This window comes from Prunus dulcis, chromosome 5, assembly GCF_902201215.1.
Source record: "Prunus dulcis chromosome 5, ALMONDv2, whole genome shotgun sequence".
NCBI lineage: Eukaryota > Viridiplantae > Streptophyta > Magnoliopsida > Rosales > Rosaceae > Prunus > Prunus dulcis.
The window spans coordinates 8,463,720-8,534,588 of record NC_047654.1 but is presented as its reverse complement, the minus strand read 5'-3'; the positions used below and the strand labels follow the sequence as shown (position 1 = coordinate 8,534,588).

The window sequence follows — 70,869 nt, the reverse complement described above, 5'->3', positions numbered from 1 at the left end:
ACTTGGTCGCTCAAAGTTTCAGAGATGTGACAGAAAATATAAATGATAACCATTTAAGTTTTTTTTTCTAGTTCATCAATTCAATATGGAATTTTTTTTCCCCCACATTGGATGCCTTTCCTTCACCTAACTTGTACTTTGCATCAACTGAGAACATACAACTTGGTTCTGAAGCAAATGGTGGAAGATGGCCTCATGTGCACAGGTGTTTTTCTTTGTGGACACATAATGACCTAAATTAGGGTATGGGGCTGGGGCTCTGGGGAGCAAACAGCTTTTCAAACGTGTCCGACATTTGACAAGATGCAGCTTAGGCTGTAAGTAGCCTACAGTAGCATTCATCATATATTAGATTTTGCTATAAGTGGAAAAAATATTTTGTCTTTCACCTATATTATAATACGAGAACGGGTTATACCACATGACATTATTCTAGTATTATACAATAATTTCTTATTATGAAAAATAATTTTTTTATAGAATAGAAGTAGTTTGTCCCGTTTTAATAAAAGATAATGCGGCAAATATTACCGAGACACACATTTATATTTTTCTACAACTCACAACGTGCCCCGTCCATTCTAACAAACTAATAGACCAATTCACACGACATCAAATTAGATAAAAAGTTACATACTATGAAGTTTCGTAGCCAGTTGAAGTTGCAAAGAATATGAGTGAAGAATTTCCCCACTTATTACAAGCATACAAATTCTACTGTTGAAGGAACCCTATTTTTAAGGTGCATATTAGCATGACGTCTTTCCTTTGCTTCCTTCTTCCTTTCTCTCTTTCCCGATTCTGATCCACTATGATGACAATCCCACGACCAGTAAGGAACAATAACAAGTTTTTCGAGAGCAACAACATTCTCCATCAAGAACATAACATGTTCGACAGCATTTGTACGACCACAATACCCAAATACTTCTACTACCTTGATGTAATGGTGGGGACATTTGGCAGCTTTCTTTATTTTTTTCCCCTCATTAGAATGGTGCTCCCAGAATCGCAACTGCATCAAGCAAACAATTTATTAATGGAACAAGAACCACAATTGAGTCTACATTAGATAAATAGAATCACCATTGACCTCATAAAGTCATAAGACCAATGGAACTACAAAAGACTATATACCTTCAACGCAAGTCTCTGCAAGTAAGGAGATGCCTTCATAAAAAACGATAATTGGTTAAGACTCAACTTGTAATCTCCTTCGACCGTTAACTCCAAATGCTTGAGATTTGGTAATATAGGAAAGGTGTAATCCTTATTGTACTCCTGAGAGCCAAAAAAGAGAGTGAGTAACTACATAATCAAACGAAACAAAGAGAAAAGAAAAACAACATATCATCATAAGAAATAAATACTAACCGCTTCTTGAGTATTGATCATGAGAGTCTCTAGCTGATAAAGACAACATGAAAGTTGGGTAAAGGCAAGTCTCATGAAAGCAGTGGAGGCACATAAACTAGCAATGTCATTATTTTGACTAGTAATGGCTACCTCAACTAGAGAGGGTACGTTACTGAGACGCAAGTCTATTGCAGTCCCGGTGTGAATAAAAGAAAGAAGGTTTGTGTTAGAAATTTCAACTCTTTTGAGGTCATCACATTCGTCTAGTTTTAAGTACTTCAATGCAATTGATGGACCGACAACTCTTAAGTTAACTAACTTTTCAACAAAAGACACTGATAATCGCTCAAGAAATGGGCACATTGACAAGAAGTGCTCTAGAATTTCTCCGGTCACATCAATAAAGTTCAAAGAAAGAACTTTGAGGGATTTAAGTCCAACACAATGCCTTGAAGCAAACCCTTCTTCGAGACCTAACAGTTTGCGGGGAAACATATATGAATCTTTGTTGACTCCATATTCCTTAACAAAATCCAAGACTAACACTTGAACTCTCTTTTTCAATGCAAATTCAATCCATTTATCAACGGAACTTGTAAAGCGGCGATCTAGATCGAAGCAAGCCCTAAATAGTTTGATGTTAGGGCCAGAATGTTGTTCCACTACACGATTGACCCAATTGACGTACCTATGGCTTTTCTTGTTTTGCAATGTTCGACTGTGGTATTTGAAGCCGATCAAAGTTTCCTCGGGATCAAAATCAAGTGTCAAAGTAGACCATGCCCAGGCATACCGCAAGTGCCTTGAGAGAACACTAGTAGCCACTGCTTCCTTTAGCGGCAAGAGAGACAATATACTACCAAGAATTTCATGTGGCAACTCGCTGATGCGGTCCATCAAATATGGCAGTAAGTTTTTACTCTTGTTAATACTAATCTAAAGGAGGTCTAAATCTAATTGACCTCGGCGTTAACACTTATCAGGCTGCCTTTGCCCGTTCGTTGTTGCACTTGTAAGGTTTTTAACCCCTTTTTTTTTTTCCCCCCTTTCTGATTAGAAATAGGATATAATCGTTTTTTCCCTTCAAAGACTGCGAACTTGGAATAGAATAGGTAGGGGCTCTGACACCGACTAGGAAACTTGGAATACAGTAGGCTGTGGGAATATGGTGGTGCTGTGGCGGTTTGATAACACAATTAATTTTGGGCTTTTAGGTTGCACTATTTTTTTTTGGGAGATTCACTATAATACCCAATATTGGAGCCTAAATTATAAAAAAACCCTATATGAAATGGACTTTAGAAACACACCCAAAACCCATTTACAACATAACAATAAGGCTTTTAACTTCTTTTAAATTACAAAACTGCCATTGATTTCTTAAAACAAACCCAACCCAAAAACCTCATAAAACAGCCCAAAACACTCAATGGGGTATCAAAGTAATTTAATAATTAAAATTAAATTCAATAGGGCCAGCTATTATTTTTTGGGTTTTTTTGGGGTATGTTTATAGAAATTAAATAGTGTAGGGTTTATTTATAGTTTTAGTGCTAAGAATGGGTATTTGACTAAATATCTCTTTCTTTTTTTTTTCTCTCATTGTTATGATATAAAAAATAATTCTATCTAACACATGTGGCAATTTAATTAATTTAAAAGATAACGGGGGAACATGAACAAGTTTCTAGGATTGGGAAGCACGAAAATACACAAACGGGGCAACAATAAACCACCCCCTCTTCTCTTCGTTTTGTATTTAGCTTAACACGTCATTTTTACAACTCAGATTTTACATAGGTAGCTACAACATGTAAAATATATTGCCAAAAATTGATTATTTTTTAAAAGATAAAAATGATTTGTGACATTCAATATTCATCTTAAATATACAAACGCACCAGGAACTTAAATGTTTATGGTAGGTCTCAAAGCCTAAGAAGTCCATTACGACCACCACTGCATATCCTTTTCCTCTCAAGGTCCGTAGCAATACATCTCCCCCGGATATCACAAGGTAGTGAGTGAGTAAAACAGGGGAAACAAATAGCCTTAACAAGCAGATGCATGCAGAATGGTAACATGCAGAAAGTAGGATTAGTGCATACCACAGCAACTGTTCTTTGTGGTGTTCGGTATAGTTGCCACCCAAACAATTTTGTTCCCGTGCTAGAGAAGCTACCAAGTCTCTCTTGAGGCCGATGGAATTATCAGCTGCTCCAATTCCTATTCAGTGTTCTACAGCGTTGATTGACAATATAGCAGCGGTGTGAACAGTAACATTTCTTGCGCATCTTATACCTCCTGCATACAAGCAACAGTAGCAATGGAAAGTGCTTACTTTTTATTCAACGGCAGTAATTCAAAGGGAAATTTAATCACTTTTATGAACTATGACATAATTATTTGATTAATTACACAAAATCTTGTAGAAAGAAACCAACCAACATTATCTTGTATTCCCTTGACTATTTTAATAGTCAACAGTACCAGTTGAACATGAAAGAATATGAAAAATGAAAATTCTAGAGTCAAGAGATAAAATGCTCATACCCTCCACATTTTCCCAAAAGGGGAGTAGCCCATCAGTTGAACCTGGAACAGAAATCACATGTTATAATTCCAATAGTTCTTATCGGCGCATGTGTTAAAGAATTGCGACCAAAAATCTTCGGAGCAATTTAGGAAAAATAACAGAGCAAATAGAATAGGAGTGCCAACCTGTAATTATTCCTTTGTCAAGTGTGGAATATTCAACGCTTAATATTGGGCCAGCATGCCATGCTAGAACACCATCACATGTTCCCCGAGAAATAGACCACATTCTTGCAGTTCAATCATCACTACCAGTTATAACTGTGTCTCCCTCCATTCTAATCGACCTGCATGATTGACATATAAAATACATGGCTACTTTAATAATTATTAATTATCAATAAAATACATATAAAAAAAAAGAATATATATATATATATATATATATATATATATATAAAAGCTATGTTCCTTTAGCTCACCAAATCCATTTTGTGTGCCCAACAAGCTTGTGCATTGCCTTTCCCGCACGAATAACCCAGATTTTTGCAATGCTGATAATCCAAGAACTCAGTGTATTCATTTCTAGGCATTAGTTGAATAAATTTCATAATGAAGCATGCTTAATCGTCAGTTCCGATATACATACCCATCTCGACCAGCAGCAAATCAAACATGACGTGGAAGAGCATACCCATCCTGAGTCTTAGATGCAGATTATCAAAAATCAAACAGATTTACAATGAGGAAGAGCATAATCTTGATGTGGAAGTGAGTCTTACCCATCCTGAGTCCCGATATAAATACCCATCCTGAGTCTTAGATGCAGATTATCAAAAATCAAACATGCGTGGAAAAGCATAATCTTAGCAACAGATTTACCTGAAGAGCCATCAGAGGTCCACTTACGAACACCACTGAAAGAGGTGGATTTGGATGCAGTATCCCTGCTAAACATGCTCTGAACCCAGCTCCTTGCAACACCAGAAGCCTCAGCAGGCTGCTGATTCTCAACTGTGGTATCTTTTGAATGTGGAGATGCTAAACCATGAGACAACATGAGGCTCGACAGCAGTGATTCCCCAATAACCAATGCGTAGTTGCACAACATGCGACAAGAACCCTCTCAGCTGTATCTGAAAATACATAATTAAGGAATATCATCAGCAATGAATCAAAAAACCAAAGGACACTTCAGTTGCATGCATACAGAAGACAGAACCAACAGCTGAGCACCTAATCTCATACAGAAAAGAAGACGAGGATACCATTATGACCTTAAGTAGAACAGTAGAAACTGAAAGAAAGAAACAAGTTACTTACAAATTGTTGCAGAATTCAAAAAAATTTATTTCAGGCTTATTTGGCTAGATTGGTTGCAGTCAGTTAGCTCTCAAGGATTGTCCTTGCTAGCCTTCTGTGGCCCTTGCTCTTGTTTCTGCTGTTTTGTTTGTCCTTTTTCTTTTTCCTCTGTTGTGGCCTTCTTGGCCACTTTTGTTCCTTTTGGTTACTTCCAATAAAATTTCGTTTCCTTTAAAATTAAAAAAACGTTACTTACAAATTGTGTGTATCCAATGTTGTTCTTCTCTCCTATTGTTTCAATCGTGTACCAAGCATCAGTATCAGGAAGGCCCAATCCATCAGCCTTCATGTTGACAAAAAACAAACTCATAATCAAACTAATTAAAACAAATGTAAAAGTTGAGAAGAGCCAGGAAATGTGTAAACATAAAAGACGAAACAAATGTAAAACTTTAGCTGTGTAGTCACCAGAGAAGCATAGTTGGCCAACCTGATGTAACAACGGAAAACAAACATTACTTTGCAAAGATTACATCTCACATGAACAAGATTTCATTTTCATCTGCAACAAATTGTCATGTATATATTCCTAGAGGATAATCCACTTGCTGCAGCAAGGATCTGCCACCTCTTTTCGTCTTGCTCTTCTGTCCTAATGTGTGAGGGAAACCTATCATATGTGTATTTGGCACCTGATCCTAAAATCCATAGAAAACGAGGAAACAATTAACACCATATCAAGCTTAATATCTGTAATATCTTCTTCTCTTGACATAATTTTCAATCTTAAATAAAAAGCAAATCAAATTCACCTGATGCTCCCATATCCGTATCTGCAATTGTTATAATGTTAGACTCTACCAAATTTGATGGAAGAATTGAAAAAGGATTCTGGCCTCTTCTAATTGCATCTTGTAACTTGTCCAGTAGGTTATTAGTGTTTTCGTCAGAACCCATTCCTCTTTCCAGATAATCCATGAAACCCATGGGAATGTAGGAACTGTGTTAACTGTAAATACAACCAAAGAAATAAGTCTCAACAAGAATAATCATCACAATAATTACAATCACGAACATAACTACATTAGTCATACCAATTACTATAATTATGTCTAGCAATTAGATCTACCCATAATTACTAAATGTGAGTTGATATCTTGAAGATACAGATGGGTGCAATGAACATAAATACCATGGGTTCTGGTGGTTGGCCAATCGACCGAGGCCGCATCGTCAAGAATGCTTGAGTGTAGAAGACATGAGCAGCAGAAACTTCCTTCGGAAAAAAAAAAAAAACACAATTCCACCAAATAAAATTTAAAGGAAACTACAAAGACAAATGAATAGACCAATTCACACACCAAATTAGATAAAAAGTTACATACTATGAAGTTTCGGTAGCCACTTAAAAGTGATGCAAAGAACTTTAAGAACACTAACCTGCACATGAAATCAAATGCAAAGAATATGTGTGAATACTTAACACTCTCCAAATATTCGGGCTTAAGAAACAACTAACAAGCCATTAGCTCAGAGGGAAGACATAGCTTCAAGACCTCTTCATCATTAAAGTTTAAACTTTAAGAAAAATAAAAGAAGTGAATAACAATGACTACACTGATGTTTGTTGAAGTCTATGAAAAGCTTATAATCTGCAAAGTCGGCCACAAAATTTAAAATAAATCAAGGCAAAATTGCCCTTTCAGTCTTTTACAACAAAAGTGGAACCCCTACATTTATTTCGCTAATACTTCATAATTATTTTAAATGGCACCCGACTATCACCTAGGTTGAAGGTCATGACCCTCTCCCCAAGGTTTGTTGACACCTTCAGGATATTGCTCAGGCAAACTATATAAACCATCCTTCATCTGATCTATCGCACCCCACAACATTGGAATGCAATAATTTTTTGATCTCCCCACGCAAATCGCCTAATTCTGGCTCTGGGATAGGAGGTATATCTTCCGTCGTTGTGATACGATTACACTCAAGGTCAACAACAACTACCTAGAACCACAAGGGGAAGACAAGAAAACAGATACTACATCACTAACTTTCTTACATGCTACAAAATTTCATCATGATTTTGCAGTCTTGTGGAAAACATGAAAGAGGAAATCACAGAAAAAGAAACCAAAACAAAGATAGAGACCAAAAGAAGGTAAGAAGGGTGAGCTGTAAGAGATATGCAAGATTGTAAAGAATAGAAAACCTAAGCCTAAGTAATTATACAATATACAGCCACGAATTCCTGTGATAGGTACTTTGACCAAATAAAGGTAGAATGAAGGGTTAGGATGAGATCCAAAGGTTTCCCAGCATATTGTTATTAACTTATAAGCTTCGCTGTTGGGAACCTAACAACCATATAACACATACAAAAGACCATGAGATATATTGTTCAACCAGCACATGTAAATTAATAACTATAAATTGACAAAAATGCAGTTTATGCAGAACAACTTACACCATCGATGGCCAGAGTAGATGTATCAACGCCTGAATGGAGACCCATCATTTATAGCATAGCCGCATCAATACAGTCTACTCCACTGAAAAAGAGTAACAGAATGTAGACTTGCTTCCGCATAATAAACATGCACAAATTAGACAAGAGTCAAATACAGGAAGCATACAAGTAATGCTAAAGCATTATTTATTCCATTTTGAACAAAAAAATAAGTTCTTTTGAAAATGTTGGAATGTTAAAAATTTGCCACCATAATGACAAAAACTAAATGAAGCACAAGTAAAGGGGAACATATTTTCCTAGACCCATTAAAAGCAGAAGGCAGACGCATTCAACTAAAAAAGAAGAAAACAATGAGGCTGTGCATCAACATCAGAAGAAAATAATTCCTCTAGAGTATTCCTAAGTAAACGAAAGCTAGGCGATGGAGAAACTAGACAGATACACTTATCTGCAAATGAATTTGCAGGTACACAATAAGCTTCAGCAATATCCTCGCTGACTGGATCCCGGAACGCAATGCAACTAACATAAATTTTTGTCTCATCACCATCTGCACAAAATTAGGAAAACACCCATAGGAACAAACAACAAGACATGGGTACATCCACACCTGCAAGAAAGCAACTAACTATGAAATGATCATTAAACAAAAAGGAAACATATTAATGTTAAACAGAAAACACATAACTCTGTCTAAAGAGTTGTTTAAACCAACTAATCAGGAGAAACCACTGGAATAATGCCTCTGATACACTCTGAAGCTTTTATGCGACAACGCTAACTTAAAGAAGTGGTTAAATTCTACATTTTCTTGCGCAACTTTAATAACAAGGAAGGAAACACATTCTTGAAGAATGCATAGAGCAGAGCTTAGAGCTTAAATACAAGTGAGAACAATGGGGTAGCTCCGTGGAATCGTGTAGGCGTCATTGGAATCATAGCCTGATGAATAGAACAAAACACCAGCTGGAAACGCACACTGAAACAGAAAACAAGAAAGGCACACAATCATCCAGATGATTCATAAGGCGCAGCTGAAATTGAATGAAACAAAAATGGATTTAGGAAAATAAACAGAAGAAGAGAAGAGAAGCACAAATAGAAAGCAGCGAAGATTGGTGCTTATGGTTGGGAGCTGAGGAGGAGTAGGGTACTGGTCCAGAAGAGACGGCAGGTAGAATGTACAAACAGACAGATGAAAGAAGAAGAGAAGAGAAGCAGAAATAGAAAAAGCAGCGAAGATTGGTGCTTATGGTTGGGAGCTGAGGAGGAGGAGGGTACTGGTCCAGAAGAGACGGCAGGTAGACTGTACAAAACAGACAAATGAATTTGAGAGAGAGAGAGAGAGAGAGAGAGAGAGAGAGAGAGAGAGAGAGTTGGAGGTTGAGATCTGGTTCAGGGGATAGAAAATGAAGGACGACTTGAGATTCAATTCAGCCTCTGAAGCTCTCTCACACGACAGGAAGTTGAACACAGGGCTGTTCTGTTCTGATCCTCTCCCACTCGATCAGTACCAGAACGACATGTAATTTGAGGGCTTGTTTCCTAAAACAAAAATGTTAGGCCTGTTCCGTAATAAGGGGTTTTTTTCATTTTCAAAAAATAAAAATGAGGCAAAAATATGTTTGGGGGTCTAAAAATAGAAAACATTGAGAATGTTTTCATAAAATAAAAACAAGTTCATGTGTACTTATAGAAAACATAAAAAAGTTGTTTTCGTTCTCATAAAAAACGTTTTCATAACACTCAAAATTGGCACATTCATCATATAATTACCTAAAAATGTACAAATGAATTTTATTAATTTGATTGGGTTAAAGAGTTTATATAGTGATAATAATTTAGAAAGATTATGATTTAGAAGATTATAAAGCACATTTTAAGATTAATCAATTAGTTTCAACGAACTCATCTTTAATATTATATAAAATAAAGAAATTTACTTTTATTATTGAGTCAAGTTGATGGGGAAACTGAGAATCCTCATCTTCAAAATGATACAATACTAAAACGAAAGATGAACCCTTGTGCTTGCCGTTCCCCACACGCCGTGCTCTCCCTCGTCCTCGTCCCTTTACCTTTCTTGTAATTTGTTCAATTATTGGCATAAATTAAAAGGATCTGAATTAAGGGCAATATCCTCATTTGCTAATTGTCCTATTTGGTCATCATTAATAAGTTAAGAATCATTTCGCAATCCCTCAACCAGGGGTGGGCGCGGCCCAGTCGGATTTTCACCTCACACTGAAATCAATACTACTCAACCGGTGCAGTTTGGTCCCCTTTTTTTTATCTAATATTTTTTAAATATATTTTTCAACAAAAAACATTTACAAATTCCAACTGAAAATTTATTTTTTTGGCTTAAAAATTCACAAATGACTCAATTTCATATAAAGAGAGACGATTGAGCCTAGAAAAGAGAAGTCCTTTGAAGTTGGGCTTGTGGAAATATTAGTTATAGGATTAAAAATTTAGTATTGGGCTTATAAAAAATTTTAAAAAATTTTAAAAATCACAACTAGTGTGGTCCCATTTTGTAAGGTGTGAAACCGGCACCAAAACACGTTTGAACCTGTCCAGTCTGATTCTGATAGAACCTGACCCGAATTCCCCCTCGGAATCCTTGTCAAACCCTGTTACCTGTCCGGCATCCAACCAATGCTGGACCCACCTACTATTTTACCATCTTCCCTGCATTCATAAAGTTAAAAAGGTTAAGATGTCTACTGAAATTCGGTAGAGTATCCCCTTAAAAACGAACATTTACCAAATTATTTTCACCTGTAAATATCACAGTTTAATATTTCCAAACTTTAGCATGCACAATCCTAACACACACAATTTACCAGATGGGCCTCCAGCCTCAAATTCAACCTTACCAGGGCAATATTATCGCAATCTACTTTCTTACTTTATAAATAGCCACAAATTCCAAAGCATAACTCAACCGTTTATTTTGCGGTTGCACCTAGGTTGTCTATGTACTCTTACTGAGGGATCAAGCCATACGTAGTTCTTTCTTACTAAAAACAATCACGATTCATATAATGAAATATTGAATCAAACTCGAGTTTTTAACCAACCATTTATTCTTTATCTTTATATTACAACACAATCCAAATCCAAAATAAACCAAGTTTCAGACTAAATCTTTTACCAAAAACCATACCTGCAACTATCCTTATAGCGCATATCCTGCTATCGCCCACCAAGGGGTATATCATCAAATTCAAAGGCGACAGATATGTTTCTGAAGGCAACCAATTAATGGGGGAAACTAGCCAACCTCCTGTGTAGACAAGTTGGATAGGTGGCTGTGGAAAATCTTGGTCGAACACCTGCAGAGAAATCTTAATGCAGGTACAGGCAAATTACTGGTCGGACACCCACATAAGCAGGTACAGGCAATACACTGGCCGAACATCTATAGAGTAATTTCCATGTAGGTACATGCAATATCCATTGGCCTGACACCCACAAAAGCGGGAACATGCAATATACTGGCCGGACATCCATATAAATAGGTACAGGCAATATACTGGCCGGACACTTATAGAGTAATCTCCATGTAGGTACAAGCAATTCTAGTCATGTGCACAGACTCTACCGAAGGCAACCAACCCAATTCCCAAATCCTTTCTCAAAACTGTCATAAAAATTCCCTGCTTCCACAAACCCACTTCCTTTTTTAAACCATAATAAAACCCTAAGAAGAACGAAGACCAGCGTATCTCGTGTCCGATATGCTGGGAGACACGATACGTAGAGGATACGCTGAGATAAGCACGAGATACTTATCCGAGTCAACGGATACAGTCAATCACAAAAGGATACGCGTATTTGACAAGACAGATACGGGTATCCCAATTTGAAGATACAATTTAGGAAAAAAATTCGTAAAAAAAATAGAATTTGACACAACTATGAAGTCTTGAACAACACGGGATACCTGTTTTGGAACTTTGAAGATCTTTTCCTGCAGATCTTCATCTTCTTTATATAAATAAAGAAGGAAAACCATACCGCCACCACCCATCAACTTCTTCTTCTTCATCAAATCTTCACACAAATAAAAGAACCCAAGTTCTTCAATTCATCTGGTGGTCATGGTGGTTAGATTATTCGCAAATTTTCATTATGTCAATTTCTCTTTCTCAAGCTGCTCTTTCTAATCTGTGTTTTTGGAGGCCGTCGGTATGTTTACCTCTCTCTCTCTCTCTCTCTCTCTCTCTCTCTCTCTTAGTGTTTTATGGTCAAGCTTTTTATTTTGTCCTTATACACATATATTATTATTATTATATTATATGTACCAAGTTGGTATACCTGCAAGTTCACATGTTGAGATTTCATATTATTATTATTATTAATGGCACAACTGATCTGTCAGTTGGGTTCTCTTATTATTATTATTATATTTCATATATGTAGCCATCATATGGTATACCTGCAAGTTCACATGTATGTCTTAGCTATTATATTACATAATCAAACCACCACCCTCCCTTTCACGTGGCAACAAATTTGATTGTTATAAATAAATAAAAATTGTGGTTAGGTAATTTAATAATATTATATTTAATATGTTGATTTTTTTTTATATTCAGGAACACGAGTCATTCGGATAATAATGCAAGTGCTAATGTTAATCCTACTGAGAACAATGAAATCGAGATAGACGATCATGCGCCATTATGGAAGTATGTTAAAAGGCTTGACAAGTTAGGAAAATGAGGAGGAAATACTATGTTTGAATGCAATTATTGTCATAATACTTACAAAGGCTCCTACTCTAGGGTCAAGTTTCATTTGTTGAAAATGTCGGGCAACGGGATTGCACCTTGTAAAAAGGTTACTGATGAAGTTTTTGCAAAAATGAAAAGACCTGTGAGAGAATGTGAACACTGGTTGAAAAATGCAGCTCCAAGACAAGTGTCTTTGCCTAATATTGGTTCTTTACTTTGTTCTTCTATGTCTAATGTTGAGCAAAAGAAGAGAGATGGAATGAATGGGCCTTTTAATAGAGCTTTTCAAAATGAGGCTAGAGAACAATGTGACGCTGAAGTTGCAAGGATGTTTTATACAGGTGGATTGTCCTTCCACCTGGCAAGGAATCCACATTATCGAAACTCCTATTTTCGTGCTTCTACGCTTCCAGGATATGTTCCACCAGGTTACAATGCACTAAGAACTACTCTTTTGCAACAAGAGAAGGGGCACGTTGAGCAATGTTTACAACCAATCAAGAGTACATGGAGCACTAAAGGTGTAAGTGTGTGTAGTGTGGACAGATTCACAAAGAAGACCACTTATTAACATTGTAACAACTTATGAGAGCGGCCTATGTTCTTGAAGGGAATTAATTGTGACGTAAAGTACAAGGACAAACATTGTATTACTAACTTTCTTATCGACTCCATTAAGGAAATTGGTTATCAAAATGAGGTTCAAGTAATTACTGACAATGCTCCAGTTTGTAGAGCTGCTAGATTATTTGTTAAGGCTAGATATCCCAATATATTTTGGACACTATGTGTGGTTCACACTCTTAATCTTGTTTTGAAGAGCATATGTTCACCAAAACAAAATGACGATTGGTATGATAAATGTAGTTGGATTTCAGAGATTGTTGCTGATGTTGGGTACATAAAATTTTTTATTGTGAACCATAATATGAGATTGACTATGTATAAGGACCACTGCAAATTGAAGTTGCTCTCCATTGCTGAAACAAGGCTTGCGTCTACACTTGTGATGATTGGAAGATTTAAGGAAGTAAAGGAAGGTCTAGAACAAATGGTGATTAGTCCAAACTGGTTCTTATATAAAGAGGATGATATTGGCAAAGCAAGAGCAGTGAAGGAAAAGATATTGGATGAAGACTTTTGGGATGAGATTGATTATATACGTTCATTTACAGCTTCTATATATGAGATGATTAGGATGGTTGACACAGATAAACCTTCTCTTCATTTGGTTTATGAGTGGTGGGATACCATGATAGAGAAGGTGAAGGCAGCCACCTGTAGGACAGAGCACAAGCAACTGCATGAACAAAGCGACTTTTTTGATGTGGTGTATCACATTATACTGGAGCGATGGACTAAGAGTAGCACACCACTCCATTGTTTGGCACATTCTTTAAATCCTAAGTAAGTATTATGTGGTTATTTCCTTTTAAAGTATTTAATCTACTTTTCATACTGTGATAATTTTATAAAATAATACCACACTTTACTTTTAGGTTTTATAATCTAGAATGGCTGCAAGAGGATCCTAGTCTTGTTGCTCTACACCAAGATGCCGAGATTACAAGGGAAAGAAAAAAAAATGTCTTGAGACATACTTTTCAGATGACCGGGCTAGAAGAGATATCAATGTGGAGTATGCCTCTTTTTCAATATGCCTCTTTTTCAATGTGCTTAGATGACTTTGGAGCTATTGATATTATGAATGATAGGTTTCACATGGAACCAATGGTGTGATGGATTTTTCATGGATCTTCAACACCAAATCTCCAATCCATAGCTTTGAAGCTACTTGGACAACCTTGTTCCTCCTCATGTTGTGAGAGAAATTGGAGTACATATAGTTTCATCCATTCAATTTTATTAATATTCAAAACACTATTTTAATACTTAAGGAATATACAACCTCTGAAACTCCCATAAGACAAGATAATAAAATCCAAAACACCATATTTAAATTTCCCAAAACCATAGCCCATCAATATATACATACCAATTCCGACAATCTCAAAGATATTGAAATTCAAAGTCCGATAACCACATAAACTAATGCACCAAAACCAAGATTCATATCATACCCACAATCACTATAATCCTTTATAAATAATATTAATAGCACTAATAATAACAATAATAATAATAATAAGCATTCTCGAAATTCCCATAATCACGATAATATACCATTTAGCAACCAAAATTCATAACCCTTATTATTCACTTTTCAAGACAACCTTTTAAAACCTGCATCAATATCCAATGTACCCATAACCCAAAAACATAGACATACATTTGAGTATAAACATATAATCAACATTTAATTAGATCCTTATTGACACCAAACCCCTCTATCAAGCCATAAGTGAATTATAATAACAATCATCAAAATAAAACGATAATAAAAATAATAACAATATATAAACGGAAAGTCTCGTGTCGCATGGTAAAGGTCGAAACCGAACTGATAGCTCGCTTTTATAACCTCATTAACCAAAATACCCACTACCAAACAAATCAATTTCCCACCAATATCACTACTACACCCAATATCGCAACAACAAAACAAATCTAAGTTTTCAACAATACGCCATGACCACCATTGAAAATCCCACGTATTTATCATTGGCGAACAATTTCAGTAATACTATCCGGTATTATAAGGCCACAATCGAAACATACACCCAAGCCTATAATTTCCATAAACTTAACGTGTATGCATAACTTTGGAAAAGGTCCTAAAGCCATTCTAGTACTTCCCAAAGGATGAGGCGGTCTCAAAAGACCCGTGGTCAACAGTTGGTCAAACTTCTTTTTTTTGGTCAATCGGACCCATGACCTCCGATTCGAAAATTCCTACGGGTTCAATAAAGTTTCCTAAATACGTCCTGCAAGTTTGGTCTAGATCGAGAGGTGATCGCTCTAGATCCTCACGATCAGACGGTCACCGTTTTAGTGAGTCATTTTGGCATATGTCTCATATTGTGATTTAGAGTTCATATGTTAGTATTGCAAATAATAGTAATAAACCTGCTTACTATCTTAAAATTAAAAGGATGATGGCTAGCCTATAACATGTGATGTAGGATATGGGTGAATTGAGTATTTAGGTTGTTTTAACGGAAGTGAAAACAATGGAAAACAAAAATAGAACAAACGGGATAGGTCTGGAATCACTCTAGGGGTTTGGCTTCACACCAAGTAGTCTCCAATCTCTGAAAAATAAACTTTTTTTTTATATCTCAACGGCTCAACTTCATAATGAATTACATGAGAGGGGTATTTATAGGGGTATTTATAGTGAAGTAAAACCTAGAGACAATAGGATAAAAAAAAAAATCCCTTACTAAAACAGAAATTCTAACCTAATAAAATAGGAAACTTATAAATCCTACTGAAATCTGGAAAACTTAAAAATCTTACTAAAATTTGGAAAACTTAGAGAACAATTTAAAAACTAATCGCAGGAATAAAAAATTGCCAAATTTAAAGACCAAATTAAATGACTTCCTCTTCCATCTTTTTCTTTTGTAAACCCTAATGGGTTTGACAAAGATGTCCTCATCAATATGCTTATAGGAAATTGAAAATGTTGTTTTTAAGGGTAAGTGTATTGAAGCCCATGAAGAATCAATCCATGAACAAACTTGGCCCATATTCTTGGCTAAATGGCTAAATAGGTACATTATGAACCCATGTTTAATGCCCAACACCATTGCATCTTCTTAACTAAATGGTTGAATAGGTGTACTAGGAACCCATGTTTAACATATCTTTTTGGCCTCCCCTTATATATATATAAACTTCAATCCCTAGAAATCAAATTTGGGGCTGCAGCACCAAATTTGATTAAACGGCTAACCAATATGGCCCAACAATTCCAAAGAGTGATTTGAAAACACAACGAAATTGAAGCTTTATGCAAAGTTTGGTTTCGATAAGTGAACAATCATGCATTTTGTCATGTTAGTATGACTATGAGATTGTAGTAAAATCAAAATTTGGATACGAAGTTGGCACTTCAAAAAATTTAGATAAGAAAAAAATTGAAACTTGATAAATTTCCGAATAATAAAGTTAAATTTACCATAAGTTGTGAGCTCAATAACACATGATAGAAACCGAACCTAGTGAGCCGTACCCACATGGTTGGAAAGCTTGGGCCGTATAGACGAGATTAGCCCATACCAAACAAATTTCAAAATGGGTTTTGGCCTATAAATACTCTGCAGTTTAGTATCACCCCATTCTCCCTAACTTCAACTCTCATTCTTCTGCTGTCAACTTTTCTTTCTTGTAAAATTACATTTGGTTCAGATCTTCCACTCTCTCGGAGCAAGCAGGACCCAAGTAAGTTCCCTCTCACGTTATTTATTATCGTTGTTTAAATATGCTTTTTGTTGATGCTCGAAATGGCCCGGCCAATATTGAGTCCAACTTAGTGATGAGATATGTGGGGTCTTCAGCAGGGAAGAGGGCTGATGCCCTTGGTGAAATAGGCTGGTGGGAGGCCTGCAGAGACAAAATGGTAGAAGCAATCGTTACGCTTCGGACATCGGTGTGGTGCCGGCCGAAGGCTCTCTGATGCCTAAGTCAGCTACAAGTGATAACTTTGACAGAGTAACAGTAAAAGTGAGAGAGTTGTTAACCTTTTCACTTGGGTACTGTTCCCTATTTATAAGGAGGTGAAAGTAGGAGGTTTGCACAAAGTTCCAATGTGGGACTTTGTGCAAGTCGTCGTGGTGGCGACACGTGTCCTGGAGATTAGGTTTGGCAGTTGGGAGCTTCGGCAGGTGTCTGGCACCTCGGAAGTGTCTTCCTTCGACAGGGAAGAAGGCGTGGCTGCCTTGGTGCTAGTCGCTTTGATGCTGGGTTTTGGCCTATAAATCCTCTGCAGTTTAGTACCACCCCATTCTCCCTAACTTCAACTCTCATTCTTCTGCTGTCAACTTTTCTTTCTTGTAAAATTACATTTGGTTCAGATCTTCCACTCTCTCGGAGCAAGCAGGACCCAAGTAAGTTCCCTCTCGCGTAATTTATTATCGTTGTTTAAATATGCTTTTTGTTGATGCTCGAAATGGCCCGACCAATATTGAGTCCAACTTAGTGATGAGATATGTGGGGTCTTCAGCAGAGAAGAGGGCTGAGGCCCTTGGTGAAATAGGCTGGTGGGAGGCCTGCAGAAGACAAAATGGTAGAAGCAATCGTTAAGCTTCGGACACCGGTGTGGTGCCGGCCGAAGGCTCTCCGACGCCTAAGTCAGCTACAAGTGGTAACTTTGGTAGAGTAACAGTAAAAGTGAGACAGTTGTTACCCTTTTTACTTGGGTACTGTTCCCTATTTATAGGGAGGTGAAAGTAGGAGGTTTGCACAAAGTTTCAACGTGGGACTTTGTGCAAGTCGTCGTGGTGGCGACACGTGTCCTGGAGATTAGGTTTGGCAGTTAGGAGCTTCGGCAGGTGTCTGGCACCTCGGAAGTGTGTCTTCCTTCGGCAGGGAAGAAGGCGTGGCTGCCTTGGTGCTAGTCGCTTTGATGCTGGGTTTTGGCCTATAAATCCTCTGCAGTTTAGTACCACCCCATTCTCCCTAACTTCAACTCTCATTCTTCTGCTGTCAACCTTTCTTTCTTGTAAAATTACATTTGGTTCAGATCTTCCACTCTCTCGGAGCAAGCAGGACCCAAGTAAGTTCCCTCTCACGTTGTTTATTATCGTTGTTTAAATATGCTTTTTGTTGATGCTCGAAATGGCCCGGCCAATATTGAGTCCAACTTAGTGATGAGATATGTGGGGTCTTCAGCAGGGAAGAGGGCTGAGGCCCTTGGTGAAATAAGTTGGTGGGAGGCCTGCAGAACACAAAATGGTAGAAGCAATCGTTAAGCTTCGGACACCGGTGTGGTACCGGTCGAAGGCTCTCCGATGCCTAAATCAGCTACAAGTGGTAACTTTAGCACATAACAGTAAAACTGAGAGAGTTGTTACCCTTTTTACTTGGGTACTATTCCCTATTTATAGGGAGGTGAAAGTAGGAGGTTTGCACAAAGTTCCAATGTAGAACTTTGTGCAAGTCGTCGTGGTCGCGACACGTGTCGTGGAGATTAGGTTTGGCAGTTGGGAACTTCGGCAGGTGTCTGGCACCTCGGAAGTGTGTCTTCCTTTGGCAGGGGAGAAGGCGTGGCTGCCTTGGTGCTAGTCGCTCTGATACTTGGTTTTGGCCTATAAATCCTCCGCAGTTTAGCACCACCCCATTCTCCCTAACTTCAACTCTCATTCTTCTGCTGTCTGCTTTTCTTTTTTGTAAAATTACATTTGGTTCAGATCTTCCACTCTCTCGGAGCAAGCAGGACCCAAGTAAGTTCCCTATCGCGTTATTTGTTATCGTTGTTTAAATATGCCCTTTGTTGATGCTCGAAATGGCCCGGCCAATATTGAGTCCAACTTAGTGATGAGATATGTGGGGTCTTCAGCAGGGAACAGGGCTGAGGCGCTTGGTGAATTAGGCTAGTGGGAGGCCTGCAGAAGACAAAATCGTAGAAGCAATCGTTAAGCTTCGGACACCGGTGTGGTACCGATCGAAGGCTCTCCGATGCCTAAGTCAGCTACAAGCGGTAACTTTGGTATTGTAACAGTAAAAGTGAGAGAGTTGTTACCCTTTTTACTTGGGTACTGTTCCCTATTTATAGGGAGGTGAAAGTAGGAGGTTTGCACAAAGTTTCAATGTGGGACTTTGTGAAAGTCGTCGTGGTGGCGACACGTGTCCTGGAGATTAGGTTTGGCAGTTGGAGCTTCGGCAGGTGTCTGGCACCTCAGAAGTGTGTCTTCCTTCGGCAGGGGAATAGGCGTGGCTGCCTTGGTGCTAGTCGCTTTGATGATGGGTTTTGGCCTATAAATCCTCTGCAGTTTAGTACCACCCCATTCTCCCTAACTTCAACTCTCATTCTTCTGCTGTCAACTTTTCTTTCTTGTAAAATTACATTTGGTTCAGATCTTCCACTCTCTCGGAGCAAGCAGGACCCAAGTAAGTTCCCTCTCGCGTTATTTATTATCGTTGTTTAAATATGCTCTTTGTTGATGCTCGAAATGGCCCGACCAATATTGAGTTCAACTTAGTGATGAGATATGTGGGGTCTTCAGCAAGGAAGAGGGCTGAGGCCCTTGGTGAAATAGGCTGGTGGGAGGCCTGCAGAAGACAAAATGGTAGAAGCAATCGTTAAGCTTCGGACACCGGTGTGGTGCCGGTCGAAGGCTCTCCGATGCCTAAATCAGCTACAAGTGGTAACTTTAGCACAGTAACAGTAAAACTGAGAGAGTTGTTACCCTTTTTACTTGGGTACTATTCCCTATTTATAGGGAGGTGAAAGTAGGAGGTTTGCACAAAGTTCCAATGTGGAACTTTGTTCAAGTCGTCGTGGTGGCGACACGTGTCGTGGAGATTAGGTTTGGCAGTTGGGAGCTTCGGCAGGTGTCTGGCACCTCGGAAGTGTGTCTTCCTTTGGCAGGGGAGAAGGCGTGGCTGCCTTGGTGCTAGTCGCTCTGATGCTTGGTTTTGGCCTATAAATCCTCCGCAGTTTAGCACCACCCCATTCTTCCTAACTTCAACTCTCATTCTTCTGCTGTCTGCTTTTCTTTTTTGTAAAATTACATTTGGTTCAGATCTTCCACTCTCTCGGAGCAAGCAGGACCCAAGTAAGTTCCCTATCGCGTTATTTATTATCGTTGTTTAAATATGCCCTTTGTTGATGCTCGAAATGGCCCGGCCAATATTGAGTCCAACTTAGTGATGAGATATGTGGGGTCTTCAGCAGGGAAGAGGGCTGAGGCGCTTGGTGAATTAGGCTAGTGGGAGGCCTGCAGAAGACAAAATCGTAGAAGCAATCGTTAAGCTTCGGACACCGGTGTGGTACCGATCGAAGGCTCTCCGATGCCTAAGTCAGCTACAAGTGGTAACTTTGGCATTGTAACAGTAAAAGTGAGAGAGTTGTTACCCTTTTTACTTGGGTACTGTTCCCTATTTATAGGGAGGTGAAAGTAGGAGGTTTGCACAAAGTTTCAATGTGGGACTTTGTGAAAGTCGTCGTGGTGGCGACACGTGTCCTGGAGATTAGGTTTGGAAGTTGTGAGCTTCGGCAGGTGTCTGGCACCTCAGAAGTGTGTCTTCCTTCGGCAGGGGAATAGGCGTGGCTGCCTTGGTGCTAGTCGCTTTGATGATGGGTTTTGGCCTATAAATCCTCTGCAGTTTAGTACCACCCCATTCTCCCTAACTTCAACTCTCATTCTTCTGCTGTCAACTTTTCTTTCTTGTAAAATTACATTTGGTTCAGATCTTCCACTCTCTCGGAACAAGCAGGACCCAAGTAAGTTCCCTCTCGCGTTATTTATTATCATTGTTTAAATATGCTCTTTGTTGATGCTCGAAATGGCCCGACCAATATTGAGTTCAACTTAGTGATGAGATATGTGGGGTCTTCAGCAAGGTAGAGGGCTGAGGCCCTTGGTGAAATAGGCTGGTGGGAGGCCTGCAGAAGACAAAATGGTAGAAGCAATCGTTAAGCTTCGGACACCGGTGTGGTGCCGGCCGAAGGCTCTCCAATGCCTAAGTCAGCTACAAGTGGTAACTTTAGCAGAGTAACAGTAAAAGTGAGAGAGTTGTTACCTATTTACTTGGATACTGTTCCCTATTAATAGGGAGGTGAAAGTAGGAGGTTTGCACAAAGTTCCAATGTGGAACTTTGTGCAAGTCGTCGTGGTGGCGACACGTGTCATGGAGATTAGGTTTGGCAGTTGGGAGCTTCGGCAGGTGTCTGGCACCTCGGAAGTGTGTCTTCCTTTGGCAGGGGAGAAGACGTGGCTGCCTTGGTGCTAGTCGCTTTGATGCTGGGTTTTGGCCTATAAATCCTTTGCAGTTTAGTACAAACCCATTCTCCCTAACTTCAACTCTCATTCTTCTGCTGTCAACTTTTCTTTCTTGTAAAATTACATTTGGTTCAGATCTTCCACTCTCTCGGAGCAAGCAGGACCCAAGTAAGTTCCCTCTCGCGTTATTTATTATCGTTTTTTAAATATGCTTTTGGTTGATGCTCGAAATGGCCCGACCAATATTGAGTCCAACTTAGTGATGAGATATGTGGGGTCTTCAGCAGGGAAGAGGGCTGAGGCCCTTGGTGAAATAGGCTGGTGGGAGGCATGCAGAAGACAAAATGGTAGAAGCAATCATTAAGCTTCGGACACCGGTGTGGTGCCGGTCGAAGGCTCTCCGATGCCTAAGTCAGCTACAAGTGGTAACTTTGGCAGAGTAACAGTAAAAGTGAGACAGTTGTTACCCTTTTTACTTTGGTACTGTTCCGTATTTATAGGGAGGTGAAAGTAGGAGGTTTGCACAAAGTTTCAGTGTGGGACTTTGTGCAAGTCGTCGTGGTGGCGACACGTGTCCTGGAGATTAGGTTTGGCAGTTGGGAGCTTCGGCAGGTGTCTGGCACCTCAGAAGTGTGTCTTCCTTCGGCAGGGGAGAAGGCGTGGCTGCCTTGGTGCTAGTGGCTTTGATGCTGGGTCTGCTCGGTTCACTATGGTGTAAACACTTTTTGTTCAGCAATCGTTCCTTTTCTGTTTCATTTAACAGATCTGAGTTCTTTGCACCTTAATTTTAGTTTAAAAAATAGATGTATATAGTTGTTTGTTTTCAGATAAAATGTTTTGCCCATATGAAATTCCTTTTGGTAGGTAGTGGTGTCTGCTTCTTTTAATCCTTATTATTTGCCTTTTTTTTTTTTCTGCCTCTTCTTCTCTCTCTACATTTCACACCTATATCTTCCAACGCCAATAACCCACCTACCACAATTCTCTCTCTCTCTCTCTCTCTCTCTCTCTCTCTCTCTCTCTCTCTCTCTCTCAAAAACATAAAATTAAATCAAGAGTACAAAAGAGAAGGGGAAATAAAGAAGGGAGTCTTAACTACCATCTTGATCATATCTTGCTTCAAGGTCTTTCATAGATAGCAATGAGGGCACATTGTTTTGCCAAGGGCTGGCTTTGCCATTTTAAAGCCATGAAAGTTTTGGTGCTGCTCCCTTTGAATGATGATAAATGCGCTTCTAATAAGGCACATAGAAGTGACTCCATATTGGATCCCTAGTTGTAGACCCTCATAAACTTGGTATTTCACTAGCCTACCATGCTACTGCTTTATTTTTGAATGACCCCCATTCGTGATCTCACTTAGTAGTACAATATATACTATAGTGCCTCCGATTTTTCAGTGCCTTCTGTCTTTCTTTTTATTTTTTCCATCAGAACTATTTGAAATCTGTTGTGAGTCCTCCATTTGTGGTTGCCCGGGCCTTGCCGTTCGGCAAGCCCAGCTAAAGTATGTTGTGAAATTGGTTTGGGTGTCTTGTCAGTGGCTTTGGAGATAAATCGGGTCAGGGAGATGAATGCTGCCAATGGGCTGGACCACATCACCCGAGAAGCTCACAAGGGGCGTGATGCTTCGGTCGAGTAGATGGGACGGGACCTGGAGTTCATTGAAGGCCTCGGCAAACATCACACTGACCCAGCTGCCAGTGTCTACCAGGATAAACCCAACGTCGAAGTTAGAAATGTCAGCCAGGGTTGGACCTCCACTGATGGTGGAGATCATGTTGATTTGTCGTTGGTGAGGATTAGGCGGGGGTGGTATGTTGCGCACATAGTTGTCCAACTTCCCTTCCCGGATGAGGCCTTCAATTATGTTGCGCAACGCAACACAAGACTCGGTGTCATGGCCGCTGAATTGATGAAAGCGGCAGAAGACCCCCGTGTTTGGCATAGGCTTGTTGGATGGTCTCCGGGGGGGGGGCTTGGGGATGATGGGGGCTTCACGCACCAGGACGTTCTCATAGGTGGTGTTGAGGGTCGTAAAAACCTCGAACCTGGGCCTGGGTGTGAAGGGAAGAGGGGCCCGATCATTGGTCTTGGGAGGGTTGCCTCCGCTAGACTGGTGGTGGTTGCCATGTCTGCCACGCTTGTTATTGCCGAAGGAATGCTGGTAGCTATCCTTCCGCTTATGTTGTTGGTTGTCCTGGGCACTCGGGGCAGGGGTAGAATGCTGAGGTGGGGCTGGGGCGGGTGCTGAAGCAGGTGGAGGATCGGCGAAAGTGTTGCGCGCCAGGTTGGCTGGGCCACGCTTGGAATTGAAGTATTCAGCCTTAGCATGGATCGCCGCCTGTTTCATTAGCTCTGTGTATGTGTTCCAACTATTGCTATGAACCAGGTAGCGGAAGTTGGTTTGCAGAGGCCGCTCTTAAAAGCGCCGAAGGCAGCTCGATCGTCAGTGTCTGGGCAGCGGGAGTATTCGTGACTGAACCGAGCTGCATATTCCCGCAGGGGTTCGTCCTCAGCCTGCCGAAGCATATACAAGTCGTCGGCAGAGTATAGGCGATCAGTCTGGATCATAAAATGATCCAGGAACGTCTGCTTGAGACTATCGAAGGAGTTGATGGTGCGAGGGTGGAGTCTATAGAACCAATTCAGGGCCGCGCCGCTGAGGGTGGAAGGGAAGAGGAGGCACATGCCTTCATCAATGAGGCCTTTGCACCCAAGGGCAGACTGGAAGGAGTGGATGTGGGTGAGAGGGTCCTCCGTGCCAGTGTAGAAAGCGATGCGGAGTGGCTGGATATCTTTCTCCTGGTGGTAGTGGAGGATACGCCCAGTAAAGGGCCCTGGTCGTGGTTTTGCCCAGAGGGGTTGATGGCTGCGATGTTGTTCGAAGAGAAGCCTCATAGCCGGGTCGGCATGAGGAAGAGTTTCAGGTGCCAAAGGCCTAGGGGCGGGGGAAACAGGGGCTGGGGAATGTTCCCAATCTTCCAGCGTCTCAGTGTGGTAAGTTGGCCAGGTCTCTGAGTTATAGAATTTCCAACTATCCGAGTCCCCAACACCTTCTCCGTTGGGTACACGGACGGGGCCTGGCAAAGGGCCCAGGTGCATCACCCGCAGGTCCTGGAGGTTGACAGGGATAGGGATCGGTTCCGGCTGACAGTCCGAGATGCGATCCCTGCAATCTTGGTAGATCCTGACTGGCTCATGGGGCCGGTCCTTCGGCAGGGGAACGCAAAGGAGTCGTGACTGGGGTTGCTCCGGATGAAGGTGGTCTTTACCCTTGCGGAGCCAAGATTGGGCCGGGGCGCTGTGGCTGGAATGTGCTGGCTGGTTCGGCTGAGTATGCCCAACGTTCTGGGTGAGGTCTTGTTGGGCGTCCTGGGCGCGAGTCCTCTCTTGGTTCCGCTTTAGAGCACGATAGTCGTGCTCTAGCTCAGCATTCCTGCAATGAAGATGCTCGTACTTCTCCGACATCTTAGTAACACTGTCGCGGAGACGCTCCACCTCTGCCCGGAGAGTGGCATCTCCCGGAGATTTCCTTCGGGAAGTACCCTCGCGGGGGGTATGGTGCTGGGTATCGCGGCTATCCTCGGTTGGCATAGCAGAATGTGGGGTGAAGAAGAGGCGACGGGGCCTGATGGGTGAAGAAGCCAGCTGGGCTGATAGAGAAAGAGGGGATTCAAGTGTCGAATTCCCACGGACGGCGCCAAACTGTTGATGCTCAAAATGGCCCGGCCAATATTGAGTCCAACTTAGTGATTAGATGTGCTGGGTCTTCAGCAGGGAAGAGGGCTGAGGCCCTTGGTGAAATAGGTTGGTGAGAGACCTGTAGAAGATAAAGTGGGAGAAGCAATCGTTAAGCTTCGGACACCGGTGTGGTGCCGGCCGAAGGCTCTCCGATGCCTAAGTCAGTTACAGGTAGTAATTCTGGTAGAGTAACAGTAAAAGTGGGAGAATAGTTCTGCTTTTTACCTGGGTACTGTTCCCTATTTATAGGAAAGTGAAAGTGGGAACTTTGCACAAAGTTCCAATGTGGGACTTTGTGCAAGTCGTTGTGGTGGCGACACATGTCCTGGAGATTAGGTTTGGCAGCTGGGAGCTTCGGCAGGTGTCTGGCACCTCGGAAGTGTCTTCCTTCGGCATGGGAGAAGGCGTGGTTGCCTTGGTGCTAGTCGTTTTGATGCTGGGTCTGCTCGGTTCATTATGGTGTAAACAATATGCATATCCCCTTCAACTCAATCTAATCTTTTATTACACAAGAAAGCTTAGTACAGGCATAAAAAATATACAAAATCTGATTGACTTTATTGTATAACCAACTCACAAATTGGATGAAAATATATATTTTAGTGTCACTCAATGCAAGTAGAATTTGTCTCCAATAGTTTTCATACAGAGTGACTAAAAATTACAAACATGAACAAGATTTCATTTTCATCTGCAACAAATTGCCATGTATATTACACTTGCTGTAGCAAGGATCTGCCCCCTCATTTCGTCTTGCTCTTCTGGCTAATTTTTGAGGGAGGGAAATCTATCATAAGTGTATTTGGCACCTGATCCTAAAATCCATAAAAAAAACGAGGAAAAAAAATTAACACCATCTCAAGCTTAATATCTTCTTCTCTGGACATAATTTTCAATCTTAAATAAACAGCAAATCAAATTCACCTGATGCTGCCACATCCATATCTGTAGTTGTTATAATCTCAGGCTCTACCAAATTTGAGGGCATTGTAAAATGAGGGTGCAAAGTATGTTGTTGTCCAAGGTGTGCTTGCCATTGGATATGACCTTAGCTCCCGAAGATGACAGAGACGGTATAGGATGTGTGAAGAGTGCAAACAACCAAACCTATGGCCATAACCTTGTCCTCCAAGCCAAGTTGCAACAACTCAGGACACAGTTTCCACATGCTGTCATCACCTATGCTGATTACTGGAATGCATATTTCACAGTCATGAAGAATCCAAACCAGTATGGTTTCAATGGTTTCTAGGAGAGCTTCAAGGCCTGCTGTGGGACAGGTGACCCCTACAACTTTGAGGTGTTTGCCGTGTGTGGCACGCCGTCTGCTAGTGCCTGTCCAAGCCCTTCCCAGTACATAAACTGGGATGGAGTTCATCTCACTGAAGCCATGTACAAGGTGCTTACTGATATGTTCCTCAATGGCAAGGCCACTCACCCTTCCTTCAGTTACTTGTTGGACATGAAACTGCGTCGCGAATGAACTACTTGCCTTTGGATCAGCTTAATGTTTTAGTACTTTGCTATGTTGCCTGTGATCTCAACTGAGTAGATTGTAGTTATGAAGCAAAAGAAAAACAAATCGGATGGTATAATCGGTGTTAGTTACTACTGCTTGAGAACACTTCTCAAGCTTCCATAATTTAGAACATCTTCTAAAAAAATTACATCTTGAACTATTCATCAAATCGTACTTGTTTCTAAATATTTGTTGTTTGGGAGGAATTGAACCTACGAAATCGCCAATTATTTCTCATCGAAAGCTAATGAATCAGATTCAACAAAGGAAATGATGCACTGTTGGTGCCATGGGATTTAATCATCCAATAAAGGTTAAAAAAGAAAAATTGTTCTCTGTGCAAATGAACTCCTCGCTAAATGCAACATGGGAGTCGCATGGCCTGATAGCATTTCCATCACAAAGTCAAAATTGCATGATAAAAGAAGTGACTCTTCTGATATATATATATATATATATAATTTTTATCTCTTACACAAAGCATGTACATTACTGCCGCAGGTCAGAACCCACAAGTCCTCTGAATTCACTCTCTTTATACTTCCCCGGCAGAACAGGCAAGATTCCGACCTTGTGTTCCTATAACAATAAAGATGCAAATACTTCCCCGGTGATACTGGATGATACTAAAGCAGAAAATGGAAGAAGAACTATTTTAGGGATTAAGGATGTTGATGCTCAAAATGGCCCGGCCAATATTGAGTCCAACTTAGTGATTAGATGTGCTAGGTCTTCAGCAGGGAAGAGGGCTGAGGCCCTTGGTGAAACAAGGTGGTGAGGAACCTGCAGAAGGTAAAAAGGGGAGAAGTAACCGTTAAGCTTCGGACACCGGTGTGGTGCCGGCCGAAGGCTCTCCGATGCCTAAGTCAGTTACGGGTAGTAATTCTGGCAGAGTAACAGTAAAAGTCATAGAATGGTTCTTGTTTTTACCTGGGTACTGTTCCCTATTTATAGGGAAGTAAAAGTGAGAGCTTTGCACAAAGTTCCAATGTGGGATTTGTGCAAGCCGTTGTGGTGGCGACACGTGTCTTGGAGATTAGGTTTGGCAACTGGGAGCTTCGGCAGGTGTCTGGCACCTCGGAAGTGTGTCTTCCTTCGGCACAGGAGAAGGCGTGGCTGCCTTGGTGCTAGTCGCTTTGATGCTGGGTCTGCTCGGTTCATTACGGTATAAACAGTAGTCCTCCAAGTTCGCGGTCGAGAAGTAACTTCTGGGTTGTGAACTTGTGAGTTTTTGTAATTGTAACCGAGCATTCCAGCTTCGTTGGGAGTCATAGGGCACTCCCTAGTCCCCCAAGTTGGCAAGCTAGGAGTTGCGTCAACACATGGTAGCTGGGTACCTGGGTACTTGGGCACGTTGCAGATAAGATGGGAGCTGGGTCCGTCGGGGAGACAGGCCATCGAAGGAGCCGGGTCCTTTGAAAATTTTGGAGAGAAACGAATTCTTCCACAAATTGTCCATGGCCCTTGCCGTTTGGCAAGGGTCTAGCTCTTTTTTTTTTTTTTTTTTTTTGTGCGCTCAGGAGCTAGGCCTTCGAGGGAGCCGGGCCATTCAAAAATTTAAGACTCCAAAATTTCCCCATGGCCCTTGCCGTTCGGCAAGGGTCTAGCTATATACTTCTTTTTTTTTTTGGAAAGGCCGAGCCTTTTTGGATTGGGCCTTCGGCGAGGGGCTGGAGTTGGGCTCAAAGTGGGCTTCGGCATGTGAGAAGGGCTAGGGTTTTGAGAGGGGTATAAAATTTATATGAAGCATTATGCCGTTCGGCAAGATGTCATTAGGCAGCTTTGTAGATTTTGGGATTGGGAGGAAACAAAAACTTGGGAGAGTTGAACTTGCCGTTCGGCATAATGCTTAGATTCATGGTTTGGGCGTCCGTTTGTTCTTCGGCAAGTCATTGGTGGTCTTTAGGTATTCCTTCGGCAGGGGCAGCTTGAGGAATTTTGAGGCCATGCCGTTTGGAATTGGAGAGCTAGGGTTGTGGTAGCTAGGGCTTGAGTCATTCGGCAAGGGATTAGTTTTCCTCCGGAAACGGCTGGGGTGCCTTCGGCAAGGAGTGTCGAGCGAGGGTCTAGGTCTTGTCTTGGAGTAGGAAAATCTTGGAATTGGAATTGCAGCTGAACCCTACCGATCGGCAAGGGTGGAGTGTGCTGAACGGCAGCTGCTGGGGGTGTAGTTCGTGCGAGCCATCTTGCTGCGAGCATATCTTGATTGTGGCTGGTCCCTTGCCGTTCGGCAAGGGTGATTGGAAGGAGTTGGCTTCGGCAATTCGTGGAGTGAAAGCCAGATTGTGGCTTCGGCAAGGAAAGCTGGCAGCAGCACGATTGTGATTTGTCTTCGGCAAGCCAAGGCATCAGCACCGAGTTGGATTTTGTCTTCGGCAAGGCAAGGCAGCAGCTCCGATTTGGATTTTGAAGACCCTTGTCGTTCGGCAAGGGTGATTGGGCCTAGCTGGACGAGGTGGTGCGGTAGCTGGAGCATGGGTCAGCAAGGGTGAGCGAAGCTTCATTTTTTGTTTGCTCAGCCCTTGCCGTTCGGCAAGGGTGTGGTTTGGTGTAATTGGAGCCGAGGCCTTGTGTTGTCCGAGGTGTTGGACCTTCGGCGCATCCGGGTGGAGCTAGACTGTCCATACTCGGCAGGTGAGTTATCCATATGTTTCTGTTCGGGCCTTGCCGTTCGGCAAGCCCAGCTAAATTATGTTGTGAAATTGGTTTGGGTGGTTTGGGTGTCTTGATAAAATTTGGGTCTTGGCTTTGGACAATTTTGGGCCCTAGCCTTAAACAAATTAGGGCCTTAGCCTTGCAATAGGATTGGGCTTATGAAGTAGGCTAGCACACGGAATTTTGAGGGCCTCCATTTTGTGTTTGCACGGGCCTTGCCGTTCGGCAAGGCCCCTAAATTTCCTTAATAATAAATTTTTTGTTTGTGTACTTTGAAAATTGACTTTCAAATGGTGTGTAGGTACAAGGGATTTAGGAGGGAAGATGAAAGGGTGCTAGGGTTTGCTCGTGAATCGAGGCGTGGTACCCTTAGTTGGCTATTAAATAGGAACTTGGGTGGGGAATGCATCACACTTGGCTTGAGTTGAGAAAAAATTGTGAGAATTGGAAAGAGAGGAGGCGATTTCCGGCGAGAAGATTGTGGTGGTGCTTGTGGCTGAGGTGATTTCCGGCGATCCATTCGTGGTACTACGAACAAGGTTAGACCTTATTTCGCTAGAACTTTGAATTGAAATGTCTTGTTTTGCATGAACATGTTGAAGGTTGGGAAGAACACCTTGAACATGAGCATGAACATGATGAATGCGTTGAACATATGTATGAACATGTAGAATTCTTGCCTGGCATGAAGATTTGTCAAATTTCTGTTGTTGTGGTTTGATCCCCTCCGCATGCGCATTAGTTCCTTTTTCTTGTTTTTGCATATTTGTAGATGTCTGAAAGTTCTGATAGGGAAAGTCTTGACCCCCCTGCCTTTGGTGGAGATGATACTGAGAGTGAAGAGCCCAGCCAGTATATATGTTCTGAAGAGGAGGGTTCAGAGACAGAGGGTCCGGTAGAAGGCACTATAGAAAGTAGGATGATAGGGCCTGGGGGTGAGAGGGGTCAGCCATCCGAAGATTCTGGGTCAGCTGCATATAGGGAGATGCAGAGAAATTATATAGAGCTAGAGGCTATAGCAAACCGGGTTCTAGCCTTGCCCCAAACGCAAGAGGTGGGTTCGAGCAACCAGGCATCACCATCAGGGTCTGTGGGTATAGCCGTGGCTTCGGTTTCAGAGGGGTTAGACATTCGGGTCGGTGTCCTGTTGCCGAGGCGAAATACGCTTACAGAAGCGAAATTGGCCCAGCTGCGGGAAGATTTTGTGTGCCAGCCTATGTGGGCTTGAGATTACCCACTGAGGCTGATGTAGTCAGATATCCCTCGGATGGCTCCGTGATGATTTTCACATATATGTATCGGCACGGCTTCAGACTACCGTTTCATCCGTGGGTGCAGATGATGTTGGCCAAGTTGGGGTATGCACCGGGGCAGTATAATCCCAACTTTTGGATTCTTCTTCATGGGGTGTACATTGCTTGGTGGTTGGCTGGGTTAGGGGAGCCAACGTTTGAGCAGTTCATGTACCTGTACTCCATTTCCAAGCAGCAGAGGAATTTTAGCTGGGTACAGGCCAATTGCCGAAAGGCGAAGGAAAGGGGCTATTTTATTGGACACAAGCCCACAACGCAAAAGTCCTGGAGGAACAGGTGGTGCATGGCCTATGGGGACTGGGAGTGTCCTCCAGGGAAGAGCGTTGTCCAGCACATTCCTACCCACTTCCAGTCTATAGGTCCTTGGCCCCATCCCTTAAGATTGTCTAATGCTTGATTGTATTGTCTTGGCTCCTATTGTTGGTTCTGTACTTTGTTTGTGCAAGTGTAAATGGCTAAGTAGTTTCTAACTCTTGATGCATGTTCAGTGAAGTGGGGCCCTATCTCCAAGGAGCAAGAAGACGAGGTTGAGTGGGTGAGGGCGCAGCTATCAGAGACTGAGCGTGAGTGCGGTAACTTAGTCACGCAGAAGAACTTGTTTGAGTCCGGACTGCTGCAAGGAAGTAAGTATCTGGGTTGTCTTTTTTGGTTGTATGCTGAACCTTTGTGAGTTTGACTAATATAATTGTTTTGTTTGTTTTGACAGTGGCTGGCATCATAAGGGGGAGCACGAAGGTGGCCGTTGACATTGATGAGGCCGAGATGCAGAAACGGCTGAGGGAGTCTCGGGCCAAGAAAGCTGAGAAGAGTGCTGGAAAACGACCCAGGGATGATGATGAGGGTCGGGTCGCGGACGTGCTGGGGAAGAGGAAAGCCTTGGAGGAGGCTCATCAGCATATGATGGGGTCAGGGCCGAGACTTCCGCCATTTGATCTGCAGGCACCGCCGAAGCTACCCTTCGGCATGAAGGACGTGTTCGCTGAAGGGGTAGAGAAGGTAGACTTCGGCAGGCTACGCCAGCAGAAGAAGGAGGTCAACCTGGCTATGCACCGGCAGGAGGTGCCTTTAGTGAACGTCTTCCTTGAAGGCGTGAAGAGCGACCCTGAGGCGTGGGTTCGATTCCCACAGACGGCGCCAAACTGTTGATGCTCAAAATGGCCCGGCCAATATTGAGTCCAACTTAGTGATTAGATGTGCTAGGTCTTCAGCAGGGAAGAGGGCTGAGGCCCTTGGTGAAACGAGGTGGTGAGGAACCTGTAGAAGGTAAAAAGGGGAGAAGCAACCGTTAAGCTTCGGACACCGGTGTGGTGCCGGCCGAAGGCTCTCCGATGCCTAAGTCAGTTACGGGTAGTAATTCTGGCAGAGTAACAGTAAAAGTCGTAGAATGGTTCTTGTTTTTACCTGGGTACTGTTCCCTATTTATAGGAAAGTAAAAGTGAGAGCTTTGCACAAAGTTCCAATGTGGGACTTTGTGCAAGCCGTTGTGGTGGCGACACGTGTCTTGGAGATTAGGTTTGGCAGCTGGGAGCTTCGGCAGGTGTCTGGCACCTCGGAAGTGTGTCTTCCTTCGGCACAGGAGAAGGCGTGGCTGCCTTGGTGCTAGTCACTTTGATGCTAGGTCTGATCGGTTCATTACGGTATAAACAAAGGAAGAACTAGGTTATTCATACCAATCGCGGTAGCAATTAATGCACATGGCATGACAACAGTTTGGCAAAACCATTTTGGTACGAGGCTCCAAGCAGATGCCACACTCATTTGCTCTCTCCAAGTCTACATCTGAAAGCTTTATCTTATCCTCATATCTCTTCCTAACAGCCATCTCTAGAGCTTCCCCATCTCCAACGAATCACCATGGAGACGCTGAAGGGATGGTAATATAACATCTGCAGTTTTAGGTTGGGAAGAAAAATGAAAGCAAACACAGAAACATTCAAGAACTTGGATTTCGTTCTTATGAGGGGACAAACATTAAACTACTAATTTGTTCTAGAAACAAATGAACCGGCAAGCAGAAACCAACCTTATATACAATTATGTGGAAAATATTTAAGTAACTTGAAAGTAAACATGAAGATGATCAATCAATCCATTGAAGCAAAAACAGGAAAATGGGCGCCAAGTGATCGTAAACCAATTTCATTTGAAGAACCGTATCACTCTTGCGTTTGGGGATGGAAGCTGCCTGCAAACATATATTTATTCAAGTAACATCAAAAGTCACTTAACTTCATCAACCCAAATAAAAGTCTATTAACTCAGCAAAACATTCGAAGGGTCAGCAACAAATTCATAAAACAAGGTAAGCAAGAAACCAGACGGCGTGCTCTTAAAACTATGGACTGAAACTCAGGCCATTTTTAAAATTGCAATTATTCAGCAAACCCCCAACATTAGTTCAACTATAGCCAGCAGAGAATGTAATGATAAAATAACTGGGGGAATCCAGTAGTATATATCCAAGATTATGTACAGAAGACTTGCAAACTTCCTAGGGATAATGATCAAAGCTTGTGAATTGGGGTCAACATGACAACAAATTTTGGAATTCATTTAGCATAACACTGACAGTGAGAACAAAAGGCGTTGTATGCAGATTATGTCCATACACAAATAGATATTAGTTTCAGAACCCAAAAAATACTGAAATGCAAAACAAATATTCCTTTTCTCTCTTTCTTTCCCAATTATTTTTCGCAGAAACAATCCATCAAAACCAAAACCAAAACCAAAATTAATAAAGAAATAGAAACCCATGCATTATTTTGGCCCTTCTGGATATTGCAGAGTAGGATTCAGCCTCAAAATAGTAAATGTAGAATATGGCATGCTGAATATCAGAGTACAAAGTTAGAAGCCTATAACTTTATTTCACGTTTCTCAAACCCAGTTTCAAAACACAATATAAACAGAAAAAAGCAGATTAGAAAGGAAAAAAAAAAAAAGGAAGGGGGTTACACTCGCAGCATATTGGCATGCTGAATATCAGCCTCAAGAACGTTAAGAGAATCATTATAAGGACTGCCAAATTTGAGGTAAGAATTGAAATAGGATTCTGGCCTGTTCTAATGCATCTTGTAACTTGTCCAGTAGGTTATTAGTGTTCTCGTCAGAACCTAATCCCCTTTCCAGATAATCCATAGAACCATGGGAATCCAAGAAGTGTGTTGACTGTGAATACCAACAAATAAATAAGTCTAACACGAAGAGCCTCGGACAAGATATTTCATGAAATGAAGATTAAAATGATACTGAAGAAAAAATGTTGCTGAAATAAACCACCAACAACACCACAAAAACACACATGTTTGACTGGTTTGCTAGAAACTCTGCAATATGTAGATTCTCAACAATTACAATCACAATCATCACTACCATGGGTTCTGGTGGTTGGCCAGTTGACTGAGACCACATAGTCAAGAATGCTTGAGTGTTGAAGACATGAGCAGCAGAAACTTACTTGGGGAAAGAAAAAAAAAAGCACAATTCCACCAAATAAAATTTGAAGGAAACTACAAAGACAAATGAATAGACCAATTCACACATCAAATTAGATAAAAAGTTACATACTATTCGGTAGCCACTTAAAAGTGATGCAAAGTACTTTAAGAACACTAACCTGCACATGAAATCAAATGCAAAGAATATGTGTGAATACTTAACACTCTCCAAATATTCGGGCTTCAGAAACAACTAACAAGCCATTAGCTCAGAGGGAAGACATAGCTTCAAGACCTCTCCAACATTAAACTTACTTTTAGAAAAAGAAAAGAAGCGAATAACAATGACTACACTGATGTTTGTTGAAGTATAATGAAAAGCTTATAATCTGCAAAGTTGGTCACAAAATTTAAAATAAATCAAGGCAAAATTGCCCTTTCAGTCTTTTACAACAAAAGTGAAACCCCTGCATTTATTTCGCTAATACTTCATAATTATTTTGCTTGGCACCTGACTATCACCTAGGTTGAAGGTCATGATCCTCTTCCCAAGGTTTGTTGACACCTTTAGGATATTGCTCAGGCAAACTATATAAACCATCCTTCATCTGATCTATCCCACCCCACAACATTGGGATGCAATAATTTTGTCATCTCCCCACGCAAATCGCCTAATTCTGGCTCTGGGATAGGAGGTATATCTTCCGTCGTTGTGATACGATTACACTCAAGGTCAACAACAACTACCTAGAACCACAAGGGGAAGGCAAGAAAACAGATATTACATCGCTAACTTTCTTACCTGCTACAAAATTTCATCATGATTTTGCAATCTTGTGGAAAACATGAAAGAAGAAATCACAGAAAAAGAAACCAAAATAAAGATAGAGACCAAGGGCATTTTCTGGTATTTTGAATGTTTCACTACCCTCTGTCTTTTGCTTTATATATATAGATAGATGATAGATTATGAAAAATGGTTTTTCCATAGATCGGAAGTAGTTTGTCCCGTTTTAATAAAAGATAATGTGGCAAATATTACTGAGGCACACAATTATATTTTTCTTTTCTAAAATACACGTTTATGCAAGTTGCCTTTGCAGAAGAGCATTCATTTGATAAGCCTTGTTTTGCATTTAATTCGTGATAGGAAAATGAGTTTTCATAGAGTAAAGATAACAATTTTAAATCTTGGTTATATGTTTATTTTAAATCTTGTCTCATCCCGAATACTAGCAGATTACCCTCCATTATTTAACGTGCCGTGACCAACCCACCTCGACACTTCATCCATTCTACAACTCGCACCATGCCCGTCCATTCTAACAAACTAATAGACCAATTCACATGACATCAAATTAGATAACAAGTTTCATACTATGAAGTTTCGTAACCTTCACATGAAATCAAATGCAAAGAATATGAGTGAAGAATTTCCCCACTTATTACAAGCATACAAATTCTACTGTTGAAGGAACCCTATTTTTAAGGTGCATATTAGCATGACGTCTTTCCTTTGCTTCCTTCTTCCTTTCTCTCTTTCCCGATTCTGATCCACTATGATGACAATCCCACGACCAGTAAGGAACAATAACAAGTTTTTCGAGAGCAACAACATTCTCCATCAAGAACATAACATGTTCGACAGCATTTGTACGACCACAATACCCAAATACTTCTACTACCTTGATGTAATGGTGGGGACATTTGGCAGCTTTCTTTATTTTTTTCCCCTCATTAGAATGGTGCTCCCAGAATCGCAACTGCATCAAGCAAACAATTTATTAATGGAACAAGAACCACAATTGAGTCTACATTAGATAAATAGAATCACCATTGACCTCATAAAGTCATAAGACCAATGGAACTACAAAAGACTATATACCTTCAACGCAAGTCTCTGCAAGTAAGGAGATGCCTTCATAAAAAACGATAATTGGTTAAGACTCAACTTGTAATCTCCTTCGACCGTTAACTCCAAATGCTTGAGATTTGGTAATATAGGAAAGGTGTAATCCTTATTGTACTCCTGAGAGCCAAAAAAGAGAGTGAGTAACTACATAATCAAACGAAACAAAGAGAAAAGAAAAACAACATATCATCATAAGAAATAAATACTAACCGCTTCTTGAGTATTGATCATGAGAGTCTCTAGCTGATAAAGACAACATGAAAGTTGGGTAAAGGCAAGTCTCATGAAAGCAGTGGAGGCACATAAACTAGCAATGTCATTATTTTGACTAGTAATGGCTACCTCAACTAGAGAGGGTACGTTACTGAGACGCAAGTCTATTGCAGTCCCGGTGTGAATAAAAGAAAGAAGGTTTGTGTTAGAAATTTCAACTCTTTTGAGGTCATCACATTCGTCTAGTTTTAAGTACTTCAATGCAATTGATGGACCGACAACTCTTAAGTTAACTAACTTTTCAACAAAAGACACTGATAATCGCTCAAGAAATGGGCACATTGACAAGAAGTGCTCTAGAATTTCTCCGGTCACATCAATAAAGTTCAAAGAAAGAACTTTGAGGGATTTAAGTCCAACACAATGCCTTGAAGCAAACCCTTCTTCGAGACCTAACAGTTTGCGGGGAAACATATATGAATCTTTGTTGACTCCATATTCCTTAACAAAATCCAAGACTAACACTTGAACTCTCTTTTTCAATGCAAATTCAATCCATTTATCGATGGAACTTGTAAAGCGGCGATCTAGATCGAAGCAAGCCCTAAATAGTTTGATGTTAGGGCCAGAATGTTGTTAAACTACACGATTGACCCAATTGACATACCTATGGCTTTTCTTGTTTTGCAATGTTCGACTGTGGTATTTGAAGTCGATCAAAGTTTCCTCGGGATCAAAATCAAGTGTCAAAGTAGACCATGCCCAGGCATACCGCAAGTGCCTTGAGAGAACACTAGTAGCCACTGCTTCCTTTAGCGGCAAGAGAGACAATATACTACCAAGAATTTCATGTGGCAACTCACTGATGCGGTCCATCAAATATGGCAGTAAGTTTTTACTCTTGTACCCTAAAGGAGGTCTAAATCTAATTGACGCCGGCGTTAACACTTATCAGGCTGCCTTTGCAGATCTAAGATATCCAATGCTCCTAGCCCTAGGTTTGTCCGTTCGTTGTTGCACTTGTAAGGTTTTTAACCTTTTTTTTTTTCTTTCCTTTTCTGATTAGAAATAGGATATGATCGTCGTTTCCCTTCAAAGACTGGGAACTTGGAATAGAATAGGTAGGAGCTCTGACACCGACTAGGAAACTTGGAATACAGTTGGCTGTGGGAATATGGTGGTGACACAATTAATTTTGGGTTTTTAGGTTACACTCTGTATTTTTTCTCTCATTATTATGATATAAAAAATAATTCTATCTAACACATGTGGCAATTTAATTCATTTAAAATTAATGACATGTCATTTTTTATGTCATTCGGACCAAATTTAGTGTGCCTAACATTATTATTTTAATTAAGACAATGAACGTGGACTCGGTTTTAATTAAGACAATGAACACGCATTGTGGCAATTTCACAACGTACGGTTTCATCAGACAGCATTTGGCGAAAAAGAGATCAAGGGCTTCATCAGAAAATAATATTAATTGTATTAATTAATAGATATAATTAATATTAATTGTATTAATTTAATAGATATAATATTAATTTTCTATTTTTTTCAATCCAAAATAAGGAAAGTTGACGTTTAAGGGGCGCATATAGACACGATCTCATTTATGGAAAGTTTCCTATTTTTCTTAAATATTAAGTTGTAACACATTACTTCATCTTAATCTGATTTATGTGTTACAACGTTCAAGTTTATGTGTTACAACTTTCAAGTTTAAAATAGCCTAGAGACAATAGAACTTTCGTCTTTCCGGTAATTGTAAAAATCAAAATATTGATAAATGCAGGACAAGTTTTCTCATGAATTCATAATATTTGAAGCCAATACAAAGCCGACAACTATTTGAGAGATTATGGCTAGACTTATTTTGAACAAAAGCCAAACCCAGTAGGGCAAATTCTATTGTTGAAGGAACCCTATTTTTAAGGTGGATATTAGCATGACGTCTTGCCTTTGCTTTCTTCTTTCTCTCTTTTTTCCAATTTTGATTTGCTATGATGCCAATCAAACGACGAATTAGGAACAATAACAAGTTTTTCGAGAACAACAATATTCTTCATCAAGAACATGACATGTTTGATAGCATTTGTACGATCACAATACCCTAATACTTCTACTACCTTGATGTAATAGTGGGGGAATTTGGCAACTTTCTTTATTTTTCTCCCCTCTTTAAAATAGTGCTCCCAGAATCGCAACTGCATCAAGCAAAACAATTTATTAGTGGAACAAGAACCACAATTAAGTCTACATGTGACAAATAGAATCACCATTAACCTCATGAAGTCATAAGACCAATGGAAATACAAAATATTATATATACTTATCTTCTAACCTATGATACAAGTAACAAGAATCACCATTAAATTCAAAATATCTTTTCTCCAATATAAGGTTTCACGTCTTTTCTTGATGGAATTTATGCACATTTGTGCCTAGATAAATCAAGAAGCATCTAGAATACTCGAGAGAAGTTTACCAACTAAGCAAAGTCGGAAAGTCCACATAGCTCAACCCATATGTTAGAAACTTCATGATATTAACTACTGTATAATGACAGTCCCGATATCTTGGACCACAGGAGTCCAAGAGATTTGTGGTCACCGTTGAATTTATATCCAATAGTGAGTGACCACAAATCTCTTAAACCTTTGTAGTCCAAAAAATAAAGATTGTGTATAATGAATAATATGTCGGTTATATAGTAAATACAAGTCGGCAAATCCTAACCTATGACTTTATTTTAGGAGGCGCTATCCCTTGTTTTGACACAGGTCCCCCTAAAATTTCAGAGCCGCCACTAGTGCCGCCTTGCCCCACTATATCTATAACAAAACAATCATATCGAATCCTTTTTGTTGGTTTTGAAGTTCTTGATATTTTACCCTCTTCATACAAAATTTATGGGTTTTACTTTTACCAATGTATTTTTTCTCTCGTTATTATGATATAAAAAATAATTATATCTAACACATGTGGCAAATTAATTAATTTAAAATTAATGACATGTCATTTTCTATATCATTCAGATCAAATTTGGCATGCCTACCATTATTTTTTTGGGCTCTTTAGTTTTAACCCATAAAAAACTTAACTAATTTGGAAGAAAGATAATTAATTTTGCTTAATTAATATAAAACCAAAGCCACCTAATTTTACCAAAAGGACATCCAACAACCCTAAAATTACTACATGTGCCATTGTAGAATTGTACCAGAAGGGTAGAATTGTCTTATCAGAAGGGTAGAATTGTCTTATCAGTTGTTATTTTTTACTTGGTCCAACGAATCTGGGCCTCTCTTTGGGCTAATCCAAAATAGTAGTTTTTTCATAGGTATTAAAACTAAAACTAAAATATCCAATATCTTACAAACTAATTAATAAAGTTAATTATGTCTAAAACCTAATTTTTCTTATTTTTTTTAGGTTAATTTATGATATTTGCACTAAAACCTCCTAAATTTACACCTTTTCTTTCTTTTTCTCTTTCGTTTAACTTTAGTTTTTGTGAATTTTTTCTCTCAAAAAGAAAAACTTTGTGAATTATTTTTATTTCTTTCATGTATGAGTTGGGTACCTTAGTGTTATGTTTTATAAACTTTTATTTTTCTTCTACTTGTTGGAATATAATAAATTATTAATTTGAGTCTTTGATAGTGTGTAAATGATGAGATTACTATTCAACTAATTTAAAATATGAAATTCATGTTTCTCAAAGTAAAAAAATTCATGACAATTATAACTGTAATGAATGTATATATTATTAATTAATTATGAAGTGGGCCATTGTCTAGCAAATGGGTATTTTGGGCTCTGTCTCTCAAATATTCCATAAATGAGAGACAATAGAACTTTCGTTTTTCCGGTAATTGTAACAATCAAAATATTGATAAATGCAGGACAAGTTTTCTCATGAATTCATAATATTTGAAGCCAATACAAAGCCGACAGCTATTTGAGAGATTATGTCTACACTTATTTTGAACAAAAGCCGAACCCAGTAGGCCAAATTACTACCATCAGTCTCCAATCACATTTGAGCCCTACAACAAGATGTGCCTTTGTTTTTTTGTTAGAAGATACGTATGTAACCAGCTAGGTTTTGCACCTAAGCCTCAAACATCCACGTCAATCACCGAAAAAGGGTATGGACTTTGTTGGCCATTCTATACCAATTATGCATTCATTAGTCAAGATTTTCTTCTCATTTTAGCTTCATTATTGTTGGCCATTAAATATATAAGTAAATTTCTATTGATATAGTATACCATATATACCATATTGATACTATACTATATATATATGGGTAAAAGACAGAGTACTATATAAGTGGGAAAGGACTATGTCTTTCACCCATATAATAACGCGTGAACCAATTATACTGCATGATCTTATTCTAGTACTATGCAATAATTTCTTATTAGTGAAAAATAGTTTTTCCATAGATGGGAAGTAATTTGTCCCGTTTTAGTAAAAGATAACGTAGCAAATATTATTGAGGCACACAATTATCATTTTCTTTTCTAAATACACGTTTCTGGAAATTGCCTTTGTAAAGCATATTCATTTGATAAGCCTTGTTTTGCATTTGATTCGCGATAAGGAAAACGAGTTTTCATGGATTAAAGACAACAATTTGCATATCCAAAAGCATGTTTGAATTCAAATTTGAACTAATTTTAAAATCTATGAAAATATGTTATTTTTTCTTAACTCAAATGAGACTAAAAGTTCCTTTCATGAAAATATGTATTGGATCACGAACCATAAGTCACATTCAAAAGCAATTTTTTTGGACAACCACAACCAAAAGGATGAGCAATTAACTCATTTATCTGAAAGCTCTTGCGTGCTCCCAAATAAATATATACCCGGGAATAATGTAATCAACCTTGTGCAGATAACCATCTATCTAGTAGTTCAACCAAATTGGGTTGCTTGCAATACTTGCCTGCGTTGTCTCCAAACTCCCAGTTTTACACTCAAAGCTTGATGCTCATATAATTATATATTTATTCCTCTTGTTCCTTCTCTTTTTATTTTAAAGAAAGTATATATAAACTACTCTATATCATAAGAAGGGAGACTTAAACTCAGATGTAATAGATATGATATACTGTCTTGACCAATTTACATAACCAAAAGCTCGCAAGTTTGAGAAAAACAACAAGATCCCTAAAAGCTTGTAATAATGACAATTCATAGATAAGAGGAGATTTGTAGCCATGCATGTAGACGTACTAGGAGAATAGAAAACAAGGAGAGGCTCATTTTCATTTTGTGGTGATAATAGATATCTTGGGAGACTTCAATTTTGGTTGCTTAACTTGTGGTTTGTGGTGGCCATGACAAGGGACAAAACCGAAAGCTTGTTTCTAGTGCAAACGAAGGGAAGGACTTTGGTAGCATATATCAATTATTTAGTCTATAGATTCCAACCCTTTGCTTGTATGCAGATTCCTACCCCCATTGGGATTTCAAATCATGGGAGAACCGTACAAGTCAGTCAGATATAAACAATGTTTTGTTGTCTCCCAATATACTGTATAATATTTGAATATATTATTAAATTAGTGTGGCCGAAATTACTACAAAACCCAAAGTTAATTCTGTATTTTGAAATCAATGGTATGGTAAATTTGGCATGGAATTGACAATTATAATATTGGGGATGACCTAATTGGTGTGTGTGTCCATTTGACCGAATTGGTCAGCACAAAGAAAAAAAATGGGGAATTCAACTTTTAAATTAACCGAATTGGTGTGTGTCCATTTCACCACTTGTTTTAAAAAGAATTAATTCCATGTGAGAAGATGCCTAAATAGATAATTAGTCCGTGACCAAAGTATCTTAGATTCAGATATGTTCTTTCTTTGCTATGTTCATATCACTTGGTTTTAGACTTTAGTTGTCACCTGAGACTTGAGGTTTTCCTTTTTGGTAATCTGAGACTTGAGGTTTTACAATCAGATTTCATAATGCTCAAATTTCCAAGTAGGATCTAGAATGTACATTCACTTATTAAAAAGACAATAATGTAGCATTATTGTTAAAAAGATGTGTATATTCCCTTTCTTTCTAATCACTCTACAGTGTAGTTGAATGATCGAAATTATTTATCGTTTAGATACTTTATCTGTGGTCATTCCTACAAATTATTTGATCATTGAACAAATACGTTTCATTTGATAAAATAAAATGATTATGATAATAATTAAGTGGTTTAATGTTGTCCGATTTGATCCCATACTCAAACAATTTAGTTCAACCTATCCAAATATGGCTTAAACAAGAATAAGGATTTAGTTACATTTCAAGAAGCAAGCGAAGTAAATATAACTTACACAGTACTAAAATAGTGAGTGTTGTTTGAACAATAAACGTCATAATTTAAATTCTCACAAGCACAAAAATACTCAAATATATGTGATACATATGATATTAAATGCACTAAAATGCGTAGTTTGTGAGTGATTAGACATAATATCTGATCATCGAACATGATTTTCTTTTTTTATTCAAAAAATAAAATGAAGGAAATAAATAAAATAAAAAAAAAATAATAAAAGAGCAAGTAACTAGTTTTGAAAGGCTATATGAGTAAACTCTCTCAGCAAAATCCCACCCAAAAATCCCAACGACTAGATCCAATCTTCGCCTCAAACAAAGGAACGGAGCATATAACATAACACAACAAACAAAATAATTTTTCTAAAATCTCCCAAAGCCCAAATATTTCGCCACTCAACGCCCACACTGTCACCCACACACACACACACACGCCCTTTTGGCCTTTGCTGCCCTCTTTTGCTGTCTTCCTCCATTTCTTCTCCTTCTTCTTCTTCAAACTTTGTACTCTCCGACGACCCGAAAACCCACAATTCTAACCCCGCCCACATGTCTCTAGAATGACCCGAACCCGGCTCCTCTCCTCCGAACCCGACCCAGACACCAACCGCTCCAAACCCACCGGCGGCGGGGGAGTCACCACCGCCATGAGAGTTATTGTCCCTCTACAGGGCGTGGTTCAAGGCAGAGGAGGCCTCGTTTTGGGCTCCGTCATCCCATGCGCTCTCTTCTATTTCCTCCAGCTATACTTGAAACGATACCGCTCGAACCCGAACCCGCCCACGCCTCCGCCTTCTCCCGACTCCGAGCCGGCTGGGCAGTTGGTGGAACTACCCGTTCTGCCACGGTCCCTGTCTCGGACCCTCCTCTCCCCAAGATGTCCCGGAGGACCCGTTTACGTTTCGGCTCGGGCCAATTCGGTTTTGAAAGGTGGCCAGTCGCCGTACGAGGTTGGGTTGAGGAAGGTATCGGAGGATCCGTATGACGAGTTGGGCAATCCGGATGGGGTCATTCAGCTGGGTTTGGATGAAAATAAGGTGGGTCCAGACTCGAGGTTGCTTTGGCTTGTGTTGCTTCAAGTCTTTTGCTCTAGCATTTTTCATCTTTTCAAAATTTAAATTTGAAAAAAAAAAAACGAATATTGGTGTAATGGGTTTTGTTGAATTTTGGTGTGTGTAGCTATCGTTGGACTTGGTTCGAGATTGGCTTGTGGAGAATGCAGAGGACGCAATTTTGGGTGGCTGGGAGCTGGGCATAAGTGGGATTGCTTGCTGCCAGCCTTTTGATGGCTTGATAGAGTTGAAAGTGGTATATTTCATATTTTCTCTGACATCATTATATGTTTGTGTGTGTAGAAGAAAACAAATGCGAATCCATATCGAAAGTTATGTCTTTTATGCAAATGTTTTAATTGGATTTTACATAACTTTGTACTTTTGGAGCATATTCTGTAGTTTGCATATTGCTGAGTGCTTAAAAAGAAATCGACTTTTGTCTTTGGCTTTCTGTTTGAATAACTCTTGATTTGATGACTGAAAATGGTTGAGGTTTTGGTGGTATGCTTCTAACTTACAAAATTTACGTCCAGCACAAGTTGCAATTCACAAATTTTGTGGTTTATCGAAATAGGGAAGTCTCTTGACTGAATAACACTTGATTTTTGGGTGACTCACAATGGTTGAATTCTTGGTGGAATATGTACCTTACTTTCAAAATTTATGTTCAACTTTAGATGGTATTCAATTTTTGGCTGTATGAATGTGGCAAAGTCTCTTGACACAACTGCTGTTAAGGGGCTTTTGGAGTAGTTCAATGTTTATCTGAATGATTTATAACTTGATGGTTGATTATTTGCACCTCTAACTAGATCAATTTGGACTGGTATTTTTTCTTTTTATTACCTCTCTAGAGGAATTATAGGTCGCCGGTCAGACATTAATCTGTTATGCAATGTGCAGGTTTGTTTTTGTGATGTATATGCATTTACTTTTATACTCAAAAGATATTGCAATTGAGATCCAATATAGAATTTATCCCCATGAACAGTATTTCTGATGTCTTCTTTGTTGAAGATAATCACTTTGTATTGCATTGAGATTTTATGCCCTCTCTAATATTTCTAGTCCTACAGGCTGTCGCAGGATTCATGTCTCAAGTCATGAAAAATTCAGTTTCCTTCAACCCCTCACAAATAGTATTGACAGCTGGTGCCACTGCTGCCATTGAGATACTAAGCTTCTGCCTAGCAGACAGTGGAAATGCATTTCTTGTTCCTGCACCATATTACCCTGGGTAATAACTATTATCTAATCTCAACATTTCTGAAGAGTTTCTGTAGGTAAGCTAAATATTTTCTGACTTTCCGAACATGACTTGCAGTTTGGACAAAGATGTAAAGTGGCGAACTGGAGTCGAAATAATAACTGTTCCATGCCGTAGTGCTGACAAATTCAATTTGAGTGTAACTGCTCTTGACCGGGCATTCAACCAGGCAAAGAAACGCGGGTTAAAAGTTCGAGGGATTATAATTTCAAATCCTTCAAATCCTGTTGGCACTTTGTTTAGTCGTGAATCACTTTACAACCTCCTAGACTTTGCCCGGGAGAAGAACATACATATAATCTCGAATGAGCTGTTTGCTGGATCCACACATGGAAGTGAAGAGTTTGTAAGCATGGCAGAAATCGTTGAATTGGAGGATCTTGACCAGAACAGAGTACATATAGTATATGGTCTATCTAAAGACCTCTCTCTTCCAGGTTTTAGGGCGGGTGTTATCTACTCCTTTAACAAGAATGTGCTGGCTGCTGCTAAAAGGTTAACAAGGTTCTCGTCCATTTCCGCTCCATCCCAACAGTTGCTCATCTCTATGCTTTCAGACACCAAATTTATCCAAAAGTTTATTGATGCCAATAGAGAGAGACTTCGAGGAATGCACCTTAAATTTCTGACAGGGTTGAAGCAATTGGGCATTGAGTGCACAAAGAGCAATGGGGGTTTCAACTGTTGGGCTGACATGAGTGGGTTAATCCGCTCTTACAATGAGAAAGGGGAGCTTGAGCTCTGGGATAGGTTGTTGAATGTAGCTAAGGTAAATGTAACTCCCGGATCTTCATGTCATTGTATTGAACCCGGATGGTTCCGGTTTTGTCTTTCGACATTGACTGAAAAAGATATTCCTGTTGTTATGGATCGAATTCGGAAAATTTCCGAAACCTGTAAATTACAAAGTTGAAATATTGTTCATTCGTTCTCCAGGTTCAGGTTGCATACAAATTTTTTAAAGGAATAGCTCTTGCTGTAGTTTCAAAGCCACTTTTGTCTCTGGTCAAAGCAGAACTTCCCCCTGAATCCAGGAACTAAAAGTGCAATCAAATTTCCAGTTGACCCAGTCCAATATAATATATCTTAAAATTCTGAAGCTACTTGTGCCAGGGTTCACGTGACAAGATCTGGAAGTCATTTGATTTTGGATCTTGCAGTTTAAGACAACTCATGCTTCCTACACAATTTTTCCCTGTACATTTGCCCATAGCTCATGGCTGCCTATAGGGATAAGTTTGTAATTAAAACATTCATTTTTAAAGGGGATGAGATTCGGGGTGGCAGTAAAAGCAATCAAACCAAAAAGAAGACATTTGGTTATTGTTTCCTGTAGTTAAGTCTCATTATTAAGGGGGTCCTGAAGACTGCGTCTATCTTTGAAGAAACAAAAAACAGAGAAGGTCTATGTTTGCACACGAAGCCAGAACAAAGTATAACTACACTTCTCATAAGCAATTGTCTTATTGATGACATACAGTAAATGAATGTTTTTTATTTGCAAGATTGAAAAATGCAAAAAACAATTGATTTTGGTAAAACCCCAAATGAATACAATGAATTTTATCTTTTTTTCCTATATGTAAAACCTTCTAGCCTCCCCACCTAATCCAAGCTTCATCTCAGGTAAACTACTATCTTGTGACCTCTGCTCTGGCGAAAGATGCATCATTGATCTGATGCTGAGGTAAACACATAATTCATGAACTTCATTTTGATAACTATGACTCCAATCCATTTCTGATGGATTCAAGAACCTGAATAACCTCAGCCATGCTTGGTCTTTTTGAGGGGAGCTCAGATGTACAAATCAACCCCAATTTCATAACCTGAATCAGTTCATTCTCTACCAAATCCCTTAAGCTTCTGTCCAAGCAATCTGAAGCAAAGCCACTCTCCAGTAACTCCCTAACATATTCACACAAAACCACCACCTCATTTGCAGTTGGTCTCTCTACTGGTTTCCTCCCTGTGACCAGTTCCAAAAGAATTACTCCAAAGCTATAGACATCACATTTCTCACTTAGTCTCAGACTTTGAGCCAACTCTGGTGCAACATACCCTACAGCAGTGTGGAATTTGGTTAAACCATGATTATCCAAAATGGGAAGCAGTTTATTCAACCCATAATCAGACAACTTTGCCTCATATTTCTCATCCAAGAGTATGTTAGTGGATTTAATGTTGAGATGGAGAATAGGAGGTCTACAGTCATGGTGAAGGTAGGCAAGAGCTTTCGCCGTTCCCACAGCAATCTTAAATCTCCTAGACCAATACAGTTCACTATTGCCTCTGCTAGTGCTTGGGCCTGGATAATGAAGACCGTGTAGATTGTCATACAAATTCCCATTTGGGACAAATTCAGATAGCATCAACTTCATTGTTGAGGACCAGTAGTAACCTTGAAATGCTACTAAATTGGGATGCTGAATGTTGCCCAGTCGTCCAATTTCTTGCTCGAATTCATCTTGGTTTCTGATCCTTCCCAGAGTTTCAAGCTTCTTAACTGCAATTGAGATGCCACCTTCAAAAGTAGTTTTGTACACTACACCAATTGATCCAACACCTATAATACATTCTTTGCCAAGCAAAGCTCTTGTGCCAGACTCCCAGTCTTCGTACCTTGAGGGCAAACTTTTGCTGAAGAGAACCAGCTTCCCGATTATAACATTTGAATCAGTTGAACCAAGTGGCGTGCTCTCAACGACCATTGTCACATCAGCTTTCTTTTTTCTGCGGGCTCTGATGTTCATAATTGATACCAGACATACTCCACTAAGAATCACTGCAGCGGCAACAATTGCAATTATGGCAGGCACACGAAGAGCCTTGGGTTTTTTCGAAGTGGGAGTTAGAGTACCATTGCCATTTGTTGAGCAAGGCTTATCCAAAGGGGCACCACAGAGGAAGGGGTTGTCAATAAATGCATAAGAGCCATAACCTTGAATAGCTGTAGGAATGGTGCCTGAGAGTTTATTGGAGGAGAGATTAAAATAGGTCAACTTTGTTAGGTTTCCAAGGGAAGGAGGAATTAGCCCAGAGAGTGAATTTTGTGACAGATCCAGGTATTGTAATTTGGCCAGGTTTCCTAGGTCTGGTGGGATGCTTCCGTTGAGCTGGTTTTTATGAAGGTCAAGGATTTCAAGGTAAGTCATGTTGTAAAGATTTTGAGGTATTTCTCCCTCCAAAGCATTACCAGAAACATCCCTGCAGCAACAACAACATAAAATATTTCTAAGTTAGATTGAAAGCAGTCTTGATGTAAATTTAAACAAATGTCGTTATAGTATTTGGACTCACAGCTCACGAAGAAACATGCAATTGCTTATATCATCGGGTATGTCACCAACAAGGCTGAGATTGTGCAAATCCAAGACCTGAAGTAGCTGAATGCTTGCAAGATTCTTTGGAATCGTTCCACTTATTGAATTATTGCACAACTGAATCACCAAAAGCCTATCCAGATTCCCAAGAACCTCTGGTATGCTCCCACTCAGCCTATTGTACCCCAACTCCAGAACCTTGAGACTTCTGCAATTTGTAATGCTCAGAGGAAGCTCTCCCTCTAACTCATTCCATGAAGCATCAAAATACTCCATTCTCTCACTACAAGTTGCAATATCAGGAATCTTCCCATTGAATACATTATGTGATACATTGAAATAAGTAAGATTGCTTGATCCAAGAACACCAAATGGTGCTGAACCTTTAAACAAATTGCTACCAAGATCCAAAAGTTTCAAGCTCTGGCACGTTGAAAGCTGCTGCACAACATCACCCGATAAGGCATTGCTTCTCAGTGACAAATAATCTAACCTAGGAATATCGCAAATTCGCAAAGGAATGCCACCACTGAGATTGTTGAAGGAGAAATCAAACCCTTCAAGATTAAGGCAATTAGCCAATGACTCCGGAATTGAACCCAAAAGAATGTTATGAGACAAAGAAACGAACTTGGTTTTGTAACAGTGCTTAAACAGAGCTGATGGAATCTCCCCGGTAAAACCATTCGTTGACAAATCCAGAAGCCTAATGCTAGGCAAGTCACCTATAAACTCTGGAATCGAGCCAGATAGCGCATTTGAGCTAAAATTGATCTTCCACAATGTTTGAATATCAGCATACTCATTTGGTATATTTCCCATAAATCTGTTCCCAAACAATGTCAAAACCCTCAGATATTTCAACCCGGACAAAGCCGGAGACAATACTCCACCTAAGCTACTGTTCCACAGAACTATCTTATCTACAAACCCAGCAGAGTTACAGAACACACCATGATAATCTTCACAAGGATTCCCACTAAGAACCCATGAAGCTAACTTATTGTGCGGATCATTTGTTATGTTTCCTTTAAATTGAAGCAGAATCTCTTTCTCAGTTACTGAGGAAACCACAATGATTGCCAAAAAGAAAGGAACAAAGCATAAAAGAGCATGAGAAAGACGAAAAGTATGAAGCTTTCTCATGCTAAACACAGTTAATGTGAGGTAAAAGGGGTCTACCCGTTTGGCATTATGGAAATTGGATCTGATGGAGATAAGATCCGAGTTCTGCTGCTACTTTGCTTTGAGTGTTGCACTTATTTTCGAGTATGAGAAATGCCCCATCACGATCATGACCAAATAGCAACATTTTTCACCCTCTGGGTCTCACTGGAATTGCAGAAATCTCTGAGAATTAGACCACATTTGTACAAAAACAAAGAAAATACTAGTTTTAGAATCTCTGCTGGTTTTTCACTTCTGGGTTTGTCTCAGTCAAGGTTCAGGATTCAGGAACAATAAAAGATCCAAGATTTATGAACTGTTTTGTCTTCTGGGTTGAAGCAAAGCATCAAAATTTGAGCTTGGCTTGAAGGGAAGGAAGAGAGAACAGAGAAGTGATGGAAGGCAGGCAGTTATGGGCTTAATTGTAAAAGGAAAATAAAAATGGAGGAAAATAGTGACCTCTGCCTTCGCTTGGCTGGAAAGGAAGCAGGTGAGAGAGTGGGAGCCAAAATTAATGTAACTGCTTATAATAGTCTGAAAATTCAGCAGTTCGCCTCCACTTAACAGAAGCTGAACCACGTGCATGCCCTCTCTCTCTCTCTCTCTCTCTCTCTAATCTGTATGTTCTATGTATTATCTAAACACAATGATAATGTTGAATTAACAAAAAGAGAGAGAGAGTTCAGACCCAAAAAAAGAAGAAGACCAATGTGTCTTTATTTGCTCTCTCAGAACCAAGTTGGGCCTCTCTCTCTTTCACAGCATTCATTCTTCCACACCAACCATGCCACCACTTCCCATCACCACCATAATTGCGATGCAAGAAAATTAAAGAAAAAGAAGAAATAAAGAAAGTGAACAAGAAAGAAGAAGAAGAGGGTCTTTCTAATTTTTGTCTGTACTGTTTGCTGACAAGTGAACAAACTCTCTCTCTCTTTCTCTGCTTTTGCATTGAGCCGTTTCAATTGAAAGACTTTGAGAAGACATTTGTTCCCTTATTAACTAATACATTAAATAATTAATCATCTAAGCATATTTTAATTGTTCTCTCTATGATAATACATAAGATCATTAAAAGACAAAACAAAAAGAAGAAGAAAAAGTCGTCTTTAACGTTGCATTTGTATACTATATTTTCCAGCTGGAAATGACAAATCATCTGCATTAAGTATGATGTCAAGTTCTTAGATCATGCCACGTGGTCAACTGGATCTCTTTCATATTTTTTTTTTCCTTTTCTTTCTTCTTCTTTTTTCTCAATTTGAGTTTTGCATCACTTCTTCCATTCAAATCTTGTCTTTTTGCATTTGACTGGCAAAGATAGGAAGAATCTTCTCAGTGAACTTAGCAGACCCCAACCCAAATTTTGCCTTTAAAAGAAAATTGAAGAAAAAGAAAAAGTATTTAATACCCCGAACTGCAACAGTCGGCAATTTCATTGGTGGTCCAAATTCACAGAAAAAGACCTATCACAATTTTATAATTTTTTTTAATATCTATTCTTTTTGCCCCAATTTAATTCCCTCCTCCTCCTCTCTATCTACATCAAAGGATACTTCACAAAGAAGATCATGGAAAAGGGAAAAGAAATATTTGTAAACAAATGGAAAAAAGAAGTGTGGTTGCACCACAAATGATTGAATATTGGGTTGGTTGGTTGGTCAGGCAAGCACTGCACTGCACAGGATGGTTTGGTAGATGTAAAATGTGGAATTCATTCTTCACCTTGTATCTCTCTGCAGAAATTGTTTGCCCATGTACATTTGTTGTGGCATTGGATCCGAATCTTCTTTTTATTCTGAGCAAAACACAATATGTTACATGCAAATGGTTCATTTCAAGGAAATATTTAAATCTTTAGCATAACACCTTCACTATGCCTGCTTTGGTGTGAAAGTGAGTGTGAGAATCAAAAAGCCTACGAGTGTTCCTTCACCTTGGGCTTATTGGGCTCATGGACTTTGTTTTTAATCTAGTATTTCTTAGTTTAGCCCAGTGCATCAAATGTTCGGTTAGACTTTTAGTTAACCTGATTAAATAGAGTTAATTAAGTTTAATACTTTTGAATTCAAATCAATTAATTTCTAATTGACTTGCAGATCAGTGGTCTTAAGTTCGAACTCCAATAGTACCTTTGTAGTTTAGGCTATTGTATATGGGCGTATAATCATCGGAGTACCGAAGTAGCCGCCCCCCGACGGCGATCCCCTTAGAATCATACCCATAAAAATTACAAGTCACAATCCTCAAAAAGAACATCGGTAATACAATCAGATAGTCCCTCAAAATCAAAAAGCAAGGTAATCAAACCATTTAGCATATTTAAACCTTATACAAAAAGGCAATTTTAATGTCAAAACAATAATTTATCGGGTGAGTTTAGTCAATTTTGTAAGGATTTCGAGTGTTTATCAGATTGTGTCAAAACAATAATGTGCATGATGATGCGCATCCCATGATAAAGTAAAAAAATATGAAAGTGCTGAAAAATGTAAGTTAATGACGAGTAATGCTTGACACACTTGAGAATATTACGAAATCAATCCTACATTGCAATCATTAACAATTCACACAACTCATATAATACCAAGAATCTCTTACCTTTTTTTTTTCTTTTTTTTTTTTTGTTGGGTAGCATTTTGATTTCAGTAATCCCACATATGCTCTTGGTACGTCAATTAATATATAAAGTGGTTTATAGATTGTTGGTAGAGAAAATAATTAAATGAAAAAGCATACTTTTCTTTTGGGACCAAGAATCAGAATCTCTAACAAGTTTATGCTCAATGTTTATTTTAATAGTGACAAATTAAGTTATGATTTATCGACTTTTGGTCACCAAAGCACGATTGGACACAGATGAACCTTTGCCAGAATAAAGTTTGCAATAAACTGCTAAACAACGTTGAAGTCCTACATTGTGGAAAACCAAGGAAGCTTTAGATCTTGTGAGGTCAACAGCACAACCATAGAGGTGTCCATTGATTAGAGCATCAATTACTCAAGGTCATCTGCCATATGTATTGTAATTTGCAAGTTGTAAATTTCGAGACTGGCTTAGTTTTCTGTTTTTTTTGGTAATTCAGATGATAGTCTAAACTATTCATCCACTCCATGAGAAGGGTGATTCGAACTTCGTTAACTACATGGCTCCTTCATTGAAATGAACCATTCTTCCTTCCTGCCAATAACAGTTTGACTAATGTGCGAAAATAACTCATTAAGAACAGAGAGAGGGAAAGTAATATTGCGATACAGCTTACATGAATCTACATGACCAAAAACATCTACAATTAATATACTAATGAGTGGTTCTCTATATACAGTCAAGAATCTTTCAAGAGTCCAATTAGATCCTTCAAGCATCATTTCAAGCATATACAAATGACAATTGAGAGAGAGAGAGAGAGAGAGAGAGAGAGAGAGAGAGAGAGAATGGAAACAAATTTACGCTTGTTTTAAGGAGCAAATGGTGGTATAACAGTGTCAAGCATGTTGAATGTATGTCATGGCTTCTTCTCCTCCGTCTTCCACACAGTTCATATTGCATCAATTTTGAATACATTAACAATAACAGATGAAGTCATGTGGTAAAAGAAACTTCATCCGCATGCAACCGTGTCTTTGGCCTGTCTTGTGCCGCAGATGGTTTTCCTGCAACAAAAACGAGAACCAAAAGCTTATTGCAATAGTGGTTCATCATCCTTTTGTAATTCCTTGAGCTGCCTTTTAGCATACACCGTGAAGAAAATTGTGGTGGCCACAGTCAAAGAGAAGCCAACAACAGTGAAGATTATTTGTGGGGCAGAAAGACCATGGTGCTCATGTGAAGCATCTGCCAACGTCCGTATTAGGATCCCACTGCAACAAAAGCAAAAGAAAAACTTAGCTGATAAGTTAAAGCACATTCGATTGTTTGAAAATCTAAACAGAGAGCAATGTCCATGAGAACAATAAGGGAATATCAGTAAGAACGAAACAGATGTATTCTGTTTTGCACTCGAGAAAAGAAAAAAGTTTAAAATGAGAACTTCACAAAGTTATTGCCCACAAAACATTTCCTATATTGTTCCCTCCTTTCCTGTCCAAACTTTTGCTAACAAGTCACAACCAGCTCAATGCACCGACCAGATTGAAAGAATGGAATGGAAGAAGAGCTACCAGTTAAGGATAGTGGGGGGGCAAGAGAAATAAGCGTTGTGGTTCAAAAAGCCTGTGGTGTACTCAAAGCCAGCCACACTGCACTTATTGTGGCTGCAATTACCAGGAATTTATAGTGATTCCCTTGGCAACCATTACCAATATAGTGATCAGGTGTGAAGAAATGCCAAATGAAAGCCAATTCAGGGCCAGTGCCAAATGAAAGCCAACTCAGGGCAGTACTAAAGAAGGTCAGGATAGCTGTGACTTCCAACCATCCAACCATGTGACACCTATATTGCTTAATTGTTGGAAACCCCACATTTTCATGAAACATAAGAAATGGAGATTCATCAATGCAACATATTGAAAAGAGTTAACATTCTTCTGAAATAAGGAAATTACCAATTGTGAATGAGTTCTGGAAAAAGATTCAACACACTTCCAAGATCACCTTTAATAGACGAACAAGAACAAAATATACATATTTTTCCAAACCCTACTAAATAAGTTAGGATAAGCACAATCCAACATACCAGAAGTTCTCATTTTACAAAAAATATAATATCTTGGAGTTCTCACAAGAATTTCAGACAAACAAGATTAAATAAATACCACCCATGTTCTCATGCACATAAGAATGTGTTTTGTAACCAATTTAAGAATTCAAGCAAATATATAAATATAAATGTGTGTGTGTGTGTCTATATATATATATATATATATATATATATATATATATATCATAAGATGGTCTTAAAACAATGGCCGAGTTCTGACAATAGAGACATGAAAACACATATGAATCTATGAGTAAGAGAGAAGGCGGTGGATTTTACATACGTGTAGATGGCAACAAAGGTTTCTGGCACCATTCCCGCCAAGGACCCCAAGAGATAAGGAACATACTTTACATTTGTTGCCACAGCACAGTAGTTATAAATAATGTAAGGGAACGGAGAAATCCTGATTAATGTTACAGCTCGAAACTGATGAAACCAGTTTCCTTCACCGGCTGATCTTAGAACGGACGCTCTCTTTGGGTATTTTTCTAACCATCCCTGCATAAAAATGGAGAAATGTTAAGTTAAATTAGACTAAGTGCCTTCACAGAGAGAGAGAGAGAGAGAGAGAGAGAGAGAGAGAGAGAGAGAGAGAGAGCAATAACTAAAAAAAAGGAAGAAGCTAAGTTTAATACAGGGGTTACACACTTGAATTTTACGATAGAAGAGAGAGCCCATGAAAAATGGAAGAGATACACCCACAGCTGCTGCTGACATGATTAGAAGAAATCCATAGCCATAACCAAAAGTCATACCAGCCACCCACATAGAAGGTGACGATGGTAAAAGTAGGGTGGGAAACAATGCAACAGAAGCAAAGACGAGAACTGCAAGCACTGGAGTACTGAATGTCTTTGTCTCCCAGGTAATAATTGGAATAATCTCCTGTAAACGACTTCATCATTAGTTAGCTAGTAAAAGACTTTATATATGAGGAAGTATGTCACAATCTCTCAAAATTGGAAACCAAGCTAGTTGGAACAGGAAAAGTAACCAGCAATCATTTGTAATACCATTTAAGGGGAAGCAGAACTTTGTTATAAGTGACCTAATTTGTATGCCACATAAATGACTGCAGCCATAAATATTTCCAAAGTTCACCACAAGCTCCAAATTATAATCCAAAAAGTACTACATGAGTACCCAGTACCCATTTCATCAAAGCTCAAATTAGACGTGCCTTGTATGCAAAACAGAGCTATTCGCACAAAAAGGAAACGCTTTCCAGGTAAAATTTTATAAAAGGAATGCAAACAATTAATCAAAAACCATTCCAGTAGCAGCACCACCAGACGTAGGTTGATTGCATATAGAACAAAAAATTCATGCAATCCAATATAAACTTTACGCAGCCCTTTATAAACATGTACTAGACAATATGAAATCAAGAATATAAACAAATCAATCAACCATAGTTTTAAAAAAATTGCCCTATGAAAGAATTGAACGAAACCCAAAACCCAAAAACCAAAAAACTAAAAGAAAAAGCACAAATTACCTTATCCATGAAGAAAGGTCCAACCCATTTGACAAAAACCATAGCCAACAAAACCAAGCACATGACCAACAATACCAACCGAACCCAATACCACAAAGACGCTAACTTTTTTGGGGGAGAGGGCTCCACCGGCCCCTCAACCCCCTCCGCCGGTCCGCAATCGCCATGATCACCCCTCAACTTCACATAGTCCCTTTTGTCATCTTCACCCCCAATTCTCAAAATCAGCTCCGGCACCACCTCTCCCCGATCCTCACTTTCGTCATAGGTCATTGAAAAACCCAAGAAATTTGGCCGCGCCAAACCCCAATTGGCCCCCTTTTCGGTTAGAAACTGTGAGAAATTGGGGGAATTTGGAGCCCTAGGAGAGAGCGTGTGCCGAATGTGAGGGGTTTCGTGATCAATCAGAGAGCCGCGTGGCCATGAAGACTGGTAGATGGGCAGAGGCGATCAATGGAATCACAAACACACGCAAACACAGAGCCAAAATCTCACAGAGCCTATAAGGAATTAAGAGCCAGTTATACCTTCACAACAAAGATGCTATATATTATATTACTAAATTTCGACGCTGCCACCTGCCAAAACGGTAACGTTTTGGTTGATTGTAACGCGTGGCGTAAGGAGAAGGAAGGAAGTAACAGGTAGAGTAACGGTAAGATAGGCCGTTGGCTTGCCGTTTCTTCCCCGTCACGGTGAGTGTGGAGTTGAGTGACTCACTGAGCGGACTCGCTCAGTGTTGGTCCTTTGGATTTTTATGTTTATGTTTATTTTAACTCGGTATGTTCCAAATTCGAAAATTTAGTATTTGATGTTTATAATAACTATTGTTGATATAAGAGGATAATATTAATTAATAATAATATTATGATCTAATTTTAATCCAATAATGTCAAAACACAATTATGTGAGAGGAATAATTGACCAAATAACATAGGGAATTTATTATAATTGGGGTTTTGACAACCAGAAGAAACAAAAAATTGGGGTTGGACAGGAGGATGGGAAGAATTAAAAACTACTGTTTTTGGAGAATCGAGTTTGCTGGAAACATGATTTGGCAAAACTAGACTTGGAAGGCATCTAAAATTAGATCATGCAAATTGTGCCTTGTAGCAATGCACACAATGAGTAAAGCAAGCAAACTCCACCTAATTAAGCTATGTACTACTAAAGCTAGGTCCTTTACTCCAGCTAATTAGCTTTATGATTTTTTTGCTCTGGTCATTGAAGGAGATTTGTCAAATTTTATTCAAGAGGTTAACTTAATGTCACCGAGACATATTTTGAAACAAACATGGTTGTGGACTCTTTAGCTAATCATATCCTTGTAATTGATTCTATAAATTATACCTTTGTTCTCTAAAAGTTTTCTATGACTTTCATGTAAGATAGTCCATGTTTTAGTATCATGCTTTTCTTTTCCAATCTAGATATTTTATAAGGGGACTCTCTCTCTTAGTGCCGCAACCTAGCAAAACTTGGGCTCTCCAAATCTAGCACCACATCTCCTCTTTGTGGGGGAGGAGGTCTCTACCCTTCCCCCCATCTCTCTTCTCTGGTTTTTTATTTTCTTTCGTGGTTCTTACTCAAGCTCTCTTGCTTATTTTTGGGGCTTCTTGCCTTTTTGCTGGGGCTTTATGCCTCTCTATTTGTAAGATTTGAAGACTTCTTCTTTCAAATCTTATCCGCTACTCTACGCATAGATTTGATCAATCATATTCTTGTAGTATTCTCTCTCCTTATTGAGAGTAGAGATTCTTTGTTGTACATTCATTTGCTTCCATGACTTTATTGAGAGTAATGATAAACACCTTTAAGTTATGTCTTCTATAATGCAACTGTATGGTGCCCTCAATGACAAACAACATAGCCACAAGAGTACATCTATGATATCTCAAGTCTAAGGATTAGTTTGCACCATTGCAATCTATGAGTTCTAGTTTGATATGTGAGTAAAGACTTCCATTCTAGAACTCAATGTATTTGATTCAATGTACTTGTTCTCCTCCAAGCACCCACCACACACATATCTTGGTGTCGATACACTCAATGACTTGAGACCTCATCATTCTCTACATATAAAGAAGATGTTGTGTGTACCAATCTTGGCGGAATATTAACACCCAATTAATACTCCTACGACCAGGAACATATTTAGGATTAGAATAGTTATTTTACTGTTATTATAATATACCAAATATCATGGTTGAAAATAATTAGTCTTGCTCATGATAACTTAATAAGTTATTGCATAAAATGTCCTTAACATTAGTTATCATATATTTAGTTAACATTAAGGGCATACCTACTGTAATAACTCAAAACAAAATATAAAAAAAAAATATAAAAAAAATCTAAAAAGAAGGATTAATATCTTCTAGCAAAAAGACAAGTTTGCCCTCATATATTTTAATAAGGAAAAAGTTGACTTTTCAATCGGAAAAGAATTTGGCAATTCCGTTTACGCCATTGCGTAGAGCACGGCGAAACGAGTTCGTAGACACGGAGTAGATCCGAATCGGAGTTGTAACGAAGAAAATACGGTCAAAATATCGCGAAGGGCAAAATGGTAATTTGGAAAAAATCAGATTTTTATCTCTTCTCTCTCTCCCCCCCGGTCAGTTTTCTCTCTCCTCTCTCTCTCTCCTCCCGCGCGACTTCGCCCCTCGACCTCCGCTTGTTCTCGGCGACGGCCCGGCCACCACAGGCCGAGCTGATCTCCGCCGTGGGTACCGTTGGAACCGCCACTCGCCCGCCGTTCTTCTCCGACCAACCTCAGCCACGGGGACGCCCGGAATCTGCCATTGTTGCCGACTTTCCAGTTTGAACTTCCAGTTCGTTTTTCTCCTTCAATTCTTCACCAAATCGATCGAGTAAGGTATGGTTTCTCAGCTATTTTTCGTGTTCTGGCTAATGGATGTATGGATTTCGATCGATCTTAGCTCTAAAGGGTTCGATTTTCGACTTGAAAATTGGCCGAAACTTCGGCCGCCGTGATCTACTGTTTTCGGTCACTTTTTGGGGTATGTCCAAGAACAAAAGTGACTCCAAATGGGGTGTTTTACCTAGGATAGGAGTTTGGAGTCTTGGTTATGAGATTTTTCGGCAACCCAAAATCGCTTTGGACAGCCGAATCTGCCCGCGCGTGAGACAGCGTGTGAGCGAGGGTGGTAAAGTGACTCTGTGCAGTTTTGAGATCCTCGTGTCGTCACGAGTGCATAGGATTTCGCGGATCTCGATTCGGAGTCCGTTTGAGCCCCGAACGGATTTTCAATATCGTGCGATCCTTGGGTGCAGTGTCATCAGATCGTTGGATCGTACTGAATTTTGGATATGTCGGTCTACATGATTTCAGGATCGTGTAGGATTTAACGGATTGCCAATCGGAGTCTCGGATACTCCGAAATTGCGAACCCTGGGGCTATCGTTTGGATTTTAAGCGATAACGCAATTTCGGCTAATCCGACCGTCCGTTTAGGACCAAATTCGCGGAACATGGTTCCTTCTCTATGAGGAACCTTCAAAGAAGCCCAGATTGGCCATCGGAGATCGTGGACCCCACGGGTCCCGGGTCGGCCGATCTGGCAGCTTATCGCTTAACTAAGCGTTAGGTCTTCCAAAACTGATCTAAGAGTCTGAAAGGCTAATATGGGTATAGGAGTAACTTGAAACGAGTGCCGGTATTTCTAGGAGCCGGGGGCAGGGTGTTTAATTTAAATTCTTTTTATTCAGCAGTTTATTAATTTATTATTCATGGTTAATCAGGCACCAGAGGTCCGATCGACCCGCAGGAGGGACCTTCGAAGGGTCCAGCTAGCTCGGACCAACTGTGAGTGGACTTTCTTTGATAACGGATTTTATATAAATAAGTTATATAAATGATTATATAAATGAGTTTACGTAAATGGTTTTATATTGATTTTTTTATAAATAAGTTTATATAAGTAAATTTCATTATTTGATATTGAATAAGTATTCTTGCAAGTCTTGAGCATGTTTTATACTATTAAATACTTTGAGTTACATATATTATTGAGGTTATATTAGCAGCAGACCTTGAGCTTTATATAACAAAATAGCAGCAGCATTGAGACTACAGTTAATTTATCAGATTTCAGAGAATTATCAGATTTTCTAGTTAGACCACCATGTACCCATTTGTTTATGGTGATTATCCACAGTTGGACCGATGTCTACGGACATCTAATTTGATTTCAGTTTACGTCAGTGAACTTGACTTTTGCCTCACGAGTTTCGGGGACGCTCGAACCGTGAGTGCCAGGATTTGCAGTTCGGCAGACTTGGTGTCCCGAGACCTGCCAGGATTGCGGCTCGGCTGACTCTGTGTCCCCGAGACCTGCCAGGATTGCTGATCAGGCTGACTGCGGTTCCCTGTATCTTGCCAAAGCGGCTCGAGTCGACTTGGTGTCATCGGGACCTGCCGGCGGATCAAGCTGACCATAGTCCCCTGATTTCGCCAGTTTGCGGCTCGGGTAGCCTGCTTGACGCCCGAGACCTGCCAGGGGAATTGACTGAATTTCAGGGGTACACTTAGGTGGTAGTTTTTAAGTAATTTGAGGACTTTTATGCAGCTATTGTTTTCAATCATCTTATATCAGTTTTCTCAATATACGTGCATGTTTTATCTCTTCATATAATTGTTCAGCTTTACGAATCTATATACATACTGTTACATATATATATATTTAGAGGAATACTTTATATTAAACACAGGTGAACTTTAGCTTTACTTATCAAGTTATTTTTACTATGGGGGTTATTATGATTGTAAACTGTTTTCCAGAATCTTATGTTTGGTCCACTCACATTTTCAACCTGTTTTTCGCCCTCAGGCCGTAGAAGTACGCAGGATCCACCACCGGGCCATTCATAGCTTCCGCGCCACCAAGTAAGGTAGAGTTTTGTAGAAAAGCCCTTGAAACCCTGTAAACTATAGAAAATGCTCTGATATCTAGTTTTAGTGGAAAACTGGAGCTGGTGAATACTTGGTTATTCTGTTCTGGCAGATGGTGTAGTTTTATTTGATTGTTGACAGGTGAAAAAATTTGGGTTTGGTCAAAATACAGGGGAGACTTTGCCGAAGTTTCGGCAGAAGTCTAAGGGAAATTTTAAAAGAATTTTGAAACGAGAAGGGTAAGAAGGTCTTTGTGCCCGACATTCACCAGGTGTCGGACACGCACAGGACTTGGCTCGAATTTCAAAGCGGAAATTGGGTCGGGTCCTGTCACCTACTAACACATGCATGTCTCATTCTCACTAGGATTAGGATTAGTTTCCTTTTTTTCTTCGAAAAGAAATCAATTTCATTACTTATTGAGTATCAGTTTTGACGTGGGACTAATAAACCTTAGACAATTAGGTAAGTTTAACTCGCCATATTTTTTCTTGGTTGTTTGAATTTATTTATTTTTGGTTAAAAGTTGGTTGGTTTTTTGTTGTTGTTGCCATATTTCATTATTTTTAGAGATTTTGGTTCTATTTTGTTTTCCTTTTTTTATTTTGAATCGAACACTCCAATTGATTGGGTGGGTCATAGGAACTGAAAAAGCTAGCCCAATAAAATAATTTGAGTGTTGTTAAATGAATTCTAAAATTAATTGAGTATACTTTTTGATTTAAGTACACCCTAATATGTATTTAAATCAAAATATAAAATTAACTAAATTTACCCTATTTAACTACCTAAAATAACCATAATGCACCATAATACACTCTATCACACAACATCAAACATATTCGAGATTACTGACTGACGAACACTATCAAACCACCAAACCCACCTTGCTGCCGACCTTTTGCGAAACAACACCTTTGCATTATTCAAGCACTTTGCCAAGGCCATGGTCAAGATGGGAAACATCCAGCCTCTCACAGGAAGCCAGGGTGAGATCAGAACCCTTTGCATTATAGAAAAGTGAATTAAAATTTTATAGGGATCATATATAACATAAAAGCATGAGATTATATATGATCACTATAAGACAACGTAGCCCGAGACAGCTAGCCCAATTTTCTTCAATCTGTGTGTTTGCCATAAGGTGCTGAAAGACTCAAAACGAAAGAAGGAATTTATTCATTTTAGCGAAACCAAGGATTGCTAACCAAAGCTCAAATTAAAAATTTATTCAAGGTATAGAAATATTTGGACAAATCATCAACCACACTTAAAAAAAGAAACTCAAAGTGGATATGATTGAAATAAGAGCGAAATTCTAGAAAAAGAAACTCAAAGTTGAAGGGCTCTCTCCTATCTGCATCAATGTCAGTCTGTTGGCAACTTGAACCTGCAAACAGGACAGGTATGCCCTAGTTTTAGCCATTCAACAACGCAATCTCCATGAAACACATGAGAGCATGGCAAACGCGTGACTTGATCCCCACTCACCATCTTCTCCAAGCAAAACACACACTCACCTCCTCCTCCCTGAAACACCAACTTCTCCAAGGCCTCAACTGATGCTTTGCTTGCAGGTTTTGGTCTCAACAGTACTGCAGCTTCATCTAACGACTCTCTTACAGCAGCCTCCTCTGTTAGTAGGGCTGCTGCTGCCCTACGGAATAGTTGATTCCTTTCTGTCAATAGCCTCAGCTCCAAATCTTGAAGACCCTGCAACCGTCGAAAATCATCAACATAACCCTGTCTTAATGAGGCCAAACCTTGCCTCAAATCCTCGACCAGAACCTCCAGTTGCATTAATTGATATTGTGTTTGTGGTAATATAATCTCCTCCTCCACGGTGACAAGTATATCCAGCCTCCCAAGTCCAGAGTGAGAAGCTGCTTGGCTAGCCATGGCTTTAACAACGAGCACTATTTTCCTTGTCATAGCTTCAACGTCCTCTAATGGCTCTGTGTTTCCAATGTAACGCTTTCTCCAGCGTAGCCTATCTAGTGGGAATGGGATGTCTATGCGTGATAGCATGTTTGATATAATATTGCAGGTATTATTGGATGTGAATAACTCGAATGGGTACTTTTCATTAGATTCATACCATGTATTGACGTCTATAATCGGCCTTGTGTCGGGGCCGGTATCCGAAGAACAACGGTGGCTTCTAATGAACTTCCATGCAATTGAAACCTGAGAGTGAGGAATCGAAAGCGACTCATGATCCGGGAAACCTCTGTTCTCTACCTTCACAAATACACTATATTCAGGGACGTCGCTTCTTCTGGGAATGAGAGCCTGCATTTTTTTAAAAGAAGTACAAGGAAAACGATAATCTAAACTACAAGCGATAGAGTTTCTCACACATACACATTATAAAGGGAGTTAAAACCTGCACGTTTTAAATTAGAAGAAAAGAGATGCAAAAGGTTTATTGTTGTGTGGTTCTGTTTTAATTACCTTTCCATTTGTAATGGTGATCCATGTACTACTCCTACTACGACCAGAATTACTAAATTTCTTTAATTTTACTCAAGGACTGATTTCCTTTTTGGCCCCTACCAAACTAAACTTGAAAAAGGATAGTTATTGCCCAGCATCATACACTGGTATTAAGTAAATATTATTACTGAAAAAAAAAGATTGTGGCAGAAATTTCAATAGCTTTGTCTTTGTGTTTGGTTGGGCATCTATTTTGTCTTGTTGAGAGATTTTTTATTTTTATTTTTGCTGAATACATGTAAATGGGTTCCAAGTTGTAGAGCTTTATGCTCCTTTGCTTGGTTCAATTCCTTAAAAACCAAAACAAAACAAAAAAGATATTTGCAATTGGCTTAAGTTGAAATATGAATTTTGAATCAAATTATAATGATGCCACACACACAAGCGAATGCTGTAGAATTTGAATCCAGAACTACTTAAGAGCGCACCAAAAACCTAAATCAATTCAACTAACATCTCATTGGTTGGTTTAAGTCCTTAAATAACATCATGTTTGCAAGGATTCACTCACAACATGCACATTCCAATCAAGCTATATATATAGCAACATGATTAAAGAAATTGCATCGAGCCTTTGTGTAAAGTTCAGTGTAATAATAAAATATTTTGTTGCAGGCTTTGGCCTAAGCAGTCGAGATTGATGGTCATCTGATATCTCCTCCATCAACATCCCCATTTCTATCAATATTTCATCAACATCCAAACTTTCTCCAGAATTAATATTAATATAATTGAGCAGCCTCGCAGCGGCTGCACCTGACTTATTTCATTCCAATGCAACCCAGGCCAATCGCCACCTTAAAGCATCAACACTACTCTTAGCTTGGTCACGTGCCTCCTCACTTGGCTGTTGCAGCAAACCTTCACGGGAAAGCACAAAACGGAAATCCATTAACATATGTTCAACCTCCCTCCTTATGCCCCCCTACCAATTGAAACTTGTAGTTTCTTTAATTTTACAAGGTGCAACTAAACTAAAATTGAAAGAATATATTTAGGATTAATTTCAATTTAGTACTCTGAACTCTTACTTTTAAGGAACGTTGCCCTTGCATTCTCAATTTTAACGATTACATACCCTAAACTTTTCAATTTTGTGCAATCTAGTTACGGCGTTAACTTCATTGTCAACATTTTCGTCAATTGCTTGCTTGCAAGTCTGGGTCCCATCTATTCACTTATTTCAATGTCAGTTGAACGGTATTTTATTAAAAAAATGATTTGGTATTAATGCGTATAATGTATATTCTTCATAGGCAAGAAGACACCAATTACGCAAAAATACTCTTCAACTGACATCGAAATAAGTGAATAGGTGAGACCCACGCTTTCCATGCAAGAAATTAATCGAAATTTTGATGTCAAAGTTGACACTAGAACCATATTGCAAAAAATTAAAAAGCTTAGGGTATGTAATTGTTAAAATTGAGAGTGCATGGGCAAAAGATAAGAGTTCAAGGTACTAAATCAAAATTAACCCATATATTTATTGCCAATTATTATTATACAATTGGGGTTTAAGGTGGATTGGATTTTTATTTATTTGCAAGTTCCGACTTGTATTGTAGGTGCTTGAAGTTTGTAGCTTGGACCAATCCGCAATGAAGGTGGTGACTTGTAATAAGTGCATCAATTGGCAAGCTGCACCTAAGCTATGCGATTTTTGTAAATTTTTATGTAAAAGAAAATACGAGTGTTGCCCTTAAAATTTTACAACAATGAATATACAAAAACTTCAAAAATTTATTGGGCATTCCTTGATTTCAAGTTTGGATCACAAATTGATCGTTGTAGACGATGATTTTCGTGATCTTATGGTGTTTCTTTCATTTTAAATCAAACATATTTTCGAAATAAAAAATAATTAAAAGAATTATGCAAATTCTAATGACATAGATGTAATGGCGGACAAACATGATGAATCAATTGAAATTGTGAAAGAGAATACATCAAGATATATATTCATAGAGTCATAGAAACAGAGAATAAAATGAAGGCAATGACAATGATAATTGTCTTACATTTTGCGCATTCTTCCTAAGAAAATCTGGAGTACAATAATAGATCAAACGCGAATTTCTCCAAGGCCCTCAACCAATCGCACAATTGAGGCGTCATCCATCGGCCCAAAAACACAATCCAAGCTTGCAGGGGACAGAGTGGTAATTATCCCATCCCGAACGCGGAAGAGTTTTTGCAGAGCATACTGGAGTTGGACAAGACCAGCTGAAACGCAAACGTTGTAATCCTTTATCAGTAAGTCCCACTCTTCCTTGAGTGCCCTGGCCTTGATCTCGTCTTTCATGGCTTGGTACTCTTTCATGACCCGCTCGTGGTCATGGCGGTTGCCGGGTATCGACGAAAGCCTGCACCTCTTACTCATCATGTTGCCGACGACGACCAGATATAGAAGAGAAGAGAGTGAGAGAGATGGGAAGCTTTGTACCCAAGAATTGGCTGCTGTCTGTGCGTGTGGTGGTATCTGATATCGGGCTGTGTTTCCTTTTATACTTGTTGGTGAACTCCTTGTGGGAATGGGAAAAATAATCCTAATCCCATTAGGACTTGGACCAATGGGCCAATGTCAAATAAGCCCAGGCCCGCAGAATTAAGCTTCAGAAAATTAAATTGTATAAGACCCACTTGCCCTTCAACAGTGGCTCGCCAGCTGCTGCCCTACGGGTCCACTGAGGGCTGAGATTTTATCTCTATTCAAAATGGAAGGTCCGGATTCATTGACCTTTAACTAAGCTGCTAAAGTGTCCGATAAATTACCTATAAAATCCACCCGGTCCTTTTTTTTCTTTTTCATATCCCCATAATTACCCTATGGCCAGCATTTAATCCAAAGATCCAAAAACTTTGTAAAGTAAATACATAACCATCAAATGGTCCAAAAAATTCAAAAGTAAATCTTATCGGAATTTTAAAATATTTAAGTGGATTTGTTTAGAAAAAAAAATATATTATAGCACAAGAAAAAATTAACTAAAAAATAAATTTATACAAGAAAATCATATTTACATCTTTTCCTCATCTTTTCCATGAGAGGAAAAACATGATTTACATCTGCCATAAATGTAAAAGGGAATGTAAAAGTGGCTTTACACCCTCAAATTTAACTACAGTGTTATTATTAAACAGTTACCATTAATTATGATTGCCAAATATAAGAAAAATTCTAGAAAAGAAAGTAGTAAAAATTAAAGTTGAAGGGGGCTCTCTCTCCTATTTGCATCAATGTCATTCAGTTGGTAACTTGAACCTGCAAACGGGGCAGGTATGACTCAGCTTTAGCCATTTGACAACGCAGTTTCCATGAAACACATGAGAGCATGTCAAGCATGTGACTTGATCCCCACGCACCATCTCCTTCATGCAATGCAAACCACACACTGATAATCTACTTCTCCATCAAACACCAACTTCTCCAAGACCTCAACCGATGCTTTGCTTGCAGGTTTTGGTCTCAACAACACTGCAGCTTGATCTAACGGTTCTCTCACAGCAGCCTCTTCTGCTTGTGTTTGTATACCCAACGCAATACTCAATAATTCTTCAGTTTCTGTGAGTAGCCACTCTATTTCTTGAAGATATCCTCTAGCTGTCGAATAGCATCAGCATATAATGAGGCCCAACTTTGCCTCATTCCTTGATTTCAAGAATTGTGCAAGTTCTAATGATGTAACGGACAAACATCATGAATCAATTGAAGTAAAAAAGAATACAAGATATATATATATATATATATATATATATATATATATATATACCCGGGGAAAATTAGAAAGTCATTTACATGCTCCCGAGAACCACGCTAGAAGAAATAATTACCGCTCTGTAATCCTTAACAGAGTTAAAAGGCAACAAATATTTAATGAATGGAAAGAATATATGCGCACTGCTAAAGTTGAAATTTATTATCTTGATTTTGTAGAAAGTCGATACTTGCCTAATGAGTTAAAAACTTTAACCCAGGAAAATTGGGAAAAAATAGATCATACTAAAATCCTTGCTAGTCATCCCCTTGTCGAATCTATAGTTATCCAGCACCAAAAATCACAAGTCATTGCCAGTCCTTTTAAGATTCTTGATTTAGAAAATAAAATGATAATTGAACAAAATAACTACACCAACCAGAGCTTAATTGTTATAGGAAAACAATTAGATAAAATAGAAATTAAAGTTGACAAGTTACTACCAAAAGAAATTGCCTCTAAATCGCATGATCAAAAACCTCTAGTCACTTTTTAGGATTTAAAGTCTAGTCCAACTTTTAAAACAAGAGATACAATGACAAAGATTGAAAAAATGTTAGTAGAATTAACGCCAACTAAAAGAAAAGATAAGGAAAAAATTGAATCAGAGTTGATTGTAAGTCTGCTAAGCATGTATTAGAAAAAGATGTTCAAAATATTGCATCCAAACAAATATTTGCACGTTGGCAAGCTATTTTGAGTATATTTGATTTTGATATTGAATATTTGAGAGGAAGTGAGAATTCTATTCATGATTTTCTTATCAGAGAATTCCTGCAGGGAGAACAATGGCAGAAAGAAGAAAAGAAAAAGATAAACAAAAGAGTTAAGAAAGCGACTCATTAATACTCAAGGTTCTGGATCTGGACTTCTAAGGAAGAAAGTGAACAGAAACTCCTAATACAGACTTCATGGGATAACAGTATACCTAAAGTTCTCTCGCCCTCCTATTAATGCCACTACCGCTCAGGCCTCCACGGGACTTACTGTTTGGAACGGATCTTACAATTTGGACACCAAGAGAGAGAAGGACAGGTAGATTGAAAGACCAGAAGAAGAGAAGAAGAAATTGAAAACTTACAACTCAGAAAACCTAAACCAGCCACTTGGGTTGGATGAGTTGCAGACATAGACAAATTCTTCAACACTTACGGCTCTGATACCAGAATGGATCTAGAGCCAATAGTTGTCTCCCAGAGATAGTTAATGAAGAACAAGTTGAGTACGATAATAATAGTAATTTAGATTATAAAGACTAGAATATACCTAGAGTCCCCAGTCAAGACATTTATAAGAAAAAATGGTCATTATCCAGCTTCAAGTCGACCACTCATGTCAAAACAGTAGAACAAGTCTATGCCCTAAGTAAGAATCATGAGACATGTCAATTGCTTAATCTTGAGTCAATTAGAAAACATAAAAATGATGGAAACAACTTCCTCCATATTGGTCTAGTCCAAGTTGCTGTCAAACCATTAACTAGATTAGGATTAAAAGCGTCAATCCTTCTTTGTTTGCGTGATACTAGATTTACTAATTTCAACGACAGCACGTTAGGAATTATTGAGTCCAGTCTTGCTAATGGCCCGATTCATTTTGATTGCTACCCAGATTTCACAATCAGCCTGAGTGATCCACATATTTTAAAAACTCTCACTTTAAATATTAAAACCGAAGGTTATGAGGTCTTGTGGGATAATCACTTAACCCATGAGTCTAAGCAACGAATAATTCATGCACTTAAACTTAATGAAGAAGGTCTTCCTATTTTTGATGAACAAATAGGTCAAGGCATTGAGGATGGAGTCAACACTTTGCTTTATACAATCGTCGATCATTTCATAGGAACACCCAGTAATACTACTGCCAGAATACATGATCAATTGAGTAATTTGAGATGCCCTAAATTATCTGATTTCAGGTGGTATAAAGATGTGTTTATCTCCAGAGTCATGCTTAGAGAAGATAGTAATCAACCGTTTTGGAAAGAGAAATTTGTTAATGGTCTATCGAATCTATTTGCTCATAAGATCCAATCAACCCTTAGTAATGAACAAGGTCATATTAATTGGGATAGTTTAACATATGGAAATATAATTAGCACAATTAATCAAGTCGGTATGAGAATGTGTGTTGACATGCAAATTGGTAAACAAATCCAGTCTGAAAGAAATTCTGCTAAATATGAGTTAGGTAATTTCTGTGAATAGTATGGCCTACTGTCCATTCCTCCGTCTAGAAAGAATAAGTCTAGTCATCACAACCGACAGTTTAGTAAACGACGCCATTATTCACGCAGAAAACAATCATTCCAACATAATGATGAAGATAAAGAATTCTATAGTCAAAAAGGATTCTCCCCTAAGAAAAATTGGAAAAAAAGTCATAAAGATAAGAATAGTAGCTTTAAGAAAAGAACCGACAAGAAAAAGGTGAAATGTTACAAATGTCAAAAGTATGGTCACTATGCTAATAATTGCAAAGTTAAAGACACAATCAAACAATTAAAAATCACGGATGAAGACAGAGACAAACTGATTAAAGTTCTTGAGTTAAAAAATTCTCAGTCAAGTGAAAATGAAACGATGGTTAGTCACACTGAGTCTTCCGAGATATATTCTTCTGATTCACAACCCAGTTCCCCCATAATTCAATTTGGTTGCCAAGATAATTGCTATAAGACTAAATCAATTAATGTCCTCACCAAACAAGAAGAACAAGAAGAATTGTTAATTGATTTAATAAGTAGAGTCGAGAATCCAGAGTTAAAATCTGAGTATTTAAAGAAATTAAGAAAAGTCATTAGTCAGGAAGAATCAAAACAATCCACCTCCCAAAAGATAAGTCTGAACACAACCTTAGAAAAATTTAACAAAAAGAAAGAAATCACTTTACAGGATTTACAATTAGAAGCAAAGACAGTCAAAAAAGAAATCATTGAGCTAAGACAAATAAGTCAAAAGTTACAAAGTCAAAATCATGAAATAAAACAAGATCTAATTAATCTGTTAGAAAACAAAACCTCCAAGTTCACACCTGAAAGTCCCACTAATTCTGACGAAGATACCTTTAATCATGACCAAACAGTCAATTTAATTAAACATGTAAATTTCAGAAAATGGTATGCCCGAGTTACTATATTTGTCAAAAGCTTTGAGTTAAACATAGTTGCCCTCTTTGATTCAGGAGCCGACCTTAATTGTATCCGAGAAGGTCTAATCCCAACTAAGTATTACAAAAAGTCAAGAGAATCATTAAGTATTGCCTCAGGAAAGTCACTCCAATTGAATTATGAGATCCCTAAAGCCCATGTCTGCCAAAATAAGATTTGCTTTAAAACTTCTTTTGTCTTAATCAAAAACATACTGATGAAGTTATCTTAGGTCTTCCATTTATTGCCCTTTTATATCCCTTCCAGGTTGAACACGATGGTGTCATCTCCACCTGTTTAGGAGAAAAGGTTAAGTTTGAATTTTTGAGTAAACCTGAGCTACATAATTTAAAAGAATTACAAAAAAATGCAGTCACCAAAACAGTCAATGTTATTCAAAAGAAAGATAAACAACAGAAATTTCTCCAAGAAGAAGTTAAATTTAAAAGAATTGAGCAACAACTAAGTATAAATCATTACAAACACAAATTCAACAGTTTGAAGAAAAGCTAAAACAAGAAGTCTGTTTTGAGTTACCCAACGCCTTCTGGCATAGGAAACAACATGTTGTCAGCCTTCCTTATGTCAAATCCTTTAGTGAAAAAAATATCCCCACTAAGGCAAGACCCATTCAAATGAGCCAAGAACTAATGGAATTTTGTAAAACTGAAATTACCGATATACTTAGAAAAGGAATAATTCGTAAGAGTAAGTCACCATGGTCTTGTCCTGCTTTTTATGTCCAGAAAAATGCTGAATTAGAACGAGGAGTCCCAAGACTAGTCATTAATTACAAGCCGCTTAACACTGTCTTAGAATGGATTAGATATCCAATCTCTAACAAAAGAGATTTAATTAACATACTAGAAAAATCAGTCATTTTTTCTAAGTTTGATATGGAGAGTGGATTTTGGCAAATTCAAATTTCTGAGTCTGATAGATACAAAACTGCTTTTGTTACCCCTTTTGGTCATTATGAGTGGAATGTAATGCCTTTCGGTCTTAAGAATGCACCTAGCGAATTCCAGAATATAATGAACGAGATTTTTAACCCTTTTAGTCAATTTTCCATAGTTTATATAATGGTCTACCGAATCTATTTGCTCATAA

At 39.1% G+C, this 70,869-nt stretch overlaps 6 protein-coding genes and 2 pseudogenes across 7 annotated transcripts; 3 read left to right on the top strand and 5 right to left on the bottom strand.

Annotated features, from left to right (window-relative positions):
- Positions 1-617: 617 nt before the first annotated feature.
- Positions 618-9,196, bottom strand: LOC117628959 (annotated as a pseudogene).
- Positions 9,197-12,487: 3,291 nt separating this feature from the next.
- On the top strand, positions 12,488-13,825 carry LOC117628957. The gene is made up of 2 exons (XM_034361498.1): positions 12,488-12,937; positions 13,025-13,825. The coding sequence occupies exons 1-2, from the start codon at positions 12,488-12,490 to the stop codon at positions 13,823-13,825; spliced, it is 1,251 nt and encodes a 416-aa protein (XP_034217389.1).
- Positions 13,826-26,001: 12,176 nt separating this feature from the next.
- LOC117628956 (GDSL esterase/lipase At3g48460-like) lies at positions 26,002-26,490 on the top strand. Its single transcript, XM_034361497.1, has 2 exons — positions 26,002-26,242; positions 26,288-26,490. Exons 1-2 carry the CDS (start codon positions 26,002-26,004, stop codon positions 26,488-26,490), a joined length of 444 nt encoding a protein of 147 aa, XP_034217388.1.
- Positions 26,491-26,990: 500 nt separating this feature from the next.
- LOC117628955 lies at positions 26,991-35,185 on the bottom strand (annotated as a pseudogene).
- A 171-nt stretch (positions 35,186-35,356) lies between these two features.
- On the bottom strand, positions 35,357-36,935 carry LOC117628954 (F-box/LRR-repeat protein At3g26922-like). Its single transcript, XM_034361496.1, has 4 exons — positions 36,727-36,935; positions 36,057-36,663; positions 35,820-35,963; positions 35,357-35,697 (listed from the first exon to the last, which is right to left on the bottom strand). The coding sequence occupies exons 1-4, from the start codon at positions 36,933-36,935 to the stop codon at positions 35,380-35,382; spliced, it is 1,278 nt and encodes a 425-aa protein (XP_034217387.1). The 3' UTR covers positions 35,357-35,379.
- A 5,807-nt stretch (positions 36,936-42,742) lies between these two features.
- LOC117627350 (probable aminotransferase ACS10) lies at positions 42,743-45,680 on the top strand. The gene is made up of 4 exons (XM_034359405.1): positions 42,743-43,460; positions 43,603-43,731; positions 44,555-44,715; positions 44,803-45,680. Exons 1-4 carry the CDS (start codon positions 42,984-42,986, stop codon positions 45,656-45,658), a joined length of 1,623 nt encoding a protein of 540 aa, XP_034215296.1. The 5' UTR covers positions 42,743-42,983; the 3' UTR covers positions 45,659-45,680.
- A 496-nt stretch (positions 45,681-46,176) lies between these two features.
- On the bottom strand, positions 46,177-50,154 carry LOC117627349 (probable LRR receptor-like serine/threonine-protein kinase At1g12460). 2 transcript variants are annotated; one of them, XM_034359404.1, is made up of 3 exons: positions 49,695-50,154; positions 48,046-49,400; positions 46,177-47,952 (listed from the first exon to the last, which is right to left on the bottom strand). In XM_034359404.1, the coding sequence occupies exons 2-3, from the start codon at positions 49,212-49,214 to the stop codon at positions 46,467-46,469; spliced, it is 2,655 nt and encodes an 884-aa protein (XP_034215295.1). In that variant the 5' UTR covers positions 49,215-49,400; positions 49,695-50,154; the 3' UTR covers positions 46,177-46,466. The 2 variants fall into 2 exon arrangements, with proteins under 2 accessions (XP_034215295.1, XP_034215294.1); XM_034359403.1 differs by having other exon boundaries at positions 48,046-50,154.
- A 2,301-nt stretch (positions 50,155-52,455) lies between these two features.
- On the bottom strand, positions 52,456-55,970 carry LOC117628314 (transmembrane protein 64). The gene is made up of 4 exons (XM_034360734.1): positions 55,437-55,970; positions 54,587-54,823; positions 54,219-54,436; positions 52,456-53,096 (listed from the first exon to the last, which is right to left on the bottom strand). Exons 1-4 carry the CDS (start codon positions 55,707-55,709, stop codon positions 52,916-52,918), a joined length of 909 nt encoding a protein of 302 aa, XP_034216625.1. The 5' UTR covers positions 55,710-55,970; the 3' UTR covers positions 52,456-52,915.
- Positions 55,971-70,869: the final 14,899 nt, after the last annotated feature.

Coding starts and splice junctions, on each gene's coding strand:
- LOC117628957 (XM_034361498.1), top strand. CDS start 12,488: ATGTCGGGCAACGGGATTGCACCTTGTAAAAAGGTTACTGATGAAGTT. Junction 12,938..13,024: donor GTACATGGAGCACTAAAGGT/GTAAGTGTGTGT, acceptor ATGTTCTTGAAG/GGAATTAATTGTGACGTAAA.
- LOC117628956 (XM_034361497.1), top strand. CDS start 26,002: ATGAGGGTGCAAAGTATGTTGTTGTCCAAGGTGTGCTTGCCATTGGAT. Junction 26,243..26,287: donor GAAGAATCCAAACCAGTATG/GTTTCAATGGTT, acceptor GCTGTGGGACAG/GTGACCCCTACAACTTTGAG.
- LOC117628954 (XM_034361496.1), bottom strand. CDS start 36,935: ATGGACCGCATCAGTGAGTTGCCACATGAAATTCTTGGTAGTATATTG. Junction 36,664..36,726: donor CAAAACAAGAAAAGCCATAG/GTATGTCAATTG, acceptor CAAACTATTTAG/GGCTTGCTTCGATCTAGATC. Junction 35,698..35,819: donor TGCAGAGACTTGCGTTGAAG/GTATATAGTCTT, acceptor TGCTTGATGCAG/TTGCGATTCTGGGAGCACCA.
- LOC117627350 (XM_034359405.1), top strand. CDS start 42,984: ATGACCCGAACCCGGCTCCTCTCCTCCGAACCCGACCCAGACACCAAC. Junction 43,461..43,602: donor TGGGTTTGGATGAAAATAAG/GTGGGTCCAGAC, acceptor TGGTGTGTGTAG/CTATCGTTGGACTTGGTTCG. Junction 44,716..44,802: donor CCTGCACCATATTACCCTGG/GTAATAACTATT, acceptor CATGACTTGCAG/TTTGGACAAAGATGTAAAGT.
- LOC117627349 (XM_034359403.1), bottom strand. CDS start 49,214: ATGAGAAAGCTTCATACTTTTCGTCTTTCTCATGCTCTTTTATGCTTT. Junction 47,953..48,045: donor TGCATGTTTCTTCGTGAGCT/GTGAGTCCAAAT, acceptor TTGTTGCTGCAG/GGATGTTTCTGGTAATGCTT.
- LOC117628314 (XM_034360734.1), bottom strand. CDS start 55,709: ATGACCTATGACGAAAGTGAGGATCGGGGAGAGGTGGTGCCGGAGCTG. Junction 54,437..54,586: donor TCTTCTATCGTAAAATTCAA/GTGTGTAACCCC, acceptor ATTTTTATGCAG/GGATGGTTAGAAAAATACCC. Junction 53,097..54,218: donor ACCTTTGTTGCCATCTACAC/GTATGTAAAATC, acceptor CTTTTGTTGCAG/TGGGATCCTAATACGGACGT.